Source organism: Rhinoderma darwinii, chromosome 13 (assembly GCF_050947455.1).
Source record: "Rhinoderma darwinii isolate aRhiDar2 chromosome 13, aRhiDar2.hap1, whole genome shotgun sequence".
NCBI classification, from domain to species: domain Eukaryota; kingdom Metazoa; phylum Chordata; class Amphibia; order Anura; family Rhinodermatidae; genus Rhinoderma; species Rhinoderma darwinii.
Window position 1 is genome coordinate 49,896,532 of NC_134699.1, and position 72,089 is coordinate 49,968,620.

Sequence of the window (72,089 nt, forward strand, 5' to 3'; positions counted from 1 at the left end):
AAATCCAGCTGTGCAAACCTTGTGGCATCAAATCCAAGAAGACTGGAGGCTGTTATCACTGTCAAAGGTTCTCCAACTAACAACTGAGTAAAGGGTCTGAATACTCATGTCAATGCAAGATTTTAGTTTTTCCTTTTCAATAAATTAGCAAAGATTACTAACATTCTGTTTTCACTATGTCATTATGGCGTATTGAGTGCAGAGTGAGGGGGGAAAAACTTGAATTTTTATTTTAGCACAATACAGTTGGCAACGCTCTAGGTCGAGGATTCCTCTCCTGGAGGAATCTCCTTATTGACTACAGGGGTGTGTGGGGCGCTATCTACAGGGGGGGCGGTGGCACTTCCTACATGGGGGTGTGTGGCACTTTCTAAAGGGGATTCCGCTCCTAGAGGTAGCCCCTTACCTCACTGTCCATATATGGACAGTGACGTCAGGGGCTACCTCTAGGAGCGGAATCCCCGACCAGAGCGTCGGCAACACTCTGGACGGGGATTCCGCTCCAGAAGGAGTGACTGGCAGAGCAGGAAACGGATAGTTTCCTGCTCTGCCATAACATTCAATTGTATCTGCGTTCATAGGCAGTTGCCGGGACACGTATGGGACAGTAATTTTCTGGTACTGTCTCTGTAAATTTGGGACAGTCCCGGCAAATTCGGGACTGTTGGCAACTATGATGATCGACCTCTGAATACCTCGCCACAACCAGTGATGTCACCTCCATTATACCTGGCTCAGAGCGTCCACACATGTGCCTCTGCTACCTTACCACATGGACGTGATGCCATAAGGACGACATTGTTAGCGTCTATCAGAGGGAAAATTGTGATGCAAGCTCTATAGGTGTGATAGTGCTTTATTTTGCATTGTTTTATAGGTCTCTTTCATCAGACCTGTTTACTGTCAGTATAATCCTCGCAGCTGGTGGTGAGGAGACTCCATCCAGCCAGACGAGGAGCATCAATCACATAAAGGAATATTTGTACGATCAACGAACATTTTATCGCTAGTCGCTACACCTATTCACATTAAGCGATTATCGTCTATGATTGCTCATTAGCGTTAAAATCTGACCAGTTAATCTGCTCATATAAATGGGCCTTATGGCGGCACTATCGATGAAGATGAATAAAAAACAATAAATTCATATTTTATTGTTCTTTTACGCTAGCCAATTATCATTACGCTCGCTTTCTAGGGATATTTGCCCAGTTAACAATTTCTTCACTGCAAAGCCTGTGACCAGTAGAGTCATAGCTTCATAGTCAATTGTGGCTCATGGATCGTGTAAACTTTATTATACTGGATCACGGGCGTATTATATACTGGATCATGTGTGTTTTATATACTGGATCACGGGTGTATTATATACTGGATCACAGGTGTATTATGTACTGGATCACGGGTGTATTATATACTGGATCACGGGTGTATTATATACTGGATCACGAGTGTATTAATATTCTGGATCACAGGTGTATTATATACTGGATCACGGGCGTATTATATACTGGATCACGGGTGTATTATATACTGGATCACGTGTGTATTATATACTGGATCACGTGTGTATTATATACTGGATCACGGGCGTATTATATACTGGATCACGGGTGTATTGTATACTGGATCATGACTGTATTATATACTGGATCACGGGTGTATTATATACTGAATCCCAAGTGTATTATATACTGAATCACGAGTATATTCATATTCTGGATTAAGACTATATTATTTACAGGATCATGGGTGTAATATATACTGGATCACGTGTGTATTAATATACTGGACCACAGGTGTATTATGTCCTTCATCACGGGTGTATTAATATACTGGACCACAGGTGTATTAATATACTGGATCACGTGTGTATTATATAATGGATTACGGGTGTATTATATACTGGATCACAGGTGTATTATGTACTGGATCATGTATGTATTATATACTGGATCTCGAGTGGATCCTGACTGGAATATTTACTGGATCAAGGGTGTATTATGTACTTTATCACGTGTGTATTAATATACTGGATCACGGGTGTGTTATATAATGGATCACGGATGTATTATATAATGGATCATATGTGTATTATATACTGGATCACGGGTGTGTTATATACTGGATCACGGGTGTGTTATATAATGGATCACGTGTGTATTATATGCTGGATCACGGGTATATTATATACTGGATCACGGTGTGTTATGCACTGGATCACGGGTCTATTATGTACTGTATCACGGGTCTATTATATACTGGAACACATGTCTATTATATACTGGATCACGGATATATTATATAATAGATCACGTGTGTATTATATACTGGATCACGGGTGTATTATATACTGGATCACGGGTGTATTATATACTGGATCATGGGTGTATTATGTACTGGATCACGGGTGTATTCTATAATGGATCACGGTGTGTTATGTACTGGATCACGGTGTGTTATGTACTGGATCACAGGTGTATTATATACTGGATCACGACTGTATTATGTACTGGATCACGGTGTGTTATGTACTGGATCACGGGTGTATTATATACTGGATCACGGATGTATTATATAATGGATCACGACTGTATTATGTACTGGATCACGGATGTATTATATACTGGATTACGACTGTTATGTACTGGATCACGGGTCTATTATATACTGGAACACATGTCTATTATATACTGGATCACAGATATATTATATAATAGATCACGTCTGTATTATATACTGGATCACGGGTGTATTATATACTGGATCACGTGTGTATTATATACTGGATCACGGGTGTATTATATACTGGATACGGTGTGTTATGTACTGGATCATGGGTGTATTATATACTGGATCACGACTGTATTATGTACTGGATCACGGGTGTATTCTATACTGGATCACTTTGTGTTTTATATACTGGATCACGGTGTATTATATACCGGATTACGACTGTTATGTACTGGATCACGGGTGTATTATATACTGGATCATGGTTGTATTATATACTGGATCACGGTGTGTTATGTACTGGATCATGGGTCTATTATATACTGGAACACATGTCTATTATATACTGGATCACGGTGTATTATATACCGGATTACGACTGTTATGCACTGGATCACGGGTGTATTATGTACTGGATCATGGTTGTATTATATACTGGATCACGGGTGTATTATATACTGGATCACGGGTGTATTATATACTGGATCACGGGTGTATTATATACTGGATCACGGGTGTATTATATACTGGATCACGGGTGTATTATATACTGGATCACGGGTGTATTATATACTGGATCACGGGTGTATTATATACTGGATCACGGGTGTATTATATACTGAATCACGGGTGTATTATATACTGGATCACGGGTGTATTATATACTGGATCACGGGTGTATTATATAATGGATCACGGGTGTATTATATACTGGATCACGGGTGTATTATATACTGGATCACGGGTGTATTATATACTGGATCACGGGTGTATTATATACTGGATCACGGGTGTATTATATACTGGATCACGGGTGTATTATATACTGGATCACGGGTGTATTATATACTGGATCACGGGTGTATTATATACTGAATCACGGGTGTATTATATACTGGATCACAGGTGTATTATATACTGGATCACGGGTGTATTATATAATGGATCACGGGTGTATTATATACTGGATCACCGGTGTATTATATACTGGATCACGGGCGTATTATACACTGGATCACGGGTGTATTATACACTGGATCACGGGTGTATTATACACTGGATCCTGGGTGTATTATACACTGGATCACGGGTGTATTATATACTGGATCACGGGTGTATTATATACTGGATCACGGGTGAATTATATACTGGATCACGGTGTATTATATACTGGATCACGGGTGTATTATTTATGCCTATGATGGTTGTATAGGATGCGACATCACTACTTAGAAGATCTAAAGTTTACTCATTTAATTTTTATTACATTTTTTCAATAAAGAAAGGAAGGGTTTTACATCTTCAGTTACAGACAAGTAGGATCCTTTTTTTTCTCTCCATTAATAAAATACATGTGGTTGTTGTTACAAGTTTCTGCATGATATGTGGACATGACAGTAAAGAGCCGGCACGTCATACAATGTCTAGTACACAGGGCAGTGGTGGGTGAAGTGTGCTCTGCCATACAATCCCGGGCACAGGCGGTGACACCAGAGACAGTGGGGGGCGGGGCGGTGATCCAGGAGGACCGGCTGCAGGAGACGAGCCGGGGGCTGCGCGGTGACATCGGGCTGTGTGCTGGAGGGCAGTGGCCGGGACATGCAGGATGGACGGGCGTTATCACCGCGCCGCCAGGGACGGCTTCCTGGACGTGCTGAAGGAGGCGACCCGGAGAGATCTGAACTCGCCCGATGAGGATGGGATGACCCCGACCCTATGGGCGGCTTATCACGGACACCTGGGGGCGCTGCGGGTCATCGTCAGCCGAGGGTGAGATACCTGATAAACTTGTACTGACATTCATGGCACTGCTCCTTCCAGCTGTGGCGGACTGCAACTCCCAACATCCCCTTATACTAGCTGGGAGTTGTAGCTTCACTTGTCTTGCTGAGGATAATCACAAAATAACTTCTTGCTAGGCATGAGTTTCTATGAATTTTGGTGTAAATGGGGCAGAGGAATAAATTACAAAAAAATGGCTAAAAATGTATGCAGACAGTCCATAAAATCAGTCCCATTTATTTGTGGTCCTTGTAGGGATAAAAAAAAATGCCCCCACCTTTGGATCACTATTTGTTATTGGGAAAATTGTCAATTGGCTTGGCACTGGCCATAGTAACGACTCTTCAGCTCCGGTAAGTTTTACTCCATCAGTGTTGAGATCGATCAAAAACGGATCCATAGGTTGGAATTTATCAGACATATCTACTGAAACTGCGGAGATCCTGGGCCCCATAGCAATATCTGTAGCAGGGCCCACTCCAATGACTTCATATCGAGCAGGATCCTTATATACAGAACATTATAATAAACGTGACGCCATGAACGTTACATCAAGGTCGGTCCAACCTGTTAACTGGAATCGTCCAAAAAAATCTTATGAGTATGAACATGCCCGATCCTTTTGTTTGCACTTCTTCCTGTTCGGCCGAGCCGAACATGCATGTGTATAGGGGAGTCGGGAGGAATAGGGTTTGCTGAACAATCGTGCTATCTCAAGTGTATGTTCAGCTTTAGGCCGAATTCAGACGCCTGTAGAATACATCCGTGTGATGGCTGTTAAAACAACGGCCGCCACACGGACGCATGTATTTCAAGTCTATGGGGATCTGTGAAAACGGGACCCCAATGGGGGCACCTTGGACTTGAAAAACTGCCATTTCCCCATGTTGGTCTAAATTGGGCCTTAGAGGGAAGTCTTAGGCTGGGTTCACACGAGCATGTTACGTCCGTAATGGACGGAATGTATTTCGCCCGCTAATCCCGGACCGAACATCCGGCAGGGAGCCGGGCTCCTAGCATCATAGTTATGTACGACGCTAGGAGTCCCTGCCTCACTGCGGGACAACTGTCCCGTACTGTAATCATGTTTTCAGTACGGGACAGTAGTTCCACGGAGAGGCACCCTGCACTGTGTTCGGTCCGGGACTTGCGGCCGAATTACGTTCCTTCCTTTACGGACCGAACATGGTCGTGTGAACCCAGCCTAACAGTCCTCTTATTGACCGGTGTCTGGCAGCAGCTTATCTCCCACCCCCCATTAACAAATAATACATACTTGCATGTTTATGGGGAGGTCGCGCGAGTTGTCTTAGATGTCTAGCTTTAGGCCCCATGTACACGACCGTGCCCGTAATCCAGGTGAATACAGGCACGGACGGCCGCAGGCAGTCGTCCACATTTGCGGACCGTGCTCCCATTATAAAGTATGGGAGCACGGTGCGTAAAATAAAAAAATAGGATATGTCCTATTTTTTACGTAAGGTTTCTATGGCACAGACACCTTCCCGTAAATATACAGGAAGGTGTCCGTGGACAATAGAAGTGAATGTGTTTCGGACCGTAATTTCGGTCTGCAATTACGGATGAAATCTATGGTCATGTGCGTGGGACCTTAGTATAGTAACATTACTGTGTCCACTATTATTTTGCAATTATCATGTTATGCCATAACCCATGCACTGCCCCTTTGTAGTACTATGTGAGGCGGAGGGGCTTAGGACCCCTCTCAGACATTAGAACATAGTAGGCATTACGACAACCTCTCCATTGTAGGAGAATGCCAAGGCAAGGTAAGGATTTTCCTTGGAGCAGAATCTAAATTCTGTTCTGTCCTTCAGAATGACTAATTTGACAATAAGAAATATCAGATTGGGAATATATAGTCTGTGCCGGCTTTACGGAGGGTGGTGCGCACGTGATCCACTGACTCGCATCTCTATGACACAGGTTAGTAATAAGATACAGTAACATAGGTTACACTGTCAGGCTGCAGGCACACGTTGCCAAATTTGATGCGGGAAATCCGCATGAAAACGTAGGCAATTCCCCAGGTAAATTCCTCACTGTTTTTTTTAAATGTGTTTTTAGGTTTTACATTTTGAAGCGGAAACCGGTTTGGATTTTAATGCTGCAGTTTTTGGTGCGTTTTTTTTTTATAAACAATTCTGAGACGGAAAGGCAAGATAAATTGACATTCATATGAGGACTGGTATTCCCCATGATGCTTTGGACAACATGAACCTGTCCTGCTATGAGAGCTGTCAATTGACTGTCAGGCTGTGTTATATGTTCATAAGATTTTGTATTATATCCAGTGGTGTACGTCCTTGAGGGAGCCAGTGCCGCCCGGCACATAAATGTTCTTCTAAAGTGGCGTCACTTTCACCGGGCATCTAGGGCCCAAGCAATAGATTTTTGGTCCGGAGCCCTGGCGACTTCTGCATTCAGCTATCAGCTCCCTGCTCTGCCATTCACTAGGCTACAAGACACGTTAGGCCTGCAGTCTATAGGATCTTGGGACAGATTCCCTGACCAGGCCGGTGCGATGATATCACTGTACTATGCCTCCTACACAAGGGTTCCGTCTTAGCGTCTCATGTGCTGCAGGACTGAGGGGGCTGTTTGACTCCATTCATCGCAGGAACTGGAATGTTTTTTTTTATTTGTTTGGGGACACACGGACACTATGTACAGGGAGGGTGTGTGTAAGGCTGGATTCACACGAGCATGTTCCGTCCGTAAAGGACGGAACGTATTTCGGCCACAAGTCCCGGACCGTACTGTAATCATGTTTTCAGTACATGACAGTAGTTCCACGGAGAGACAGGGACTCCTAGCGTCGTACATAACTATGATGTTAGGTGCCCGGCTCCCTGCAGTGTGTTCGGTCCGGGACTTGCTGCCGAAATACGTTCCGTCCTTTACCGACCGAACATGCTCGTGTGAATCCAGCCTAACACTCTCCACAAGGGCGGCTGTGTGGCACTATCTTCAAGGGTGTGTGTGGCACGATCTATAAGGGGGTGTGTGGCACCGGAGGCGTAGCTGGGTTCTCCAGCACCCGGGGCAAAGATTCAGTTTGCCCCCCCCCCACCTCTGCACCGTGCCCCCTGTAGATAGTGCCTGACATAGAGCCCCCTGTAGATATTGCCCCCCATAGAGCCCCATGTAGATAGTGCCCCCATATAGCCCGACGCTGTATATAGTGTCCCACAAATAGCTCCCCCTATAGTGCTCCACATATAGTCCACCCCTGTATATAGTGCTCCACATATAGTCCACCCCTGTATATAGCCCCCCTGTATATATAGCCCACCCCTGTATATAGTGCTCCACAGATAGCCCACCCCTATATATAGCCCCCCTGTAGACATAGCCCCCCTTGTAGATAAAGCCCCCCTGTAGATAAAGCAACACACTTTTTTATTATAATAAAATAACAAACTATTCAAACACCCCTTAATCCCGTTCCCACGCCGTCCAGCAGCAATGGAGACCTGCTCTCTTCTGCACAGGTCTCCTGGGGTTGAACGAAGAGTCTGAAAGGCGCTGATGGCAGGGCAGAGTGACTTTCCCTGTCATTCAGTGCCTTTCAATGACGCAAGCGGCGCAAAGTATCGCGCTGCTTCACTTGTAGAAAGGCGCTGACTGGGAAGCGCAGGGAGGACTCTCTGATCTCTGCCGTTAGAGCGGGGCTGTCCCGCTCCTGACCGTTAAAGTGTGCGCGCACGGTCAGAATAAGGTGATCGGCCAGTGTTGCACGAATGGGGACAGAACATGGGGGTGTTTTGCTGTGTGACAGCCATGTTCACTCTTTCAGTTCCAGCGCTCATTAGTGCAGCGCCTGCCGCATCACCTCATGCTGACCGTGCGCGCACACACTTGTCAGGAGCGGGGCAATGACTATTACACAGCCGCAGCCCTGCTCTGACTACATTCATGTGTTACAAAGCTAAGTTGTGCAGCCACACGGCTTCGTATCGAAATACATGAAGTAACGGTATTGAACCATTCCAGGGCGCACGGCATCGAAATAGTATCGATATTGTGTGATACTGTCTAAAAGTAGTAAAACATACAAAATCTATACAAATTTGTTATCGTTGCAATCGTAACAACCCGCTGAATAAAGTTATTGTGTTATTTATACCACACGCTAAACGGCGTAGATTTAGGACTCGAAAAAGAGTGGAGACATTTCTGGGGTTTTTTCTATTCCCCCCCCCCCCAAAAAAAGTTAATAAAAGTTAATCAATAAATAATATGTACCTCAAAATGGTGCTAGTAAAATATACAACTTGTCCCGCAACAAAAAAGACCTTATACAGCTATGTCGACGAAAAAATAAAAAAGTTATAGCTCTTGGAATGCGACCATGGAAAAACATAAAAAATACCTTGGTCATTAAGGGGTTAAACCATAGATGTTATATGATCGCTACAGATCTATAGCCACATTTGTTTATTTTAGTGACAATGTTTTCAAACTCCCTTTTGCCTTACTGTAATGCTGTGAAATATTCTGTATGTTCCTGGCAACAAGTAAAGTTTTTTTTAATGAGTTCATGTTTGTGCCCCGGGCACAATGAATGCGGTCATCAGGTTTGGCATGGTGTCATTGCGATTGGAGGGGGTAAGAGATCCTAGACACACATCAAGAGATTCTTGTTTTTTCCTGTGTTGTAAAGAATGGGAGCCAAAGTCATGTAAACCGCTTGTCGTGTTGGTCCCCATAGTTTTGTTGAAATGTTATGACATTTTGATTACTTCATCGGCAGGTGTCTTGCATAGAAGTTATGAATTTGCATATACTTCTGTGAAAAAATAATATTCCCCCAAAAAGTTATCTATTATTCAGAAACACCCGTTGACTGCGCACATTGTGCAGACAGATACATTGGTAGGTACTACAGGTTATAAAGATGCCAGTTATCATTTAGCTTTCCATTAAAGGGGTTGTCCAGAACTTTCGATTGTTGGCCCATCCCTGTGTTGTCCCACCATTAAATATCATATTCATTGTATAGATCATTAAAAAATGAACAAATTTTGCCATTTACATGTTGTTAAAAATAAATAAAATTCAGTTACGAGTTTTGACATTTACATATATAATATGGCGCCACCTGGTGTTCAAAGTGTATAGCAATGTGCGCATCAACTTAATGAGTGGAGTGCTGGCGGACACGCATGCTCAGTCTCTCTCCCACAGCCTGTTCTCTGCGTATTGAGCCTGTGTTCACTGCAGAGCAGCCAATAGAACTCGATTTCTCCCTGCTTGTCAGGGAAGGAGCAGAGCTTCTGTAGTAGCATGGATGCTTCCTACGGCCCGGACACCTTCCTGTAAATATACGGGACGGTGTCCGTTGGCCATAGAAATTAATGGATCAGTATTTTGATCCGCAATTACGGTCCACAATTGCGGATCAAAATTACGGTCGTGTGCATGGGGCCTAAGCCATTCAGATGTAGACTTGCATTTTGGTTTTGGATCTTAGTCTTGGTTGCATTTCAGCTTCTGTGTAATAAATGAGCAGCTCACTGTCACACATACTCTAACCAGCACAAGAAATAGAGTGGCACTTCTGCATCACTGCCTATATTGGACCCCGACTGCATGGCACAGCTGCTGGGTTTTAGCAGACCCAAATCAGCTCTGCCAGTGACTAGTGCCACCACATCGGGCGGTTTTCCTCTGCATCTCGGCCTCCAAAAATAAGCAAAAAAATGAATAAAATGCAGTAAATAAAAACAAAAAACACACACACCATGCCAACCCAAACTATTACCTTAGCAATTTACTCCTAAAAAAGAAAAATTATATGACCATAAAAAGTGCATGGAAAAAGAAATCCCTAGGTGTGACAAAAAAACATTAAACCACACTGTGTACGCAAAATTGCTGAAAAGCGTCTGGTCCATTAGTACCAAAACACTCTGGTGGTTATGGGGTTAAACGTAGTATAAGCATTGATGTTAGGCCCCATGCACACGACCGTAGATTTCGTCCGTAATTACGTACCGTAACTACGGACCCATTCATTTCTATGGCCGAAGGACACTGTCACAAAGGGTCTGTGGACCCACTGGGCCGTACCGCCTTGGTGGTAAGGCAGCTGGCCAACAGAGTAGGTGAAAGTCTATAGTTCTATAGGTACCTGTGGCAGCTTAGACAGCAGCAGGGCAGGCTCGGCTGGGACTTAGGTAGCAGACGGACGCCAGGCGAGGTGAAGCAGGTCAGACGTGGATGCAGCACGGCACGACTTTGGCATAGCTCCGTGCTAGACCAGGAAGGTATGGATTGCTAGGAACAGGAACTGGAAACAAGTATAGGGACAGGGACTGGAACATGAAACACACTAGGAGGCCATCACATAGACAAACTATAGGGAACACAACAACGCTCAGGCATAGAACTAGGGGGCAGGACCCCTCTTATAGTCCAGGGTACTCACGGGTCAAAGTTCGTCCATGAGGTCCGGTGCACGCGCTGCCCCTTTAAGAGCTGGCACGAGCGTGCGCGCGCACCCTACGAAAACTGGCAGAGGTGAGTGGATGCAAGCGCTGGTGTCTTCTGAGGAGGAGGCTGGGGCCAGCGCTTGCCGACTCGTGGCTGTCGGGGAGGTTGGAACTGACAGCCCGCAGCCATGGACATTGCAGACATCTTCCCGTATATTTACTGACGGTGCTCCTAAAGTATGGACTATATATAGGAGCCGATTAAGGGGACGGTCATGTGCATGGAGCCTGACACTACTTTTGGATAGTAGTTGTTTGTGACTTGCTATATCTCTCATGAATCTCACCTCTTTCTTAGTGGAATCATGAACATTGACCTCAGCTGGGGCAGTTACCTACAGGGGGGCTGTATGGCGTTATCTACAGGGGGCTGTATGGCGTTATCTACAGGGGGACTGTATGGCGCTATCTACAGAGGGGGACTGTATGGCGCTATCTACAGAGGGGGCTGTATGGCGTTATCTAGAGGGGGGACTGTATGGCGTTATCTACGGGGGGGCTGTATGGCGTTCCCTACAGAGGGGGCTGTCTGGCGTTCCCTACAGAGGGGGCTGTCTGGCGTTATCTACAGAGGGGGCTGCATGGCGTTACCTACAGGGAGTCTGTATGGCGTTCCCTACAGGGGGGGTCTGTAGGGAACGCCATACAGCCCCCCCTGTAGGGAACGCCATACAGCCCCCCCCCCTGTAGGGAACGCCATACAGCCCCCCCTCCCAAAAAAATGCGACCTACAGTGTGTCCTAATAAAATACATGTATCCCCTCTCCACAGGACAGGGGATACATGTGTGATCGTTGGCACTGATAGGGAGAACAGTTCTCCATGACTAACCTCTGACTTCCGGCGTCTGCACAGCTCACTAAAAATGAAAGGAGCGCGGGTCACGCATGCGCACAAGCGTGACCGGCGCTCCATTCATTTCTCCGGAGCTGCCGACACAGACCCCAGAAGTCTGAGGTTTGTGATGGAGAACTTCAGGGGACTTTCAGTCCCCCGTTCTCCCTATCAGTGCCAGCGATCACACATGTATCCCCTATCCTGTGGATATCCTGTGGATAGGGGATACATGTCTTTTGTTTAATGGCAGAGCGGGGAGATACCTCCCTGCTCTGCCGTACTGTTCAGTGGCGTCCCGCTGTAGCAGCCATAGCGGCTGCTACCGGAGCCTCCGGCCATGGTGGGGGCCCGTGCCGGCGGGCGACACGGGCCCCCTCATGCCGCGGGCCCCGTAGCAGCCGCTACCGCTGCTACGGCGGTAGTTACGCCACTGGTTCCCTCATATATACAAACAAGTGCAGGTTCACCTGTAGACTTTGCAGTCTTATATACAAGCATTATAGCTTTTGTATTTATTAAGTTATGTGCATGTAAGTGGTTTGCCTGCTTTCGTGCCATTCAAAATACAGTTCTTTTAAGAAACTTCTGCAATGGATGTAACTTCGCAGTTGCATGTACTAATACCTCAGTTTTGTGAAAAGCGTACGTCGCAGTTGACTGATATGACTGTGTACTTCCGGCTGGGTGTAGTAATGTGACTGAAATAATTGTTTATGCAGAGGAAAGTGAATACCTGTGATGCTCACCTGTGAATCGTAGCAATGGGTTATATACACATATGTATGTATATATATATATGTATGTGTGTATATATATATATATATATGAAAGAGCTGCGTCATCGAGAATAACATAATAATAAGGGGGAGCGAGGGGCGCTCCCACAAAGTAGGCTGTTAAATCGACAACCTCAAAACCTAGCCCTGCTATTTAAGCTTACCAAGGCAGGTCACATGGGAATGCAATACCCAATGACCTGCCAATTGCTGGGACCAATGGAAGAAACTTCCCTTGTTACCAGGTCACATGGAAGCTTGACCATGACCAATGACAAGCTGTTGCAAACGCCTGGCAGAAATGGCGGGAAATTTTCCCACCATGTAGTGGCTTTCCAGACAAGGCGTAACAAAAAGAACCACAATGTAGGAATATAATCCCGTGTGGATCCCTTCTTAAAATTCGGGGATCCCTTCATTTTCATGGTTCTCATTCTGGTATAGTGAGTGAAGCTGTGTGTGTACAGAGGTCACTATACAGGCAGCCGTGTTGTGTGTGAGGGACATGGCCGCCTCTCATGAGCTCAGTTACATTCTCCATCTCACTTACCCAGCACCATGAATTATTCATATGCATGAAACTGTTATACTGCACGTTACGATTGCAAGTGGAGCTATACAAGCGCTGCGGAACGAGGCCTATTGAGCATGGTAAAAACATGCCGCATTGTATTTTCTATGCCAGAAAGAGAATTTATATAATTTAAAACACATAAATCTATTCAGCAAGCAAGAGGTATTTGAAATTCCCGGCTGGTTATTATCGAATTACTCCTAAGGTTGAAGGGGTTGGTTCCAATAATAACGTCATTAGGGAAATTTTATTAAGCAGTTCTCTAAGGCTTCGTTCACATCTGCGTCCGGACTCCGTTCATGGGTTCCGTTGGAGCTTTCCGTCAGGGGAGGCTATGAACGGAACCCTGACTGAAACAAACGGAAACCATAGGTTAATATTAATTGTGACGGATCCGGTGCAAATGGTTTCCGTTTGTCACCGTTGTGCAAGGGTTCCGTTGTTTTGACGGAATCAATACCGTAGTCGACTGCGCTGTTCATGCCGTCAAAACGACGGAACCCTTAAACAACGGTGACAAACGGAAACCATTTGCACTGGAACAGTCACCGGAAATCAATGGTGATGCGAGCGGAATCCTGTGGTTTCCGTTTGTTTCAGTCAGGGTTCCGTTCATGGGTTCCCCTGACGGAAAGCTCCAACGGAAACCGTGAACGGAGCCCTGACGCAGATGTGAATGAAGCCTAATTCATTCTTTTAAGTGACTACAAAGATGGAGCTCCCCTTTAACGCTTCAACTACGCACTACGATTTTCATACAATTGTTAAAGGTAACAAATAAATATTAGTAACTTACATTACCTGCACCGTGTTTAAAAAGGTCACATCAAATTTGTAGTTGACCATATGATCACCATGGTTGTAGTAGTATCAAAGCAGTGCTAAAAAAGAAACCAATACAGGGAATCTTCATTATTTTTTGAAATTCTTTATTTTTGTTGACCTATGAGGTCCATTTTATAACATAAAGGGAACATACAACAAGGTAATGTACATTTAGAATACATAATCCAAAGGCAAATGTACAGGAAAAACAATAAGTACATTGTTATATAATGGCATACTGAATGAAAAAGAGGGGATAACGGCAAGGGAACACGAATCTCTAAAGTGTGGATGGAGCTAAGCTCCCAGACAAGAGAATGAAGAAAGAAGGGGAGAGCGGAAAGAAGAAGGAGAGGGGGGGGGAACCCTCCACAGCATCCCACAGACCAGGGTGTTATTGCGGCCGATTAAAAGGATGCGGTTCTCAGATGATGTCTTTATAGGAGTTCGAATCCTGAAAAACCATCCATTGGGCCCAAGTTTGGCAGAACCTGGAGCTTGAGTCGTGGATAACGGATGTCAAGTCCTCCATATGCATGATGTCGTTAACCTGTGAAACCCAGAGGGATAGTGTTGGGGAGATGGATCCTTCCATCTTAGTGGGATGCAATGACGAGCTGCCATCACTAGAAAGTGAAGCAGGGAACGCTTATACTTGTTCGCTGGAATGTCGCAATGATGAACAAGGAAAAGGGCCGCATCCATAGTTACATTTGTATTTGTAACTTCCATTATCACCCTCTTTACACCTTCCCAAAATGGGGTAAGGAGAGGACATGACCAGAAGGTGTGGAGGAGGGTACCACTGTCTTGCCCACATCTCCAGCACATAGGGGACACTGTGGGGAAGATGTTATGTAGGCGGGCTGGAGTCCTATACCAACGTGAGAGTAGTTTGAAGCTTGCCTCTTGGTATCTTGAGCAGATTGAGGTTTTTTGAGCCATAAGGAATATACGCTGCCCTTGTGCGGGGGAGAAGGATATCCCCAGGTCCTCTTCCCATTTTGACATGTATGTAGGAGTGGGCATATCTGGGGGGTCCATGATAATTATGTAAATAGTGGACAATGTATGTCTAATCAGGTCAGAGCCTGTGCAGAGGGTCTCTAGTGGAGTTTTTTCCTCCTGGTAGGACCTAGGGGCTGGGATAGACGTCAAAAAGTGTCGCAGCTGCAGCGAACGCCATTGTCCCAACGGAGGGAGATCAGCAATCTGGGCCAGGTCTGCAACAGAAAGCCATTCACCATCCTCTAAGAACCGATCTGCACGATACCATCCCAAGGATTGCCATATACGGAAAATTGGGTCCGTCAAGCCAGTGGGAAAGGATGGATTGCCCAGTATTGGAAACATAGAGGAAGGGACTGGCAAGCAAGATGCCCTTACCGAGGGGAGAGAACAGCATACTAGTGTTGGGCCTATAGTAGGGTGATGATGGAGATGTCTGAGTTGGCTACGGTGCAGCCATGGAAGGGCCGATATTGGAATAGAGTAAAAACTCTGCTCCAAAGACACCCAAGACTTAACGGTCGCATGTCTGCACCAATCAACTACCCGAGCAAGATGAGATGCAATGTAGTAAGTGCGGACATCAGGTAATGATAGACCCCCCCGATGCCCTAGATCAGCATAATAACGTGCGGGACAGACGTGGAGTCTTACCATTCCATACAAACTTAATCTGAAGAGAATTGACCGTTTTAAAGAACTGTGTTGGGATGGCTATGGGAAGGGTTTGAAATAAATATAGTAGCCTAGGGAGAGCATTCATTTTGAAGATGTTACAACAGCCCAACCAAGTAAAGGTACCTTTGGCCCATCTGGCACAATCTGCTTTAAGCTCAGCAAGGAGTGGAGGAAAATTTAGTTGGAAGAGATCTCTCAGGTCTGCTGTTAAGCGAACCCCAAGGTATTTCAACGCTGTTGGGTTCCATTTAAAACTGAAAGATTGTTTTAAGGTTGTGGAAAGATGAGGTGAAAGAGAGATGTTCAGGGCCTCGGACTTAGAGAAATTAATTTTAAAGTTGGATAAACTTGAAAACCGTTGGAATTCCCGCATGAGATTAGGAAGGGAGACAGTTGGATTGGTCAGGAAAAATAGCAGATCGTCTGCATAGGCCGCCACCTTGTTAGTTGAGGTATTCGTTTCTAGTCCCTTCACATCCGTGTTTGCACATATATGGCGTAAAAGGGGTTCTAGTGTCAATATAAATATCAAGGGTGAGAGGGGGCAACCCTGTCTGGTGCCGTTGTGTATAGCAAATTCGTCTGAGAGAAGGCCATTTACTCGAACTCGGGCGGATGGGCATGAATATAGCGACATTATCCATCCCAGCATATGTGATCCAAGTCCCAGACGTGAGAGGGTTTCTTCCATAAAGGTCCAGTTAACTCTATCAAACGCTTTTTCCGCATCTGTAGATAAAAGCATAAGAGGTATATTGGAGATTTTGGCCTTGTGGATCAGATTGATGGCTCTAGTTGTGTTGTCTCGTGCCTCTCTACCTGCCATGAACCCTGCTTGGTCCGTATGTATGATTCCTCCAATCAGTGGAGCGAGACGATCCGCTAGAATTTTAGCAAACAATTTGATATCTGTATTGAGGAGGGATATGGGTCTGTAGCTGGCACATTGTGTAGGGTCTTTACCAGGTTTGGGGATCACCGCGATATGCGCCCTGAGGGCGTCAGGAGGGATGGGGGAGGAGGCCGAGTATGAATTAAAGGAGGCTAGAAAATGTGGGCCTAGGGACGTCAGAAACTTTTTATAATATTGAATTGTAAATCCGTCTGGGCCAGGTGCCTTTCCTGTTCTGGAGTGTTTTAAAGCGTATGAGAGTTCTTGTGTGGTAAGTGGTTCTTCCAGGCTAGTAATGTGATCTTCCGATAGGGCAGGTAGACCAGAATCCGCGATATATTTAGAAATTTTAGACCTGAATTCACTGGATGTCACAGACGGATTGGTAGAGTCAGTATTATATAGGGCAGCGTAGAAATCCCGGAATGCGGAAGCTATGTCCAACGGCAAACGATGCCGTGTTTGTGAGGGGGATACTATGGAGGGTATGTAATTCTGGGTTTGTTGGGTCCGCAAGGCTCTAGCCAGAGACCTACTACTTTTGTTGCCATATTCGTAGTAATGACGTTTACATCTAGAAAGCGTAGCCTTGGCTCGAGCCATCAATAAGGTTCACAGTTCCTCTCTTTTACGGAGGAGGGCAATCCTACACTCCGGGTCATGGGAACGTTTATGTGAGATCTCAAGTACTTCAATTTCAGACAGCAAGCGGACTGTGGCCACCGCCCTTTCTTTTTTCCGACGTGCACCATGTTTAATAAATATACCCCTGATCACGCATTTATGCGCCTCCCAGATAATGTGAGGGTTAATGGTCTCTGTGGCATTAGTTGCGAAGTAGTCAGCTATATTACGTTGGATATCAGCAGTAACCACTGAATCCGAGAGAAGCGTTGGGTTCAGTTTCCACTGAGATTGGCGGTATAGAGGGGAATGTAGAGAGAGGGTCAAGGTGACTAATGCATGGTCTGAAAAGGAAATCGAGTCAATGTCGGCCGCGCGTATAGAATGTAGCGAGTGATGTTTGACGAAAAAAAGATCAATTCTGGAATATTTGTCGTGTACTGCGGAGTAAAAGGAAAAGTCCCTATCTGCTGGGTGTAGGAGATGCCATGTGTCTACTAATTGGTGTTCGTGAAATGATTTCATAATGCGGCGCAGATGTGCCCTCGAGAATGAAGAAGAACCTACGGACGTGTCTAGTGCGGGATCCAACGCAACATTGAAATCCCCTCCCAGGACAATGGTACCCTCCCCAAACTCCTCCAGGGCATTCAGAAAGCCAACAAGGGCTGCGCATTGACCAGAGTTGTGTAGGTAAAAAGAGGCAAAAGTGTATACTTGAGAGTCAATAACTCCTTTGATCAAGAGCATTCGTCCCACTTCATCACTGCGAGACCCCCTGAACTCCCAAGGAAGAGATCTAGAGATCAAAATGCTTGTCCCCCTGGATTTCGTGTCCGGAGAAAGACTATGATATGCATTGGGGAACCATGCGTTAGAGAGTTTAAAAGGTTTTTGCTGACATAGGTGCGTCTCTTGGAGGAACGCCCCCTGTATATTTTTGCCTTTCAGCAAATTGAAAAGTATGAATCGTTTTCCAGGGCTGTGTAACCCCTTGACATTTAATGAGCCAATAGTCAGGTCCGTTTGTGTATGCTGCGACATATCTGTCCTGGGCTGCGGGGGAGGGGGAGGGGAAAGCAAAGTAAAGGGCAAGAGGAGGACAGATAAAGATAGGAGAGAAAGAGAATAAGACGATACACAAGAAAGAGGCCCGCAGGCCGACTCCTATACGGTGTAAAAACTGTAAAGGAAGGTTGTTAAATTTGTGGGGACCTGGAAAACCACGGGGGGGGGGGGGGGCCCGCACCGCACCGCACCGCATACATAATCATCAAACAGTAAACCATTTCTTCCATCGCATACCATTGGGGTGGCGACGGAGGCACAATCAATGATAGAACCGACGTGTATCTCTCAGCTACTACTAGCAAAGGGAGGTTAACCCAAAACCTGTGCTAATAGCCATGACCTCTGATGAACAACCTATAGCGACGCCACACCCTTCTATTTAAGTATACAAGGCTGCTATAACCGACTATCAACCAGAAATTCGACCTCTTAGCTGCTAAGAGGATTTGAAATTTAACACGCAACTGATGTATGCCCGGCAAACATCGCATTTTAAAATTATCAGAGATACCGACTAACAGAATCATATGGAACTCCCCATATCCTGCATCGCAAACCTTTGTCTAATAAATATAACCAGCAAAAGGGTGTGGGTGGGGGAGGTACCAGTAGGCTAAATGCCTCCAGCGCTGCAGGTGATAGCTCATCCTCTAAACAACTTCGGACCCACACACCTCATGTGGCGGTCTATGATTGACTTTTAAACTAATACGGTATAAGCAGCACGTATTTCCTGAGGGCTAAGTGAAGGCCCCTTGCGGCCATTCTATCTATACACGAAACCTGAGTATCCTATGAAAAAACTGGGCAAAACACTTATTTGCAAAAGAGCCCTGCTAGATAACCATCAAAACATTATGTGAGCAAAATAACATTTGACGACCTTAAGTCCCTTGAGCAGCAATGCTGCCGGCAGCCTAGCAAAACCTTGACAAATAAAAGGATATTAGCAGGAAAGTCCTCTTTAAGCCTCAGGCGGGACCCGGCGGGAGAGGTCAATTAACGGCAAATGTGGTGCACCCGGGATGGATCTGCTTCGTATGGGCTGGTTAGTCCTGTTAAGGCGACGACGTTGAGGTTGTTCAATTCTGTCCAGGGCTAGCCAATCCGGGACTGGGAATGGCTCGGTCTGAAGAAATCGAAATAGGCCCTCAAGATCCGAGGAGTGGCGCAGGAGATAGAAGCCAGAGTTGTTCTTCACGACAACATGGAACGGGTGTCCCCATCTATAAGTGGCGACTGCGGACTTGATTTTTTCAAGCAGAGGATGTAGGAGCCGTCTCATATAGAGTGTCCATGGGGAGACATCAGGGTATATAGTAACCGTACTTCCTTCAACTGAGACCGGTCCATGTGACCATGCCCCCCGGATAATTGTATCTTTGTCGGTATAATAGTGAAGGCGACATAACACGTCGCGAGGAGAGGACAAATCGGGCGCGAAACTCTGTGAATTCGATCTAGGAGAAAAGTCGCTTCTGATGGTCGGTTAGTGAGCTTGTTGAATATAATAGATACTCTAGACACCAGCTCATCTCGTGGGCCGAGGTCTGGAAGGCCCTTCAGACGTACATTGTTTCTGCGTCCTCTGTTCTCCTGATCATCTAATTGAAGCGCCAAGGATTGTAAATGTGTTCTAGTATCCGTGGCAGCTTTTTCCAACGCAGTTACTCTAGAGTCAATGGCCGACACAGTATTCTCAGATGTAAGCGCCCTAGAGTCTAGTCTGACCACATCCTGACGCAGGTCAGCTATGTCTTGCTGATGTGCCTGCTCAACCCTGGACACCAAAGAGTCAAGATCCTGTCGGGTGGGGAGGGCTTGTATCATCTCCCTCAGTAGTTGTAGGTCAGCATGTAAGCCCGATGGCCCAGCCTGAACTTCAGGGGCATATGTGTGTGGTATAATGGCGGGCAAATCTCTCACTGATGACATGTTGAGGGGAGAGACAAGGCTTACCGCATCCTGAGAGCTGCAGCAGGGAGGACTCGTATCAGTAGTCGTGGCCGCTTGTGCTGACTGCAACAGGGGAGCAGGAGGAGAAGGAGCCAGAGTGTCTGAGGCCGGATGTGGCGGCAATGCGTCCGCCATTGCTGCTCGTTCGTCCGCGGCCGATTGTGAGGAGGAAAGAAAGCGCTCCATGCTCTTGCAACGGCCAGAGGAGCGAGGTAAGGACCGGGAAGATCCAGGGCAGGTTCCCCTTCGTTTTCCTGGCATCGCCTGCCGGTTTTACCCGGGAAAGATGGCTGGTATTCAGCTGCTAGTGCGGAGCTCCCCCAAAACGCGTGCTCACGGCTCCATAGCTAAGCCACGCCCCCGGGAATCTTCATTATAATGTATCAAATTCACAAGGCAATCTACCATTAGATAAAGTGTGTCAGATTAACCCCTTCAGGACGCAGCCATTTTTCGGATTTTCATTTTCACTTTTTCTTCCCTTCCAAAAGCCATACGTTTTTATTTTCCCATCGATACAGCCATATGAGGGCTAGTTTTTTGCGGGACGAGTTGTAGTTTTTCATGGTTCCATTTATTGTACCATATAATGTACTGGGAAACTGAAACAATTATTTCACCATTCTTTTTTGGGTTTCTCAATGTTACTCAAAATTAAAGTGCTATGTATAGGATAAGGACTAAATTCAGAAAGCAAATGTCCTTGGTCCATTGCTATGGAAACCTATTACATAATAATAAAAATATATTGGTAAAAATATGAGTATCTAACAAAACTGACATATTTTGAATGGGGTAAGGCGACCAGGCGATAATACGTCTACATCGACTATAATACTGTATATTTTTCCTCATCACCAGGCAAATAATTGTTTGTCACTAATTTTTGTCTACCCAGCTTTGCCCCTTTCTGCTGTTACAGCTAAACGTTTGACAAACTTCTCACATGTCATAGTGACATGTCAGAAGTTTGGATTGGTGAGGGTCCGAGCACTGTGACCCCCACCAATCGCTAGAACGAAGCAGCAGAAGCCCTCGTGTGATCGCTCAGCCGCTTCGTGTCTGTTTGGCTTTTTCCGGAAATCAATGTATCGAGTATGGGCTCAATATAAAGTCTATGAGCCCGTCCTCCGATACATCGGCTTTCCGGAAAAAGCCAAACAGACATGAAGCGGCTGAGCGCTCACACGAGCACTTCAGCTGCTTCGTTCCAACGATTGGTGGGGGTCTCCGTGCTCAGACCCCCACCAATCCAAACTTCTGACATGTCTCTATGACAGGTCAGAAGTTTGTCGAACGTTTAGCTACACTTTAAGAATGTCTCTATACAGGTGCTTTGTACCCTCATGTAAATCAGACATACCATCTAAAGAATGATAACATGCTAGAACTGAAGTAGTGACCTTTGTGATGGGGACATCCGATGTTGGACCAAGCACACGTTTGGTATCCGTTTACATGGGAGGAGAGGAATACTGTCTTTTTTGGCATCGATTATAAAAATATTCACCATTGCAATGTATCATATCAAAGGGTGAAATCTGGACTTTAGTCATCATTAATCTTGGTCCTTAAATGAACATTCCTTCGTTCAGAAGAAGATAGTTCTAGAACATCATCCGCTGTACATTTTAGACGTTGCGTGTAGATTTTGCAACGATCATGTAGCAGGACACTGATACCGGGGAAGGAGTTGTCCAGCATCTCAGATAGCTCGGACGGTGGAGCAGCCTTGGGACAGGAGTATTTCTTGGATTGAAGCCTGATACCATTGACAACTCCACCCAGAAGACACTTGCAGTTTAAATAACTGAAATACAAAAATATAGGAAAAATGTTTTAATAAATAGTAATAAAAAAATTCCATGCAGCCATTTTTAGACAGTCATTTGTTGCTCTGTGGTTGGGGCTCAGTTTTCTTTATATCCCAAATAGCAAGTTCCTCCATTTATGCAATGATATTAAAGCGGGGGATGTATCATAATATAATTAGGCAAATTTGACATTCAGTGGTAGGGGACAGTTGGTTAACAATCCCAGTGGGAAATATAATAATGTCGGTGTATGTATGTATGTATATATAGATATATATATATATATATATATATATATACAGCAACAAATCCAAAAGACAAGACAGCACTCCAAGTTCAGTGATAGATAGGATCACTTTAATCACCCCTTGCGACATTTCAGCCCTACTCAATGGGGCCTTTCTCAAGCAATTGCTTGAAAAAGGCCCCATTGAGTAGGGCTGAAACGTCGCAAGGGGTGATTAAAGTGATCCTATCTATCACTGAACTTGGAGTGCTGTCTTGTCTTTTGGATTTGTTGCTGGCTATTTGGGACACTGGTCGTGTGTCTGAACAAGAACCTGTGCACCCGATACTAAAGAAAACGGTGCTGCTTCTGTTTTTATATATATATATATATATATATATATATATATATATATATACTAGTCCTTCTCAATGGATTAGAATATCATCAAGAAGTTAATTTATTTCAGTAATTCAATTCAAAAAGTGAAACTCAGATTCATTACACACAGAGTGATCTATTTCCAGCATTTTTTATTTTAATGTTGATGATTATGGCTAACAGTTAATGAAAACCCAAAATTTCGTCTCTCAGAAAATTTGAATATTATATAAGCTCAATTTAAAAAATTATTTTTAATACCGAAATCTTGTCCTGCTGAAAAGTATGTACAGTATCTGCCCTCAATGCTTGGTCGGGGCTCCGACTCTGCATGAATTACTGTATCAATGCGGCGTGGCATGGAGGCGATCAGCCTGTGGCATTGCTGAGGTGTTATCAATCCGGCGTGGCATGGAGGCGATCAGCCTGTGGCACTGCTGAGGTGTTATCAATCCGGCGTGGCATGGAGGCGATCAGCCTGTGGCACTGCTGAGGTGTTATGGAAGCCCAGGTTGCTGTGATATCGGCCTTCAGCTCGTCTGCATTGTTGGGTCTGGTGTCCCATCTTCCTCTTGACAATAGATTCTCTATGGGGTTTAGGTCAGTCGAGTTTGCTGGCCAATAAAGCGCAGTGATACTGTGGTTATTACACCAGGTATTGGTACTTTTGGCAGTGTGGGCAGGTGCCAAGTCCTGCTGGAAAATGAAATCAGCATCTCCATAAAGCTGTCAGAAGAGCATGAAGTGCTGGGAAATGTCCTGGTAGACGCTGCGCTGTCTCTGGACGCAGCAATCATATTAGCCTGAGCTGCAGTGTAAAGCATGTCAGTGTAGACTGAGCCTCTTCTATAGTGAAGAACCTTTAGGCCAGGTGCCCACAGGTCGGATACGCTGCGTAAAACCTCCATCTTGGTCATTCTCTCCTCACACCTGTCCTGGGCTATTTTTAATTAGAACAGAATAAAACTGGTTTCTACCTATCCTGAGCTTATTGTGGGCTTAGTCCCAAGAGTGAGGTCAGTCTCTTGTTATTGGGATATAATGTTCAGTGTAGGGACCCCCTGTATGAGGTCACCTTGTCGTGGCAGTTGGGCTCGCACAATTTGATCAAACTGAGCGCTAAGAACCTCACATTTATAAACATAATAATTATAGCAGTAATGCAATTAAAATGATAAAAATACATAATAAATATAAAGTGTTTGCATATATATATATATATATATATATATATATATATATATATATATATATATATATAGTAAAGAAAGTCTTGCACTCCAATGAGCAAAAAAGTGAAATTTATACAGTCCACATCGAGCAAAAATGCAACGTTTCTGTCCTACAATAGGACCTTTCTCAAGCATCTATTGTAGGACAGAAAAGTCCACCATCAGTAAGGCTTCGGTGCCTCAGTATATGGGCAGCAATTACCTGCTAATCTTTTTTTTCTCACTGATGATTTTTTGCATGTCATTTATAATTGTAGTAACATTACAGTAATGGAAATGAGTGTAATGCGTTTTTTTGTCCCGAAATTCCCTGCGGCGCATAGGGCAAATACGCTGCATGCTTTTGTGCAGCGTATACGCCCCGTGTGAACTCAGCCTTAGGGTCAATGCACACGATGCGTATTACATGCAGTTTTGCCGCGCATATTTGCAAGCGGGAAAAACGCAGCGTAATAGAGTACCAGCATAGATAATGAGATTCCAGGAAATCTCATGTACACGCTGCTGTATTTTTCCGTACGTAAATTGACCAGCGGTGTGGATTTTAAATTCCGCAGCATGTCCATTTATGTTGCGTTTCCATTTGCGAATTGTATCTGCCTAGTGATGAGGAAAATCACACGAAAATTGCAGCATGAAAACATACTGAAAAACGCATCAAAACTTTAAAACCGCACCGAAAAATGCATTGAAAAACGCACAATAAGGTGCGGTCTTTACCTGCAAATTTCCTGCGTATTGCTTCTGTTTTGGTGCGTATTTTCCGCACCAAAATACGCAACGTGTACATGTAGCCTTAGGGTATGTGCACACGATAACTGCAATTACGTCTGAAATTACGGAGCTGTTTTCAGGAGAAAACAGCTCCTGAATTTCAGACGTAATTGCTCGTACTCGCGTTTTTCGCGGCGTCTTTTACGGACGTAATTTGGAGCTGTTCTTCATTGAAGTCAATGAAAAACAGCTCCAATTCCATCCCAAGAAGTGTCCTGCACTTCTTTGACGAGGCTGTAATTTTACGAGCCGTCTTTTGACAGCGACGCGTAAAATGACAGGTCGTCGGCACAGAACATCGTAAAGCCCATTGAAAGTAATGAGCAGATGTTTGCCGACGTATTGGAGCCGTTTTTTCAGACGTAATTCGAGGCGTAAAACGCCTCCATTACGTCTGAAAATAGGTCGTGTGAACCCAGCCTTAGGCTTTGTTCACATCTGTGTCACGGCTCCGTTCTGACGTTCCGTTGGACCTTTCCATCAGAACGGAACCCTGACTGAAACAAACGAAAACCATTTGCACCGGATCCGTCACCATTGAAATCAATGGTGATGCAAATGGAAACCTATGGTTTCCGTTTGTTTCAGTCAGGGTTCTGTTCTGATGGAAAGCTCCAACGGAACGTCAGAACGGAGCCCTGACGCAGATGTGAACGAAGCCTTGGCTACAATCACACGACAGTGAAAAAAATGGCCATTAAAAACTGATCAACTGTCAGTTTTTCATGGTCGTTTTGCATCAGTGTCTCTAAATTTTCATCTATTTCCAGTTCATCTGTCCATTTTTAATGCCCACCACATAGTGCCACAGTGCCCACATATAAAGTGACATTGTGCCCACATATACAGTGTCAGTGCCCACATTAGTGCCACAGTGCCCACATAGTTGGTACCATTTAATGCACCATATAATGTACTAAAAAAATGAAAAAAAAAAGGTTTTTTTGGTGTTGTTTTTATGGCGTTCACCGTGTAGTAAAAATGATGTGTTAACTTTATTCTGCGGGTGAATATGATTATTGGGAGTGAAAAACGAAAAACGAAAATAAAAAATGGCTTTGTCTCGAAGGGGTTAAAGAAGGAGGTGCAAGGCAACCCGCTTTTCAACCACGCAGAGAGAGTCCACTGCTCAATAGCAGAAGGGCATTGAGCAGGGGGGTCAATTACTATCTGGGGTTCAGTGTGTGGATACAGTCAGTATAATAGATAAAGGGGGGAGCAAAAAACATATAAAACCATTAAAAAAAATAACGTATAAAGCAACACGCGAGTCCACATCTCCTGCCCTGGGAGGATTATCGTCCCGCAAGTGCTTCCGTGTTTTGTATTTTAGTGTTTCATGAAAAATGAAATGACTGACCAACAAGTGTTTACAGAGTGGTGACACAGGGGACAGTGATAGCATACAGGCAACGGAGCAGTGGCATACCCAGGGCACACTGATGGCATACCTAGGGGACAGAGTGGTGGTATGCAGGGGACAGAGTGGTGGCATATTAGGAGACAGACTTTTCTAGATCCCGTTGTATTTTTTCACACACAGGCCTCATCGCTAGTTTCTAATATTTGAGGATTCTATCATGACAGGGTATAGTCCACAGGACTGGCGCATCACAAATGTGGTGCCGATATTCAAAAAGTGAGCCCGGAAACTATAGGCCTGTACGTTTAACCTCTGTTGTAGATAAAATATTTGAGGGTTTTCTAAGGCCCCATGCACACGACCATATTTTTCATCCGTATTTACGGGGTGTAATTACGGACCCATTCATTTCTATGGGCTACGGACACCTTTCCGTATTTTTACGTTTCCGCATAATATATAGAACATGTCCTATTCTTGTCCGTAATTACGGCACGGACTCCCTATAGAAGTCTATGGGTGCTTCCGTAATTACACATCATTTGTGGTTTTCTTCTTTTTGCGGATCCGTATATACGGACGCATTACGGACCGTATTAGCGGATACCGATCCGTATATGCGGATAAGTTGCAGATGACTACGGATCCGTATCTACGGACAGTATTTACGAATGGATGAAAATACGGTCGTGTGCATGGGCCCATAGAAATGAATGGGTCCGCAATTCATCCGCATTTTTGCAGATGAATTGCGGGCGCAAAAACACGTTGGTGTGCATGAGGCCTTAGAGATGCGATCCTGGAGTATCTAAAGGAAGAAGAAATCCTAACGCAGCATCATCATGGGTTTATGAGGACGTTACCAATTGAAGAGAATTATGGAAAGACTACAGCACCGTAGCCCACCACGCCATACACAAAAACGTGTAGGGGATGTAACTTCTAGACAAATGCATTACTGCCTGCAGATCGAGGACTGCAGATGGTTCCCTTTAAAGAATTATACAAATGATTGACAGATGTAATGCTATTTAATGTACTGTAAACGCATAAAAGAAGAAAAAATATTAACCTATTTTTTTTGTTCCTATGTTCATTTCTTTAGGGGGGATCCAGATAAATGTGACATTTGGGGGAACACGCCTCTGCATCTGTCTGCTGCCAATGGGCATCTGAATTGCCTGTCCTTTCTGGTGTCCTTTGGGGCCAATATCTGGTGTTTGGATAATGACTATCACACCCCTCTGGATATGGCAGCCACCAAGGGTCACATGGAGTGTGTGCGCTATCTGGATTCCATCGCAGCCAAGCAAAATAGTTTAAATCCCAAACTAGTGTCTAAACTGAAGGACCGCGCTTTCCGAGAGGCCGAGAAACGTATTCGTGACTGTGCAAAACTGCAGCGCCGGCACCATGAACGTATGGAGCGGCGTTACCGCAAGGAGATGTCTGACCATTCCGATACGATGAGCTTCTCCAGCTTCTCCAGGTACCACGCTATAAAATCTAACATACAAAATAATAAATGTCCTAAAAATGTATCCATCGTAAAATGTAACCAAACGCGCTCATACAGGGAGAGCTATCTGTCAGGCCTCATGTACACGGCTGTGTCCGTAATCACTGCCCCTGATTGCGGGCACCCGCATTTTCGGCCCGTGCTCCCATATTAAGTATGGCAGCATGGTCCGTAAAAAGCAAAAGATAGGACATGTCCTATCTTTTGCAGTAGCTCTCTATGGCCCGGACACCGTCCCGTAAATATACGGGAAGGTGTCCGTGGATAATAGAAATGAAAGGGTCCGTAATTGCGGACCAGAATTACGGTCCGCAATTACGGACAATTTTTACGGTTGTGTGCATGGGTCCTCAGTGTGTGTGTTGGCTGGACAGACCACACTATGGAATTGATAAACATTCCCCCTTAACCCATTAGTGATCACAAATACGCCTTTTCACGGCAGTCAATAACGGGCCCTAGGCTAAGCCGCCGTCTTTTTACGGCAGCCTTGTCTAAGTCCTGCACGGGTGTCCCGTGTGGGCTGGAGCTCCATTGTCTTATGACAGCCGGGCTCCTGCTCTAAGGGTATGTTCACACGGCAATGCCATTTACGTCTGAAATGACGGCGCTGTTTTCAGGCGAAAATAGCTCCTGAATTTCAGACGTTTTTGCAAGTGCACGTGTCACGAACTATAATCACGGAGCCATTCATTTCTATGGGCTACGGACACCTTTCAGTAGTTTTACAGGTGTGTGTCCGTTCGGTAGAAATGATCTGTAAAATATAGAACATGTCCTATTCTTGTCCGTAATTATGGCACAGACTCCCCATAGAAGTCTATGGGTGCTTCCGTAATTACGGATGTGCACCCGTAGCTGTCCGTAATTACGAAAGCATTGCTAGGCAACGCCAGGTTTGCAGATGTGGCACATCATTTGTGGTTTTCTTCTTTTTGCGGATCTGTATATACGGATGCACTACGGACCGTATTTGCAGATACCGTTCCGTATATGAGGATAAGTTGCGGATGACTACGGATCCGTATTTACGGATGGACGAAAATACGGTGGTGTGCACGGGGCCTTAGTGGCATTGCAGACTCAGACTTTCAGAACAGGTGTATTCATACTGGCATCATGTGACAGATCATGTGACACTGAGTGCACACAGAGGGACCTTATTGAACTAATTACGTGACTTTGGTAGGTAATTGGTTTGACCAGATCTTATGTAGTGGATCAAAGCAGAGGGGGTGAATACATATGCACTCACAGATTTTCAGTTTTTAGTTGTTTATTTTTTTTTGTTTTTTAGACCAGGTATTTTTTTTATTTCACTGTAACAATTTGGACTATTTTGTCAAGTCCATTACATAAAATCAAGTTTACATTTATATTTTAATTCCAGATTGTAATGCAACAAAATAGGAAAAACACAGAGGGAGGTGAATACCGTCGCAAGGCAATAATAACAACAGTGGGCAATGTCAGTGGGCAATAATAACAACAATGGGCCATGTCAGTGGGCAATAATAACAACAATGTGCCATGTCAGTGGGCAATAATAACAACAATGGGCCATGTCAGTAGGCAATAATAACAACAATGGGCCATGTCAGTGGGCAATAATAACAACAATGGGCAATGTCAGTGGGCAATAATAACAACAATGGGCAATGTCAGTGGGCAATAATAACAACAATGGGCAATGTCAGTGGGCAATAATAACAACAATGGGCAATGTCAGTGGGCAATAATAACAACAATGGGCAATGTCAGTGGGCAATAATAACAACAATGGGCAATGTCAGTGGGCAATAATAACAATGGGCCATGTCAGTGGGCAATAATAACAACAATGGGCAATGTCAGTGGGCAATAATAACAACAATGGGCAATGTCAGTGGGCAATAATAACAATGGGCCATGTCAGTGGGCAATAATAACAACAATGGGCAATGTCAGTGGGCAATAATAACAACAATGGGCAATGTCAGTGGGCAATAATTTAATTGAAAGTGAATGTGCACATGTTCTGCATGGATGTGGAGTGGGCACAATGAACCCCCGGCTGTTTTTTCTCCACATAACTTGAGAAATCATTAATTGTAGATAATATTAAAAAGGTATAATATCGTAATCGATTGTAAGAAGCCGCCATTATCTTACTGCCTTCCAAAAGCAAAAGAGTAGGAAGAAAATTAGAAAAAAATAAAATAAAAATAGTAGCACTCCTATCTTTATGGTAAATCTTTTTTACTGATTTCTCCTTTCCTCAGCTCAGTGAGCCAACGCTTCCCGAGTGCCACATTGCTTGCTACCATGCCATATTCACATGCTGCAGGCACCACAAAGGGCAAAACGAAGATGCAGAAGAAGCTGGAGAGAAGGAAACAGAATGATGCCACTTTTAAGATATATGAGGACGGTAGGAAAAGTGTACGCTCACTCTCGGGACTTCAGCTGGGGAATGATGTTATGTTTGTGAAGCAGGGAACTTATGCAAGCTCCCGGGATAGAGGACGCCAACATCTTCGTGACATGTTTTCACATGAAAAAGAATCAATGTCTAGAGCCATAAGTGACCCCGGACTTCATGTGGATTCTGCCCACTCTGAGGTCAGCACGGATTCCGGACATGATTCTTTGTTTACCAGACCTGGCCTTGGTACCATGGTATTTAGGAGAAACTATCTTAGTAGTGGGCTGTTTGGCATTGGAAGGCAGGAGGACAATGCACTCGATATGGAAGGTGCGGAAGTCAAGCTACGCAGTCGACTTAAACGCTCTTCAAGTCTAGATGACAGTATCGGTAGTGCCGGAAGTCTAGAGGCAAGAAATGAGCAGGAGCTACCGTGGGAAGATGAGGAATTAGGACTAGATGATGACGAGGAGCCTGACACTACTCCATTAGAGACTTTCTTGGCCTCACTACAGATGTCTGAGCTTGTCTCCCTGCTTCAGGATGAGAAGATTGACTTGGCAGCTCTCACACTCTGCTCAGACCATGACCTCAAGAGTATCCGAATCCCACTTGGACCACGTAAAAAAATTCTGGATGGCATTCAGAGGAGAAAACAGGCACTGGAAAGACCCATGTCCATGGGAGATACTGAGCTGTAAGCAATTCTTACTACCTATTATAGTTCAAAAATGATCCGCACTCTGGCTGTAGAATTTATTTTAATTAACTTTCAGAAACGACAAATACATAATTTTTCTACATACTCTCCCTTCTTTTCAATACACATTGTCCATCTGTCAACTTCGTATTAAAAAATGTTTCAGGCTGAGCTGCGAGCCACGAATGCTCCGCTGTCTTCACCTCTTCATCAGGCGTGATTCTTCGTCCTCGTAGGGCTTCACATAAACCACGGATACTCGTCTATCCAATAGAATCAGTTCACGTTCACGCTCAATGATGTCATCAGTCACGGACGTAGACGGGCGTCCGGCTCCTTCTTCATGGCTGACACTTGTGCCACCTTTCTTGAATGTCTCTATCCATTCATACACACTTCTTCACAACAAAACACTTTCTCCAGACTGTGCACAAAGTCTTGGATAAATATCGGCACCAGACACACCCTCAGTCCACAAAAAACGAATCACCGCACGCTGCTCTTCTTTCATGCAAATCCAAAGTTGGGCAGCCATTGTTTCTCCCACCGCAGTCACAAATAAACAGACGTAACACGTTCAAACCTGCACCGAGACAGCGAACATGTACGGAAAGCGCTGATAAGACAGCGCGGCCAACAGAAGTTTTAATATAACCGGAGTGCAGATAATTTTTGACTCACCCTCGTAACATTGTCAATTCTTATGATTGTTTATGAGGAGAAGAAACCTTTCATGTATGGAGTATAAGCAATTGTAATGTTTTTCTTCTATTACAGATAGTGGCATCAACTAAGCGAGCAAGACCTAACTACAGTGCCAGATATATCATTCATTAGCCAGGAGACTGCCCTTGCCAAATATGTGCCACATAAGGAGATCCGTTATTCTCCATAGCCTCATGGTTCATTCAGGTGCCAAGAAAAATACCTCTGTATCAGAATCCACAGTGTGATGTGTTCTAAAACATGTCGAAAATTCTGCACAACTCTGTACTTTCTATATTTTTCCTATGGGAAATACCTACACTGTAATTGTACATTGTCTTCATGTTCTCCTCATTGAATGTTCAAATAGATTTGGGCATTATTATGTGCTATGGTATAGGCCGTGTAGTGTCAACCAATGCCATGTCTGGTCAAGAAGAACTGACCATTAGTCAGATAGTGGGAGAACCTGCATAGATCCCTAATGGAGAAGAATTTTTCCCAGATAACTTTTATCCTTGACTTCATATACTTAAAGGGGTTGTGCAGGCAGGGACAACTGGTGACCTATCCACAGTATAAGTCATCAGTATATGAACGGTGGGGGTCCGACACCCGGACCCCGCACTGATCAGCTGCTCCGGGTGCTGGATATTATGCAGGGTATGCGGCAGTACCGTAGCTCAGCCACTATTCTGTGACTGGGGCCATCTGCTTCCGGCATGGACGTCCGGTGCCTGGAGGCAGCCGGAGTTGCTGATCGGTGCGGTGTCCGGGTGTTGGAACCCTACCGATCCTGAGGATAGGCCATCAGTTGTCCGGTAGCGGACAACCGCTTTAAGTTTAGTGCAGTAACTGCCAATCATTACAATCAGTACTTCTGATTATTCGCCTAGGGAAACACCAGGGCACTTTGGATAACAATGTTCAGATAACGCATGACCTAATTATGTACCTGACCCAGGACAGCTCTCCTGACAGGTATGTTGTGTAAATACTGGTACCTATGACTAGTAAATTGAAAACCAGATTACAACTCAAATGCACCTTTAAAAACACAAGAAGGAGGCCTAATTTGAATCTTTCCTATGGGACCCCCCATTCTTTATATATGCCATAACTTTTCACATTACGGAGTAATTACCAGCAATTTAGATGTCCAAAGAGTCACACATTTTACTGATTTTCCTTACACCTGCACAGCCTTCTCCAGTCTCTAAGATCCACATTATCAGAACACAGCTACGGGACGAAGCACAGAAACTATTTAATGGCTTACCATTAATGCTAATATGAAGTCAAGATAAACCAGTTGCCTATTGATTAATAACATCCGGGTGGTCCGCACTTAGATCTGCAAGGACCTTTTCAAAACGTCCTGCAAATTGTCCTTGTTTGCTGCTCCCCTGCTGCGTGGAGCTCTGTGGTGTCTTTAGACAGCTGTATTATATATCATGTGTGTATATGTATGTATGTGTGTATATATATATATATATATATATATATATATATATATATACATATACATATATAAAAAATAGTGAAGCATCACCGCTCCAGTGGTGGGTGCAACTCCTCCTAGATTCTGGCTACGAACCCTTGTAGATATAGTAGACAAAAAAAGAGACAGCACTCCAAAGTAGTGGATGAAAAAAGGTGATGTGTTTTAATCACCCCACAGGCAGGCAACGTTTCGATTCAACTCAATGGGATCTTTGTCAAGCCTTGACAAAGATCCGATTGAGTTGGATCGAAACGTTGCCTGCCTGTGGGGTGATTAAAACACATCACCTTTTTTCATCCACTACTTTGGAGTGCTGTCTCTTTTTTTGTCTACTATATATATATATATATATATATATATATATATATATATATATATATATATATAGATAGATAGATATTCGGTATAGCTTTAGGCTGGGGCTACACAGCGACTTTGGTGACCACACAAGTCGCACGGTCATGGATCGCTATGTCCCATAGCCTACATCGCAAGTAATGTCAGTCAATATGGTCATGTTGTGGTAATTTTACACGCAATGTAGGCTACCAGACAAAGCTATTTTTTGCTATGCGACCAGTGTCGTGGCCAAAATAGTCATGTAGCCCCAGCCTAAAACTATACTATATAGATAGATAGATCGATAGATGCAGATTTTTTGTGTCATACAAATAAAGATCATTATCTATCTAATATCATAGAAATATAGAGTTTCAGGCTGTGGCTACACGGTGACTTTGGCTGCGACACAGGTCGCACGTCCAAAGAGTTTGCTAGTTTCCGTAACCTACATTGCAAGTAATGAAAGTCAATGTGGTTGCGTCGTAAGTAATGAAATTCAATGTGGCAGTTGCAAGATCGCAAGGCAAACAGATTAACTTACTTGCGGTGTAGGCTACAGTACATAGCGAAAATTGGCCGTGCAACCTATGTCGCGGCTAAAGTCACCATGAAGCCCCAACCTTAGGGTGATTTTACATGTGACGGATTTGCTGCAGCGGATTACTATACAAGGCAAATAGATGAGATTTTCCAAATCTCATTTACATACTGCAGACATTTTACGCTGCAGATTTTCAAATCTTTTATATGTTGTTAAATGAATACCTTGGGGGGTGTCTAATTTCATAAAAAGAGTGATTTTGGGGGTGTTCACGTTGTTATGGCACTTCAGGACATCTGTAGAGGTCATATGGTGTCAGCAAATCAGCTTTGGAAAATTTTCTCTCTATAAGCCAGTTTGCGCACCATTTGCGTAATCTCCCACTTGCGCCTATGATGTAAGAATTGCACACACATTTGGTAAGTTGCCAAATATGTGTTCAGGTGTGTTTACCCAGTGGCATGAACCACATGTCAAAAAACATCACCTAAATTCATATATTCACTTTTTTTTTTCATTTTTCCTTCCATATTTTAAAAAAGTTAAATATATCACCTTTTTGTATAGACAATATGAAAGCCCAATATGTTCTGAGAAAAAAACAAGACCAAATACATGTAGGTTGCAAGAGTGATAGAAGAACAATTTGTTTTGTATTGGCACATGGCTAAAAACGTGAAAATTTGCCTGGTCAAGAAGGAGGTAAAGCTTCTGTTCAGGAAGTGGTTAAAAAGGACACATTTCCCAAGCCATTCCCCTAATGTAGTAATGTCATTTTTTTGTTAAAATTGAAAAAATAAGGTCTATGACGGGCCCTGCCGCCTTCCACTAGGCGCCGTCCACTTTTTATAAACGGCTCAAAAGTCTAAATTTTGGCGACTTTTGAGCTGTCTACAGCTGTTCTGGTGTTAAATCCCTCCTCCCCATTGTAGGAAAAAGAGGGATAAAATATTTGAGTTCAAATGGGATCTATCCATAAAAGAAAGACAGTAGGCAAGTATTTAGCAACTAAAACTTTGGATACTAGAACTCCGATCATAAGTTATTATCCCATGCCTATGAAACTGGCCCTTGAGCGTGTAGCTGCTTGACATAGAAAATTAGATTGTGAGCCCCACTGGGAATAAATTTGTGAGGATATTCTCTGTACAGGGCTTTGGAATATATTGGCGCTATATAAATGCCTGATAATAGAAAATAAATCAATCTACTCTTATAATATAGTGAGAGGTACAATATGGGGGCGTAGACAAGATCACCAAATTCTCTGTCTGGCCATATAGATGTGTGTAATGTCACTATATGTGTGTGTGTAATGTCACCATATAGATGTGTGTAATGTCACCATATAGATGTGTGTAATGTCACCATATGTGTGTAATGTCACTATGTGTGTAATGTCACCATATAGATATGTGTAACGTCACTATATGTGTGTAATGTCACCATATAGATGTGTGTAATGTCACCATATAGATGTGTGTAATGTCACCATATAGATGTGTGTAATGTCACCATATGTGTGTAATGTCACTATATGTGTGTAATGTCACTATATGTATGGTGCTATTTTTTTTAAATCCAGTGATACATGATAGTTTGCTAGTATATATCCGTCACTTGGGCACTTTATTTCTACAGTTATGCATTACAATGTAGTGAGTCTGGATACCAGGACATGTGCTGTGCTTCATAAACACCTCATCATTATAATGCATTCCTGCAGCAGCAGTCATCTATGGATGACAAAATGCACCTATAGAAAGCAGGTCAAAGCTGTCCGTGACGTGCTCGGGCGTCTGGTCAAGAAATGCTCTCTCATATGGGTTTTAGGCCCATCTCCCTTATTATGTCAATATATAGAGTCCGTAATATTTCCTATATATTACTATATGAATATGCATCTTATCCTTTTATGTCACACTTGTTATTTTGACCTTATGTGAAATGTAATCTTGGAATAAACTATTTTCTAATTGACACGGTCTGTGACTCATTGTCTTCGTAATACTTATACTAGTGTTCCCTCCCTACTATACGGTCCTGTCCTACTTGTCAGGTGAGAGGATGACACAGGACGGGATGACAGAAACGAAGCCTCACTGACAGTTCAGGGTCCTGAGGAGGATTAAGGCTTCAGATAGTCTATGGAGGTAAGAACATTGTTTTATTTTGGTATTCTTGACTTCTTTATATCTGTAATTATAATGTATGTTCTGTGATCTTCCTCTAAGGACAATACTTTCTAGCAATAATTATAGAAAATGTGCTGCTGATCCTTGAATTAATATGTTACATTTCAGAATCCTCTAAAATGCTAGTATTAGTATTGATTATTACCACACACATCGCAGACTTCCAAAGGGTGACAAAAATGTTAGACACTGTTTGATGCAACATTTTTACATGGGCTGGTATTACATCTTAAGTTTTTTAACATGGGAGTCAATGGGCTGCGGATGTTCTTCAGTGGCATCCATCACAGCCAAACAGTAAAAAAACGAGTCACGGAAACAGCCGAACAATGCGCGTCCCCCTCTCCACTTAGGGGCCAGTGGCCGCCTCACCAGTGATTTGGGTCCCAGAGATTTATGGCATAAGTTGGGAATAACACTTGAACTTATCTCTAAACTCGACATATCCCCAGATGTGTGGTGCGAGATATCAAAAAAACATGTAACATAAAGCATACCTCTGACAGGTGCCTCTGACGGATACCATCCGTCGCCCATAGACTCCTATGTTAAAAAAAAACTATATGTTAGGCATAACCTTTTTATATATCTGTAGATATGTATAATGAAACCTCTATAAGACAACCACCTAAAATCATAGTAAAATTTGAGAGGGGTGGATATCTCAAAGAAGAGGAATAATACATGACAGAAAAATCGGGTCTAAGTCAGGTATAGTCTTCACAAAGAGGAGGCCTCCTGGAAAGGTTTCACGTTATAGAAATATATTATATTCTTACTCATCATCTTTTTGACTTAATATAATTTTCATATTTTATTTCCAGTAGACTTTACCTGAAGCAATTTGAAAGACCAACAAGTAACACTTGGCAACACGCACCTGTCAGTAAACTTAGCTGAGGTGGCATATATTACTGGGAGTTGCTTATTACAGTCCGGGTGCTTGTTGCTTTTGCCTTAAAAGTACAAAAAATGGAAGATGAGGTGGAGAAACTTAGCCCTAACCAAGTCTATGATCCGTGTCTTAAATCATCCAATGTAAAAGAATCAGAGATCCATCACTCGGAGGAATGCTTGCTGATTCATAGGACAATGGGAGACATACAGCACTCACCAGACTGTGGCACAGCCTCTCTGAAAGATAATTTGCCAAAATCTCAATATACAGACAAAGATGAAGGTGGCAGGATGCGGGAACTCTCTCAGATGGTGCAGGTGGTATGGAAAAACAGCAGCTGGTGGGAGAGACATGGAATAGATTGGAGTATTATTGGACTGGCATTCTGCATGATACCTATCGGTAAGTAACAGTTCCCTCACAGGTACTGGTATACAAAGGGACAGGAATACAAAATTTGTAAAAAAAAAATCTACGAATTGGTCCTCAAACTTTATCTCATCATCTAAGAAAAATACATGTGGGGCAATGCATAGGCTTAAATGGGGTTATCTGGAAAGATAAACCAAGATAGGCCAGCAATATCTGATCGGCGGTGATCCGAGTAGCTGTTTGAAGGGGCTTCAAGTGAATAGAAGTAGGCTGTAATACTGTGAAACACTGCTACAAGCGTGCCGGTGTTTTATAGTATGGAGCAGTAAAAGTAATGAAGGCGAAGCAATACTCGAACAGGCGGTGCGGTCCCTTCAAACAGCTTATTGTTGGAAGTGGCAAGAGTCGGACCACCACCAATCAGATATTGATGGCCTACCCTGAGGATAGGCCATCAATTTTATCTATCCATGTAACCCCTTTAATATCTCCCACAACATCAATGATTTTCATTGGGAACGATGGTTCGTATCGTGTGAAGTATCTGTTCAAGTATGACCCTATCCAACAAGCGTTCCAATTAGAAATAAAAAAAATGGAATGCTCATTGTATCAATGGAAAAGTGCTATGCCACGTGCCAGTCATGCTTATTTAGGTCGTTAGTCCCCCTGTCTGAACGTTAATGTTCAAGTTTATGGACGGTAGGAATTTGTGTTAGTAATTCAATCTCTTTGTGATCTATTTTATGTGTTTTTAAAGCGTACGTCAAGATAGCTTGCAAAGGTATTCTCCAGGACTATAGAGCATCAATGTTTGATCGGTGTGACCACCTCTGTGCAACACTTAAGGACCTATTACACTAGCCAATTTTGGCCATTGCAATGAGCGCCGATCATCCAGACAGCTCGATGATCGGCGCTCGCTTGCTCCTGTTACAAGGTGCTAGTATGGGGACGCTCGTCCCCGTATATTATTATCATGTTGGCAGCGCGTCACCATGTTCATACAGAGAGATGTGCTGCCCACAACGATAATATTTTACTTTTTTTAAAACGATACGATCCGTTGATAACTGAGCGTTTGCTCGTTCATCTGCTGATCGATGCCCTGTGCAATTATTGGCAAGGAGCATTCTATGAACGTAAAAGGGCCTTTACGCTTCATTGTTTCCATAGGCACAGCAGCTTGTCCGCATGAGCAGATATGCCTGGTACTGCAGCCCCTTCATTGTGCTGATCAGCGGGGGTTTTGGAGTTCAATTTCCCTGCAGTTCCATTTCAAATCAATGGGTTGTCTGTGTAATACAGGACAGGACAGGTCCTCTAGAGCGAGAGACACTCTTTGTAACCATTCTTCACTCTGGCAAAGAGATGAGGATCCTGAATAGATGACCCCCCCCCCCCCCCTGTCTATTAACTCGGAATTTCCTCATAGGGTATATAAAAATGTGTTTTCTAAACTGGACAAGCCTTTTAAGTTAAGTATATTACAAAGCTTACTTTTTAAACATTGCATAGATAAAAAGGAATGGTTCGTTATTGGAAAACATCTTTATTATACTGGGACTGAAACAGACTCTAGTGTCGTCAAAATATGTTAAGAAATCATGATGGAAAATAGATCAAACAGAGCAGCTCAATATAAACTGTTGTCACAGGTTTTCCCACTGCTGACACCCACAGCGATCAGCTCAAATCTTTGGGAGAATCTGGCAGCAAATGTCTAATTCGCCTGCACTGCTACCACAGGATAAATGAAGCATTACATGGTGCTCATTGAACTCAGTGGCCTGTCCATGTAATGCATAGATGTGCTGGGTCCTCCAGAGAGGTAGGCACTTTTTGTAACCACTTTCTGCTCTGGCTAGATGAAGGTCTAAGACCAAAGACTCTTAAAATTTATATGTAAATGTTTTTTTCTAAACCAGACAACCCATCTAAACTAAAATAGTTTGTAAGCCCGAAAAAAAGGCATATGTCCATCCAATTCAGCCTATTCTCCTGCTATGTTAATCCAGAGGAAGGCAAAACCCCCATGAGGCAAAAGCCAATTTTCCTTATCTTAGGTGAAAATTTCTTCCGACTCAAATATGGCAATCTGAATCAATCCCTGGATCAATGACCCATCTATAGTAATCTAGTAAAAAAAACAAAAAACCTGTAATACTAATGCACTCTAGAAAGATATTTACGCCTATGGAAAATTATTTTATGAAATTAAGGCTTTGGAGGGCTGGATGTATTGTTCCTCTATGGGATTCTGAATAAGAAGACAAGAAAATTATGACTGTGCCATGACCACAACATTATCTTGTATGTCTCCAGTGCTTAGAAACTTTTATATTCATATATGTGACCTAGAAGTTGCTTTTCTTTTATTAGCAGCTGGCTTTCCATTTAGTATTACTTTTATATTGTATCATCTTTCTTATCGTTTTTATTTTCTGGGATGCAAACATGTTTAGCTGCCCTTGTACTTTTGGACTGTTACGTGGTCATATTTCTTTTGTAGGTTTCCTGTGCCTGAGATCCCAAAGCCTCTTCTTGTGTGCACTGGGCATCACTTTCCTCGGACTGGCCCATAGTGTTCTAACAACTAAAGGGAGTCATATGGCGAGTCACCGCTCACTGTGCCAATCCCGCACCTTGGGCAAGTTTTGGGCCACATTCTTCATTGAGGTACAGAGAGTGGTTAGATATGACACCAAAAAAAATCTGCAATTGTGTGTGATATTGTTTGAGTGACAAGTTTGAATACACAACATTCCTCAACATTGAAATTGCAACACCAAGACGGAAAAGTTTTGAAATTGTGGAAATCACAGAATCGATAGACATGTTAATGATATGCAAGTGATAAATAATTAGAAACAAAATATTCCAAACATCTTGATTTTTTCCGTATCAAGTGTGAGCGCCACGTGCAGAAATACAGGCACTTACACGCCTTGGCATGCTATCAATGAGGTTATTAATAGTTGTCTGAAGAATGTTATGCCACGCTGAATGCACATGAGCACGCAAATCATCAGGATTGGCTGCTGGCAGCTCCCTTTGCAATTGCCGACCAATGATGTCCCAGATGTGCTTCATGGGAGACAAGTCCGGAGACGCGGCAGGTCATGGTAGCACAGTTAGGACAGGCAGGCTGATCACAGTAGCACGAGCAACATGCGTCCTGGCGTTGTCCTGTTAAAAAACGGCTTCTGGGACACTTTGGAGAAATGGCCGTACCACTGGTTCCACGACCAAATCAATGTAACGTTGAGCTGTTACTGTACCTGAAATAAAGACTAGAAGAGTCCGGCTACTGTACATTATGCCACCCCACACCATAATCCGGGAGTAGGACCAGTGTGACGTTCCTTTGTGAAGGCCTCTACATGGCGTTGCCCACGTGGTCTCCAGACCAATCTCCGACTATCATTACGTCCGGGAAAAAAGTGGGACTCATCGCTGAAGAGGATATACCTCCATTCTAGCCTCCATTGCCGTCTTGCTGTGCACCATGATAGCCTTTGAGAGCAGTGTCGTGTGGTCAATGGAACAACTGTAGCTGGATGTCTGACTCGTAGGCCAATGTCGTGCAAACGCATTCTGATGGTTTGCGTCGACACTGGTTGCCGCCCTAGGCTTGGGATGTGACGTCCAATTTTATTTGCAGTACAGAATGTATCACTACGTGGCACCCGCTGAGTATAGAGCCCCATATTACCCCTTTCCGGCTATGACATAACCCTACGGGCTTATTCAGATTATCGTAAATATAGTCACACGGCTGCATGTATTTCTATGGAGCTGTTCACACGGCCATTGTTTTAACGGACCGTGTGTAGGGCCCGGGAAAAAATAGGACGTCCTATTTTTGTCTGTTTTCATGGATCCCTCAATAGACTCAAGTCTATGAGGGATTCGTGATAGCGGGTGCGACTCGGACGTAAAAAACTGCAGTTTTTCACGTCTGAGTTTACACTTGTTCGTCTGAATAAGCCCTACATCAAATGTCGGCAAGGGGTTAAGAAATGAAAGCTGAGCTCTAATAGCCTCTTTATATAGCCTTTCCAAGGTTCCTGAGGATTTAAGAGGTCAATTTGGGCAGAAATGCATGTTATCCACCTAGTACTAAACGTTTTCACACAAGTGCGTGTGTGTGTGTGTGTGTGTGTGTGTGTGTGTGTGTGTGTGTGTGTGTGTGTATGTATGTATGTATGTATGTATGTATGTATATATATATATATATATATATATATATACAAACTTACACTTAAATGTATTTTAGGTTTGTTCGTGCGTACCAGTTCAAAGTGGAGAAGAAGGACATGTGAAAATACATCATGGCTACACTAACGTTATTGGTCTAGGGGATTCCAGTATCTGGAAAGTTCCGTACCTCAGCTGTGGCATCTATATGTTTGTGGCACCACTGGCGCTGCCTATCATCACAGTACTTATTGGAATTAGTAAGTATCAATTTCCTCTTCATATCTGTTAGTGAATCACAAACTTTATAATTGACCTTTTTAAAGAGAATCTATCATCAGAAATGGGATTATTTAAATCCAGTTTTTACTATAAAGATTTGTTTTTTATGTTACTGTTACTATCCACATAAAAAAAAATAATCTTGAAATATTCCAGTTTTCACTCTGGACACTATAGCAGACACAAGAGGCTGATGCTTCCTGCTTTGTATCCTGGGGCAGTATGAACAGAGTCATCTGATTATCATTAGACTGCAGGGGATCTAAAAGAACCTAGAAATAAATTATAAAAGTCAACAGGAGATATATTTGCCCCCACTGTTTGTCAATGTGCAGGATCTTCTACATGTTCCTGAAACAATCAATCTTAAAGAAATTCTGCAGAGAACACAGGGTTTAGTCTCCTTCTGATTTGTTCCTTTTTCGGCTGGTAAACGGCTAAGGGGTGAGGCTTAGGCCCCATTCATATCACGTTTTTATCCTAAGTTTAGCATACAACCCGGGAAAAGCTAAGTTGTGACTACAATCGGCTTCCTCACCTGGCGGTACGGTGATCGAGGGACTCTGTGCTGGAGATAGGAGTGGGTCAAAGAGCTGAGGCCTGCATCTATCATACATTTATGGCATATTCCATGGATGCGGTATACATGTCTTGGCATAAACTTTTTAATAGTTGAACCACTCACTACTGATTCGTATACATCTAAGGCTGTGTTCACATCTGCGTCAGAGGCTTCATTAGGAGCCTCTATCGCATATCCAGTAAAAAATGATGGATACCCTGATAAAATACGATAGAAACCTGATAAATGCCCTGATGGAAACCCGACGGAACCCATTAAAGTCAATGGGTTCCGTCTGGCGCCATTAGTGTTTGTCATGCAATGGCTCCGGTGCTTCCGTTTTTCGGTTCTTCTGTTCCTATGATGAAACAGAAGAAAAGAAAACCTTATCACAGATGTGAAGCAGGACGTTATAGTGCAAAACTTGAATAAACTTTACTTTGCCCTTAAAATTATATACAGTTCTTTTGCCGACGCTGATGGTTCACACAGCCACAAAATTATATACACTTCTTCCTGTTCTGGGAGGCACAAAATTAGTTTCAATATGTACGATTTTCTCACTGATGAGAAGCACAGACTTAGTTACGGTACCTGGCAGGCAACATGGCTGGCTTGTTCTGATGTCACCGGCAGACACTGGCTCAAGGGCACCCCTCCTTCATACAAGGGCTATCTTCTTGCTCCTAGAAGGCCTTAAGATGGTGGTTGCTACTGCGTACTTCAAGCCTGGTGCCCCTTTTTGTGGTGGTTGCTGGCTGCACTGCAGGCAGGCCCTTTAGGCCTCCACATGGACTAGCTCTTCCCTTAGTCTTGTACTGCTGATTGCCATTGCTGTATACCTCTCACTGACTGGCTTAGGTCTACTTACCCTTCCCGTCCAGCCCAGCTACCCATACAGTGGGGCTTTACACACAGACCCAACATATGATACTAAAAAGGTCGTCCTCAGCAGTCCACTCATGCTCCTGAGTTCCATCTCCAAAGCATATGGTCTCTCCTACTCCTTCCGCCTTCACCGCAGCTTTTACGCCTTTCCCTCTTGCAGCGACACCTCTTCTTGACCACAACCGTACGCAGAGCTCAAGTCACGGCAACTTCCTCCCAACACTGAACATTTCTTGGTGGGCTCACCACTATTTCATACTCTGAGCACCACCCACAGGTGTGATGGCGCACGTACGCTTATGTGCCCACCACCACCATTACAAAACGTTAAATGCAGCCTTTTAAAATGGCGTCCGGGCCATCCCTCCCAGCACCCAAATTTAGATATGAACAAGCCAAGCACCTTGCCTTACCGTAAGAAAAACAGTAAAATAATAGAGCCTCCATCGCAGATGTGAACACAGCCTTAGTGGGTGGTAATCCAGACCTATGTATCATGGATGCAAAGTAAAGCAGACAAAACGTCCTGTGACCACTTCTGTACTAGCAGATGTATGTTCTAAAATGGTGGACCTACAGCTATGAACCAGTAAATCCTGCGGAATCCATTAATATAGAGAATATTTAACTCCTTGGCGAAAGGTCACGTAACTGTGCATGACAGTCGCCAAGAGGGAGTATGGAATGGGTTCAGAGAATGAGCCCACTCCATACTCAGTGGGTGTCGGCTGTAAAATATAGCCGACACCTCACTATAACGGTGGTATCTAAGCCATTAGAAAGAGGGGGGACCCTTTGAATGCCCATCAGCAGCCCCACGATGCAATCGTGGGGTGCCGATGGTTGTCATGACAGCCTGAGGTCCTAATGAGGGCTCCCAGGACTGCCATGTTTGTGCTCCTATTATGAGCCTGTAAAAAACACAATATACTGCAATACAGAAATATTGTAGTATATCGGGCAAGCGATCCAATATTCGTTAGTTCATGTGCCCTAAGGGGAAAATAAAAAAAGTAAACAAAAAACAATTAAGCGTTTTTTAATGTACGAAAAAAATATTAAAAGTTGAAAAAAAAAAACTTTTCCATTTTTTCCAGTGGTATCGCTACATCTGGAAAAGTATGAACTATTCTAATATAACGTTATTTACCACAAGGTGAACGCTGTAAAAAAACAAAAAAAAACACAGAAGTGCTATATTTTGGCTAACTTAGCTTCCGATAAAAATGGAATAAAAAGTAATCAAAAACTACCCCAATATAGTACCAATAAAAAATACAGCGCGCCCCGCAAAAATCTATTTATCTCTCTCAGAATATAGCGATACTAAACTATTTTTCTTTAACAAATATTTTTTTCTTTGTAAAAGTAGTAAAATATAAAATGGCGCTGCTATCGTCTCAACCCGCAGAATAAAGTTAACATGTAGTTTTTCCCGCATGTGAACACTGTACAAAAACTAAAACCAAAAAACAATCGAGCAATCGATAATTTTTTTTTTATTGTGGCCCCTGTTTGGGAAGTACACCCGGTAAAAGGTAGGGCAGGTCATCCTCTTACCGGGCACTTTGTTGCTGTACTATGACGGCCGCAATTATGTCACGTGACTGCACTGTGACCGGCCGATTCCTACATTGTCTGCTGTGTGGAACGGAAGTCTCTTTCACTATGCGTTTCTATGAGACTCACATTGAGGCGAGGCGGGGAGCAACAAAAATGTAAATGAAAAAACAAAGATTTATTGCGTTTCTAAAGGGTTAAAGAATAACATTATATATTGTAGCATTATATAGGGAATCATGTAGCACTACAGTAGATGTTTTACTTTTAGGGTAGGAACACACTGGACGTAAACACTGCAGATTTTCCGCAAAGGATTTCATTGTGTAAAATCCACAGCGTATTACACTAGTAGCAGTAAGGGAGAGATGAACAAATTTCAGCCACCCGAAGCGGAAAAATCCTCAGAAAATTGGGTAAGTATAAGCTTTTTGTTTCTTTTAACCGCTGTTTTTCACAGCATACATTCCGCCTGAGAAACTGCACCATAATTTGGTGCGGTTTTTCAGCCGGAATTCCCTGCAAGCTCCAGGGCGGATACGTTGTTTACTCTTCTACGCAGCGTATCCACCCAGTGTTGTACCCTTATTGAGTCTAATTTTGCTCAGTTAAAGTCCACATCTCCTATGATAGGGATACACGATGCATCAAAACTTCGATACTGTTTCGATATTTTGCATCCCCAAACGGTTCGATACCGTTATTTCATGTATTTCAATACTTAGCTGTGCGGCCGCACAGCTTAGCATTGTAACACATAAATGTATGAGAGCGGGGCTGCAGCTGTGTAATACAGTCATCGCCCCGCTCCTGAGTCCTGACAAGTGCGCACCGTCAGCATGATGCGATGCGGCCAGTTCTGCACTAACGATTGCCTGCACTGAAGGCAGAACATGGCGGACACACAGCAAAACACCCTCATGGTTCTGTCTTCATAAGTGCAGCGCCGGCCGCATCTCCTCATGCTGACCGCGCATGCACATCCTGTCAGGAGCGAAGCAATGACTGTATTACACCGCCGCAGCCCCTCTCTATAACGGCGGAGGTCAGAGAAACCTCTCATCTCCGCCGCTATTCCCCTGACTGAGCGGACTGCAGCATTCATGGTAAAATGAGAAGGGGGGATGCACCTTGGATCGCGTCACAGGGAATTCCTGTGACACGATTGAGGGACATACCATATATGGGCAGACAGCCCAGGGTCGATTGAAGGACCCCAGGGCTGTCCTACCATATTTCCTGTTGTTAGGGCATACTGAGGTATGTCCTAACTGCCTGTGTACTATCAGTACACAGGCTAATGTACTGTAATATAGATATATATACCGGTACATTACTATCAGCATATAGATATATGCCAGTACATTAAAGTTTAAAAAATAAAGTAAAAACATAAAGTAATGTTAAATTTAAAAAAAATACACATACGCCTTTTTTACAATAAACATTAAAATAAGTCTCAATACATAAAATACACATATTCGGTATTGGCGCGGCCGTAATAACCTGCACCACAATTTTTTTACAATTTATGATGTGTACGCTGTCAAAAAATAAAATAAAATCTGCTTTCTATCACTTATTGTGGGGCACGAGGTGCGATGAATTTAGCCTCCATGTTCCTCACATTAATAGTAATTAACCCCATCATGTACCTTACACATTAACCCAATATAACTGAGAAACATGATGGGGTTAATTACTATTAATGGAGGTTAAATTCATCATCACACCTCGTGCCTCACATCAGAAAATGGAAGAACTTTTTTTTTTTATTACTGTTGGCAAAGTATCGAATTGGTATCGAAATCGCAATATTAAAGAGGCTCTGTCACCAGATTTTGCAACCCCTATCTGCTATTGCAGCAGATCGGCGCTGCAATGTAGATTACAGTAACGTTTTTATTTTTAAAAAACGAGCATTTTTGGCCAAGTTATGACCATTTTTGTATTTATGCAAATGAGGCGTGCAAAAGTCCAAGTGGGCGTGTTTAAAGTAAAAGTCCAAGTGGGCGTGTATTATGTGCGTACATCGGGGTGTGTTTACTACTTTTACTAGCTGGGCGTTGTGTATAGAAGTATCATCCACTTCTCTTCAGAACGCCCAGCTTCTGGCAGTGCAGACACAGCGTGTTCTCCAGAGATCACGCTGTGTCGTCACTCACTTCCTGCCCCCTGACACAAAACCACGGCAACAAAAGTGCAGGTAGGTCTAAATCTGCCTCAAAATTCCTGAAGGAAACTCTGTATGAACAGGGTTACACTGACAGGCAATAATGCTTTGGTATACTCGCATTGTGAAGTCCCCTAGTGGGACAAAAAAGAAAAACAGTTAAATAAAGTTTATGAGAAAAAAAAAAGATTACGGTAGAAATAAAATAAATCTGTGGTTTTATTTAGTAAAAGTGTAAAAAAATAACAACACATGCACATATATGGTATCGCTGCGATCTAAACGATCTAAACTGCCCTATAAAATATAAAATAAAAGTTAAGCAATAGTTCCCAAATACATCAAAATAGTAGCAATGAGAACTACACCTTGTCCCACAAAAAACAAGCCCACATATTGTTAAAAAAAACAAAAAATAATCCTTGGTCATTAAGGGATCTGAAAATGCACCCAGATCAATTAAACGCCATTCTCTCTAATTATTAATAATATCTCTCAGTGCCATTAGTCGATATAAATGTCTAACCCTTTTTTGATTTCTGTCATTGTATCTGCCAGTACGACCTCTGATGGTAGTGGATTCTATAGTGACTTCGGGTTTGTTCACACGCAGTGTTTTCAGACGTAATTCGGGCGTATTACACCTCAAATTACGCCTAAAAAACACCCCTAATACACCTACAAACATCTGCCCATGGGTTTCACGGTGTTCTGTTCCCACGAGGCTCAATTTTACGCGTCGCTGTCAAAATACGGCGCATAAAAAGACGCCCGCGAAAAAGAAGTAATGTCACTTCTTAGGACGTTTTTGGAGGCGTTTTTCATTGACTCCATTGAAAAACAGCTCCAAAAACGGCTGTAAAAAACGCGACTTGCTACAAAAACTTCTGAAAATCAGGAGGTATTTTCGCCTGAAAACCGCTCCATATTTTCGCACGTTTTTGGTCACTGCGTGTGAACATACCCTTACTGTAGAGAACCCTTTTCTGTATTGATGAACTATAAACTCTTTTCTTTTTTATATTTGCAGAATATGTTACTCAGATGCCGTTCGTCGCAGCACTGTGCACTCTTTTCTGTATCGTTCTTGGTTTGTGGAGTCACTTCCTATTGCTTGTACATGTCTCAGGCTTGGGATATTCATCAGCACTTGGGTGCATGTTTCTCTCCAGAGCTCTGTTAACCATACCATTTATACATGTCAATATATTTCAGGTAATATTCAGATGGTATACTGTACACCAGGAATGATGAACGCCTTCACTATCCTAGACCATTAGAGATACAGACATTAACCTCATTAAAGGGTTCTCCACAATCGAACAACTGATGACCTATCCACCAGATAGGTCATCAGTATATTATCAGTGCGGGTCCGACACCCGGACCCCGCACCAATCAGCTGCTCCTGCTGCCTTCAGGCACCGGACGTCCATGCCGGAAGCAAATGGCTCCGGTCACGGAATAATGGCCGAGCTCTAGTTCTGCAAAACTACCACTATGCAGTGGTTAGAGCCATCTGCTTCCGGCTCCAACTGCTGCATACCGTTCAAAACATCCGGTGCCCAATTGCAGCCAGAGCGGCTGATTGCTGCGGGGTCCGGGTGTCGGACCCGCACTGAACATATACTGATGACCTATCTGGTGGATAAGTCATCTGTTGTCCGATCGTGAAAAACCCCTTTAATACCCTAGACTACCAGGAATGTTAGTATTAACCCCTTCAACACCCTAGACCACCAGAGAAATTGGCATTAAACCCTTTACTACTCTAGACCACCAGGATTATTTTATTTTTTTTCCGTTTACTCCCATAGCACATTCATTAAAAAGCGATTAATTAATCCCTAGGGTTTCACATCAAGCAATATTCAATAATAACAACCCTTAGGCCAACCAAAAAAAGTATTAATCCCTAAGATAACTAGTTTTAGAAATGGTCTTTGAGTGTTGCTGCCTAGAAGTTCAGGATGTCTGTGTAATACAAGACACTTCTGTTCTTACCGAATGTACACGCTTTAAAAAATCTGGTTAAAGGGGTTGTCCACTTTATGAAAACTGATGACCTATTCATAAGTATATACTAGAGAAAAAAAGGAGTCCATTACTATCAATTTTAGAAAAAGTAGAACATTTCTTTATGGTAGAAAAATAGACAAGTCTATATCTGGATCAACGTTTTACATGCACATTGTCAAAAACATGTACAGAGAGTGTGTATATAGCATGAGAAATCACATAGTTACACTACCCGGATTAGAGATGTATCCACTCAAATAGGTACAAGTCAGGAGAAAGTGAGAATGAGAAACTCATAGTAAGAGTTTAAAAGTAGTTGAAGTGACAAGTACAAGTAAGACCCAACAAGGTAGTACACTTACCCATGCTACGTGACATTGTTATGTGACCCAGGAAGGGAGGTAGCGCCCCCGACGCGCGTTTCGCAAATAGCTCTTTCAAGGGGTCATCAGTATATGATCGGTGCGTGTCCGACATCCAGACCCCGCACTGATCCGCAACTCCGGCTGCTTCCGTGCATCGGATGTTTAGTACGGTATGCAGTAGTTGGAGCCGGAAGCAGATGGCTCCGACCACTGTATAGCGGCTGTTCGGCGGAACTGCAGCTCTGCTCCTATTCACTTGAATAGGAGCAGATCTGCAATACTGCAGCTCGGCTGCTATTCTTTGACAGGAGCCATCTGCTTCCGGAGGGAGCCGGAGTGGTGGATCGGTGCGGGGTCCGGGGGTCGGACACACACCAGTCATATACTGATGACCTATCCAGTGGATAGGTCATCAGTTGTCAGAAAGTGGAAAACCCCTTTAACTGTTGCTGAGTGGAATCACTAAATGTAGCAACAGTTGATTTGTAAAAAAACAGCATGGCATTCGGAAAAATTCCCTGCACCTTTCTTTATTACCGGAAGCTTTACAATAGTGTCTAGTCTACGTTCCAGTCACAGACTATAGGTTTCTATAAACGGCAGTCTGTAGTCACTGACAGATTCACAGGGCAAAGGTAGGGGGTTTAAATTATTTACAGAAGTCCATGTTATTATTGGAGCTCTCTAACAGTTAACCCCTTAGTGACCGCTAATACGCCTTTTCACGGCGGTTACTAAGGGACCTTATTCCTATAAATTTGGCTTTGTACGGTGCTACAGATTAAACCCGACATGGGTGTCCTATGGTGAACGCCATAAAAAAAATGCAAAATACAATGACAGAATTGCTTTTTTTTTTCCATCCCCCTTCCACGAAAAATTTAATAAAAGTTAATCAATAAGTCTCATATACGCCAAAATGGTACCAATGAAAACAAGTCCTCATATGGCTACAAATTAAAAACTTTATGGCTCTTGGATTGCGACGATACAAAAACAGATTATTTTCTTTAAAAAGTGTTTTTATTGTGCAAAACTAGTAAAACATAAAAAAAACGATACATATGTGGTATTGCCATAATCTTACTGACCCATAGAATAAAGGTAGCATGTTATTTATTCCGCACGGTGAACCGCGTAAATTTAAACCGCAAAAAGTAATGTCGGTACTGCTGTTTTTTCCATTCCTCCCTAAAATAAAGTTAGTAAAAGTTAATCAATAAACTACATGTACCTCAAAATAGTGACATTAAGAATACAACTTATCCCAAAAAACCCAAACCCCTATACAGCTATGGTAATGGAAAAATTTAGAGGTTATAGCTCTTTGAATCCGATGATGAAAAAATTGCATGGAGCCAAAATAGGCCAGTCATTAAAGGGTTAAATGGAGTGCTCTTCTATATCCGGCAGTCCCATAGACAGTGAATGGAGCAGCAGTGCGCATGCGCAACCTGAAGTTTCATTCATTTGGAGGAACAGGACCCCTGTTCTCGTGATCAGTTGGGTCTCCAGCAGTCGGACCCCCACCGATCAGCATGTTATCACCTACCCTGTGGTTAGGGGGATAACATTTAATCTTAGAACAACCCTCCTAATTTTAGAATCGTTTTTGTTATGCAGTTTAAACCACCAGCAAAATTCTGTGTGTGAAGGAGGCCTTAGAGAATTGCTATATATGCAATTTCTTATTACATTCCTGCAGGTTTATCCCCTGGAGGACTGGGAGGTGTTGGAGTAAGGCCTCATTTACACGAGCGTGTGCGTTTTGCGCGCGCAAAAAACGCTGCGTTTTGCGCGCGCAAAAGGCACTTGGCAGCTCCGTGTGTCATCCGTGTATGATGCGCGGCTGCGTGATTTTCGCGCAGCCGCCATCATAGAGATGAGGCTAGTCGACGCCCGTCACTGTCCAAGGTGCTGAAAGAGCTAACTGATCGGCAGTAACTCTTTCAGCACCCTCGACAGTGAATGCCGAACACAATATACACCAACCTGTGAATAAAAAAAGACGTTCATACTTACCATGAACTGCCTGCTTCCCACAGTCCGGGCTCCCGGCCGTTGCCTTGGTGACGCGTCCCTCTCTTGTCATCCGGCCCCACCTCCCAGGATGACGCGGCAGGCCATGAGACCGCTGCAGCCTGTGATTGGCTGCAGCCTGTGATTGGCTGCAGCTGTCACTTGGCCTTAATTGTCATCCCGGGAGGTCGGACTGGAGGAAGGAGCCGGGACTTATCGGTAAGTCCGAACTTCTGGTTTTTTTTACACGTATATGTATATTGTGATCGAAAGTCACTGTCCATGGTGCTGAAACAGTTTAAGTCTTTGAGCACCGTGGGCAGTGACTGTCTCCTGACGTCGCGTACCCGAACATTTTTTGCCGGGTTCGGTCAAAACGAGTTCGGCCGAACCCGGTGAAGTTCGGTGCGCTCATCTCTAATTTGACACTCCGTTTGGATGTTTGTAACCAGAAAAGCACGTGGTGCTTTTCTGTTTACATTCATCCTTTTGACAGCTCTTGCGTGATTTTCGCGCATGCAACGCAGGACCGTCCGTGTGGCATGCGTTGTTTTCACGCACCCATTGAAGTCAATGGGTGCGTGTTGCGTGAAAAACGCAAGAATATAGAACATGTCGTGAGTTTTACGCAACGCACTCACGCAGCGCAAAATTCACGCATCGTCTAAACAGCCCCATAGACTATTATAGGTGCGTACGACACGCGTGAAAAGCACGCGCGTCGCACGCGCGTATAATACGCTCGTGTAAATGAGGCCTAAAGAACATACTGGATTGTTTTCATGTGCTGTTGTATTGCTATTAGTTATTTATAGGCGTAGATCATACACAATGTACATAAGAAAGGGGTTGAAACATAATCTCTCTGCACAATGTTGTATAAGACAAAAAATAGGCAGCACTCCGTTCAGGTAGAGGTGAAAAAAGAGGGTACTTTTATTGTCCCATAAACAGTGGCAACGTTTCAGCTCCTTCCACTGGAGCCTTTCTCAAGCCTGAGAAAGGCTCCATTGGAAGGAGCTGAAACGTTGCCACTGTTTATGGGACAATAAAAGTACCCTCTTTTTTCACCTCTACCTGAACAGAGTGCTGCCTATTTTTTGTCTTATATACCATTGGGATTGTGGTCTTATCCCGTTGGCTTGTACACATAGCATACCGGTGCGGCTGGATCCATTTGTTTTTCTGCACAATGTTGTAGTTCTGAAGCAGAGTTGGAGGGTGTTCTTAAAGGGGTTTTCCCATAATCATTATTTATCACTGATCCACAGGTAGGTGATAAATATCTGATCGGTGGGGGTCTGACCGCTGGGACCCCCACCGATCACGAAAATGGACTTACCTTGCCGTCCCTAGGAGCTCCATTGGAATCAACCACCGCTCCACTCATTTCTTTGGGGCAGCCCCATGGAAATGAATGGAGCGGTGGCAGAGCATGCGCAGTACTGCTCCATTCCTAGGTAAGTTAAGCCTGTTCTCGTGATCAGTGGGGGCCCCAGCAGTTGGACCCCCACCGATCAGATATTTATCACCTATCCTGTGGATAGGTGATAGATAATGATTATGGGAAAACCCCTTTAAGAACACCCTCCAACTCTGCTTCATAACCCTTTTACGTTGTTTTGAAGACAGTTGTGCAGTCTTTTATCACCTTATTTTATCATCAGTTTATTACCTGAAATTACAACCAAGACCGTTTTCTTCTTATAGTGTAATATAACCATATAGAAGCATGGGCAGTGTACATACAGTATGTGTTGGTTATGGACCGCAGGGGTGCATGAATTCTCATATAGTATTGTTCTATTATACATCCTTTTTTTATATATTAGGAGGTTTTCAGGTCTACATCCAGTTGATAAATGTTTGTGTTCAAATACAACCATTCTCAGTAAGTCTGTAATATATTTTGCAGCAACGCTCTATGGCTACATTCACACGACAGTGAAAAAAATGGCCATTAAAGACTGATCAATTGTCAGTTTTTCATTGCATCAGTGTCTCCAAATTCTCATCCATTTCCAGTCCGTTTGTCCGTTTTTAATGGCCGTTAAAAAACTGATGGATTTAATTTGGTTTTTTTTTCTGTCCAAACCACCTGAAAACACCACAGTGCTCATGTAGATAGTTTCCACATAGTGCCCACAGTGTCAGTGCCCACATAGGGCCACAGTGCCCACTGTAAATAGTGCCACAGTGCCCACATAGTACCACAGTGCCCACATCTAAAAATACATAGTGCCCGCATACAAAGTGCCAGTGCCCTCAGTGTCACAGTGCCCACATATAAAGTGCCAGAGCCCATAGTACCATAGTGTCCATGTACAGGGTGGGCCATTTATATGGATACACCTAAATAAAATGGGAATGGTTGGTGATATTAACTTCCTGTTTGACCACTTATAAAATGTGTTCAAAGTGCTGCCCATTGTGTTGGATTGTCAATGCAACCCTCTTCTCCCACTCTTCACACACTGATAGCAACACCGCAGAAGAAATGCCTCCCGATCTGACCCCCTTAGACTTTTATCTTTGGGGTCATCTGAAGGCAATTGTCTATGCTGTGAAGATACGAGATGTGCAGCAACTGAAACTACGGATACTGGAAGCCTGTGCTAGCATTTCTTCTGCGGTGCTGCGATCAGTGTGTGAAGAGTGGGAGAAGAGGGTTGCATTGACAATCCAACACAATGGGCAGCACTTTGAACACATTTTATAAGTGGTCAGAAACTTGTAAATAACTCATGAAAGAATAAAGTAACGTTAAAACCAAGCACACCATTGTTTTTCTTGTGAAATTATCAATAAGTTTGATGTGTCACATGACCCTCTTCCCATTGAAAAAACTAAAGTTGGATACAAAATGGCCGACTTCAAAATGGCCGCCATGGTCAACACCCAGCAAGAAAAGTTTCCCCCCTCCCATATACTAATGTGCCACAAACAGGAAGTTAATAATCACCAACCATTCCCATTTTATTTAGGTGTATCCATATAAATGGCTCACCCTGTAGATAGCACCACAGTGTTCCCTGTAGATAGTGCCACAGTGCCCCCTTAGATAGCACCCCCTTGTAGATAGCAACATCCCCCCTGTAGATAGCACCAACACCCCTGTAGATAGCCCCCCCCCCTTGGAGATAGCATATATGGACAGTGACGTCAAGGGCTTTCCCAAGAAAGAAGTCTCTGGCCAGAGGTCTTGCGATGCTCTGGCCGGGGACTCCATAGTTGAAAGCCCGACATCACTCTCCATATGTGAACAGTAATGTCAAGAGTTTCCCTGGGCTCAGCACTCAAAGTAGCAATGTGTCTGTGGAGTCCTCGGCCATGGTCAGTTTTTACCGGCCGTTACAAGGATTGATTCCTGAAAATTGGCTGTTAAAAACTGATCCATTGCCTTCTATGGGAGCCGCGGGGCTGTGAAAACAGTCAAAAGTAGGACATGTCCTATTTTTTGAAAGCTAGTATTCACGGGGCATTAAAAAAACGCCCATGTGAATACACCCATAGAACTTCATTGTTCGGAAAACGGCCGCGTGAAAGCCGTTAAAAAAACGACTGTCTCACGGCCGTTTTTTAACTGTCGTGTGAATGTAGCCTATTTCTTCATTACTGGCTCAGTTATATGGGGGGGGGTGTCACATTTATTTTTTTCTCTGTATACAGCCCTAGTGACCTGTATGAAGGCCGTTTATAGATTGACATGACATCAATACTCTTCCAATAAAAGATACATTTAACCATAGTCACGATGCTATGAGACTACTGATTGACTTCACATATAAATAATAGGTGGGGGCTATTTAAGCTAAATAAGATCCAAATAAGTTCATATTATTTGTGGGGTTTTTTCTGCCTCTAAACCAATTATTTAATTTTGTCTCCACCCAGCACATTGGCCTCCCAATGTTTTCCCCATCAAACCGCCCACGTCGCCTCCAGCTCATGACTAACGCAGTGCTTAACCTGCCCCGACACCCTGTCCTGGACTGGGCATTTGGACACTCCATTATCAGCTGTCACATGGAACATCATCTTTTCCCACATCTCTCAGACCACATGTGTCTTAAGGTCAGACATCTTCCATGAAATAGGCCACACTTTCTGTTTATAATACAATGCGTACAGAGATAGAGTAGACCCATAATTCATAGATGTACCTACATAATATGGGGAATTTATAACAATTGGGTTGGCAATCCAGAAAACTTCTGTAAAATTCTGATCAACTTTTATATCAAAGTTTCGGAACCATTGTGTATACTGTATCTATATATTTCATCTCTCGCCTTCTTGAATGACTTCAACATTAACTGTGGACTCCAATATAGATCCTCTTAGACAGTCGAAGGAAGTTCATGCTCAGGACGGGCTCCAGGTTTATGTGGGCGGTGGCGGCAGTAAAATAGCAGAAACTAGACACTGAATATTAAAAAAAAGTTAGGCCCCCAATATGCCCTATGTATTAGTTAGGCTCCCTTTGTGCCACCATATACTAGTAAGGCCCCCTTTGTGCCCCAATAGAGAAGTTAAGCCCCCTTAATCTGCCCCCATATAGAAGTTAGGCCCCCTTTATGCCCCATATAGAAGTTAGGTCCCCAGTTTCTGCCCCATATAGAAGTTAGGCCCCAGTTTGTGCCCCATATAGAAGTTAGGCCCCCTTTATGCCCCCATACAGAAGTAAGGCCTCCAGTTTGTTCCCCCTTATGGAAGTTAGGCCCCCTTTGCACCAATCATTTTTTTTTTTTTAAACTCACCTTATCCTTTCCCACGACGAGCTTATGGGTTCTGTCACCCCCATCTGTGTCTCCTTTCTGTGACCTGGCGCAGTGACGTAATCACGTTACGGTGACGTGATTACATCACCTGCGCCAGGATGCTGATGTCCCTTTTTTCTGTGAGCTGCGGGTCACAGAGCCAATGTCTCTGTGCTCTGCATAAACCGATGCAGTTCAGCGCCTGGGCCCACCGGAGAATCCTCCGGTCCTCCAGTGATTCAGTACGCCGCCGCCATGTAAAGTGGGACATTGTAAAGCACCCAGGGGCCAAGTGGTCCCCTGCAAGAGCAGTAGGCCCCCGGCGCTTTCCCGGGTTCACCACATGCTGACGAAGGCCCTGTCCATGCTAATCCGATATGGGGATATTTTTGTCACATGTCGGATTGGCAGGATTTTCAGATTATCAAGTGCCAGATTAATGAAAGTTTACCTTAGTAATGTGCCCTAATAGAATTTAAATATAATTGATGTATCGTGTACATTTTATATTGTATTTAAGCAATGCCCTGTAATCCAGGTTTATTGTTTAACCAATTAAGACATTATGAAGTGCATGTACATCATCAGCAGAAGGCAATTCCATCACGTTGCTATACATGTACATCATGGTGATCACACGGACACAACACCGGTGCCCGCACGATCACCAGTGAAACTATGGCTGTGATTGACGGTCACACCATGTTCACACAGGGCAGATATGCTGCGTAAAGGTAAACAGCGTATCTGCCCCGGCCCCCGCATGGAGTTCCAGAGGGAAAAAAAACACCAAATTGTGTTGCAGTTTTTCGACCGGAATGTCTGCTGTGGAAAACAGCACGTAAAAAAAAAAAAAAAGTCTATACTTACCCGTAGCCAAGGTGACGGGCTGGACACAGAGGCATAGAGATCAGGGTAAGCATAGACTTTTTTCTTCTGATTCGCAGCTTTTCTTTGGCAAAAATTGTAACGTCTGATTTTTGTTGCGGGTCTTACTTCCCTATTGAATTTAATGGGGAAAACCCACAACAGGAAACGTTTTTTCATCTGTATTTTTACGCAGCGCGTGGATGAGATTTATTCAAATCTCGTGCACTTTGCAGCTACTGTAATACGCTGCGGATTTTCCGCAATTAAATCTGTTGCAGAAAATCCGCAGCATTTACCTTACGTGCGGAGTCTATTGATATTTTATGGCCCCAGCACCGCGATCACATGTTACACGGATGCTGCCCCTTGATTTTCCAGTATTCCAGGCTCTCCTCCATGAACGCTGCTGGCCACCACCCCTCTGCCTGGAGTTACGGCTCTACCGGTCTCCTGATTTGACGCTAGGGCCATCACTCGGAGCAGAGAGTGGCATTTGTGACCCCGGCGCTGGGGGCGTTAAACGTTCATTATCATTACACTGCCCTTTCCATCCTCCATATAGCTCCCTCAGTAGTATTAAGGGCTCAAAACCGCTGACAGATCTCTTTAATTCTAAAATCGTCCTTAAAGGTATATTACGGTTACAATAAGTTACCCCCTTCTCCGTAGGGTATGGGGTAACTTGCTGATCGGTGGGTGTCCGACAGCTCGGAACCCCACCGTTTACAAGAATGGGGAGCCCGAAGTTGCCCTAACCCCAAGTATGAACTGAGCGGCAGGTCGCTCATGCACACTGCCGCTTCATTCATTTTCAATGGCAGCGCCGGAAAAAGCTGAACACTGCACTCAGCTATCTCTGGCACTCCCATAGAGAATGAATGGAGCGGCAGTGCGCAAACGAGGGGTTCGGGCAACTTCGGTGTACCAGTTCTCGTAAACGGTGGGGGTCCAAGCTGTCCGACACCCACCGATCAGCAAGTTACCCCTTACCCTGAGGATAGGGGGTAACTTGTTGTAACCGGAATACCCCTTTTAAGACATGGGTCCGAATGCACACCATTCTTTGCAAAGATGAATTGCATACTGCACAAGATTATAGTAAAAATCTTTGTCTACTCCCTCTGCAGTTTGCTCGCTGGAATCTTTATAAAGGCGCCGGTGCAGAATGAGTTCAGAGCTCCATATTAGATAAGCAGTGCTGGGATTCCTATAATAATCTATTAAGATATTCAATAATGTTAAATTCTGCATGTGTTTATATCATTAACTCTTAATGGGTATTTGCTCATTACATTCCTGCAGGTGAAGCCTTTGGTGTCCAAATATGTGCGTGATCACAATCTGCCCTACCACGAGGACACGTATATGTCACGTCTCCTCCTGTTTCTGAACAATTATAATGAGCTGATGGTCCTTGCGCCACCTATTGCCCAGCTGGTGGAGTTTCACTGAAGTCCACTTACTTGTACTGTACTCCCCATACACGGCACTCTGCATTTCCTGGCTCTGCTTGTATCTTAATATACTGTTCCTACCAGAATGGTGCATAAGGAGTTGTTATATTTCTATTTTACATTATATTTTCTCCATTTGTATGTATTTAATAAAACTGTCTATATTTCCTATTTGGATATTAAACCAGCCAAACAAAAGTTATCTGTATTAATAAATATGTAATAATCGTACTGGCCCAATATAGTGCTTACTATGTTAACAGATAAAATTATGATCTGTGAATTAGATTTATTGGGGAACATTTTGAGATTAGGGACTTCATTAATTGTAAATCCAAAGGAGTCGTGTATCTTGCAAAATGTGGTTGTCCTTTAGACTATGTAGAAAAAACAAAACGTGAGTTTCGATGTAGGATGAGGGACCACTTTAATGGGGTTTTCCACCTTCTGACAACTGATGACCTATCCACCGGATAGGTCATCAGTATATCATCGCACCGATCAGCCTCTCTGGTGGCCTGCGGGCATCGGATGTTATAAAACATAATGCTATGTAAGGAGCCGGAAACAGTTGGCTCCGTACATTCCATAGCGGTCGTGCTGCCGGTCTGCTCATGTTCACTTGAATAGGAGCAGAGCTGCAGTACTGCTATTCCGTGGCCGGAACCATCTGCTTCCGGCATGTACAGTGGATATAAAAAGTCTACAAACCCCTGTTACACGTGTGCTTTGTCCCAGTTATCTGATAGCCTGCTTAGCGCTTACTTTAGCGAAGGGATGCGGTGCGGAGTTCCCATAGCGACATGACTTTACCACTGAAGATCCGCCCCCTGTCAAAAGAAATAAGGCAATGTCAGAACTTAAGACGCGTCTACCTTGCTTCTGATTCTTGGAAAAGGAGGGGTTGTGGACGTGGAGTGGGCGTGGATTAGGTTATTTAACGGCCGAGACGCCGATTTGGCGTGGCTTCTGCCAATACTAATTGTATCCTGTTACTATATCAGTTTGCTTTCTGATGAGTCAGTCAAAATACTGGCAAAACATGTTGGAGCTGGGTTAGGGATAAAGAATAGAGATTAGGACTTGAGGGGGTTTGTAGAACGCCTTATAATTGCCCTGTGTAAACAGGGCAGAGATCAGCAGATGGATGAGCAACGCTCGATCATCTGCTGATCGTATCGTTTTAAAAAAGTGAAATATTATCGTTGTCGGCAGCACATCTCCCTGTGTAAACGGAGACGCGCTGCCGACATGATAATAATGTATGGGGACGAGCGATCAGAGTACCGACTGCTCGTCCCCATCCATAGCTCCGTGTGACAGGAGCAAGCGAGCGCCGATCAACGATGTCTTGTTGATCGGCGCTCGCTGCACCGGCCGATTATCGGCCGGTCTAATAGGGCCTTCAGACACAAGTCGACCAGGACTCGCTCTTTTTAGAGGGCATGAATAGCCTCTGGTTGTTTATCCTTAGGGATAGTACTAGCACAGGTAACAATAGTTCTCCTATAGGCAGGGTCTGTAATTTTAGCAGCAGTGACTATATGTATTTGAAGTACTGTACAAATGCGCACATTCATATAAATCATATAAAGTATCGCACTTTGTCTTGAGCTCTTTTGTCCTATAACCCAGAATATTTTTAATAAAACGCGATCACTAGGGTGTTTTTTGTTCGTTTTGAAATATATTTTTTTTAGAAATTAATAAGTTATATTTTATAATGTATTTTTCCTGCCACAAGTATATATATTATTTTGCCCAGCAGGGTATCTGCGTAATTGAGGACAATCAAATCAGTTACTTGGAAAGTAGTGAATGAGATAGGGCATAAGATAAAAACAATTCCAGGAATACACCAGACGAGCATGCAAAGACATGATGACATACAGGGGCAGATACACAGTTGATTTGTATGAAATTGGATGTAATCCAATAACCTAGTACCCACTGAGAAAAACGGATAATAAAAACATATAAAAATTCTTAAAGGCATATTCGCAACTTAGACATTCCACAGGATATGCCATAAATGTCCGATAGATGCCGTTCCCATGATCCGCACCTTCTCTTGATATAGGTGCGGGTCCCAGAACTAGGACCCGTAACTATTAGACATTTATGGCATATCCTGCGGAATGTAAAAGTTGGGCATAGCCCTTGAATATTCCAATGGAATGGAACCAAATCTTTATGTAATGCAAACACATCAGGTTTAGATGCACAATGATCCTCAACAGGTTTCAGAAGGGTGGCTACATAAATTTGGAATAGGGACCAACAGTATTTATAAGCTATCTACAGTATATGGAGGTTTCTCACAGTAGGCACGCATCCGATTCCCCCCACATTCTAAACAAAAATACCAATAAAACCCCAAACAAAACTCATCAGAATCGCAGTTTTTTGGTCACCTCATCTCCGATAAAAAAACGGGATAAAAAGTGATCAAAAAGCCTTAAAAACCACAGCTGTACTCCAAAATGGCACCATTAAAAACCACAGCTGGCCACGTACCGCTCCATCGACGGACATATAAAAAAGTTATGGCTCTCAGAATATGGCAACACAAAACAAATTTCAATTTAAAAAACTTCTTGTAAAAGTAGCAAAACATTAAAAAAATACATTTGGTATCGCTGAAATCATCTTGACCCGCAGAATAAATTTAGCATGTCGTTTTTACTGCACGGTGAGCATAAAACAATGGAGAAATCACGGTTATTTTCCCATTTCACCCCACATAGATTTTTTTCCCCCGGTTTCCCTGTATATTATATGGATATATCGATGGAAAAATTAAAAAGTTATGACTTTTGGAAGGTGGGGAGGAATAAACTAAAATTAAAAAAACAAAAAATGGCTGCGAAGGGAAGGGTTAAGGGATGTAGTTTCCAAAATAGGGTCTTTTTGAGGGTGTTATATTTTGGCACCTAAAGGCCTCTGCAAATTTTTACACCAAGTTCATTGATCAATAATGGATTTCATTAACGCAGGGAATAACTAGGAGAGGGCTGGCAGGGCATGTGGCGGCGCCAACAAGCCACTATGCCTTGGCCTACGTTATGATACATACAGTCTATACAGTCCATCTCCACTAGGTGGTGCTAGAATAACAAAAAAAAACATCTAGCAGAAAATTTGTATTCCAAGAAGGTTTTGAACAAGAGCTGGAGTAGCTTTATAGGAGAAATGATTTGTTTTCATTCATTTTTGGAACAGGAGCGGTAAGTTACAACCAATATGGACACCATTACAGCTCCCGGCATAGTAAATGAGTTACTGAATAGGAAATCTGACATGATACATACAGATCTGCTGTGCAAGAGTCTAGGAGAGGCACATTGATAGTATTGATAGTATTGCAATGTATTATTGAAGCGATCAGAGAATCACAAATTCAAGTCGCCTACCAGGACAAAACATAAAAAGAAGTTAAAGTTTAATTTAAAAAAAAGTGTACCAACCAAAAACAATAACCCCTCTTTATTATTAAAACGATTTTATTGTGTAAAAAGTATAACTATAAAAAAAATACGATAATAAAAAAACATAATTGGCACTGCTGAAACCATAAAGACAAGGAGAATAAAGTTAACATATTATTTATAATGCACCACAAACAGTGTAAAAAGAAATCCGAAAACACTATGGCTAATATGCTGTTTCTTTCCTAAAAAAAACGAAAAAATAATAATAAAAGTTAATCAATAAGTTGTATGTACCCCAAAATGGTGGCATTGCAACTATAACTCGTACCCCCAAAAAACAAGCCCTAACATAGTTATGTCTATGGAAAAAAAGATATTTGTATAGGAATGTGGAAATACAAAAAACAAAAAAACCGCTGCAAAATAGGCAAGCCCATTAGTCCAAAACCTAATGGTTCACAAATCCTAATAATCTGGCACTGGACCAAATAGTTACATTTAAAGAACCCCCTAGAAAGCACAGACACTGCAATAGGAGTTGGTGAGATCATTGATTGATCATTCCTACCTCAATGCCCTGCGTCTTTTTAAAGTGTTGACTGGACTTGTAGTGTAAGTGTCACGGCTATAGGGTATGTGGACCCACTGGGCCGCTCTGCCGTAGCGGAGTAGCAGTTGGCCAAACAACTGTCAATGAAAGTCCTTAGGACAAGAGTACCTGGGTAGAAGATTGGCAGACACTTGCGTGGCAGACACTAGCGTGGCAGACACTAGCGTGGCAGACACTTGCGTGGCAGACACTTGCGTGGCAGACACTTAGCGTGGCAGACACTTAGCGTGGCAGACACTTGGCACAGATAACAAACTCGACTCCGACACTATACTTCGCACTGGAACAAACACAATTACGGGATACGAGAACAAAGGATACAACTAAAAGACCATTTGCAATAACGAATATGGGCAGACAAAACAACGCTCAGGCAAGTAGGAAGAGGGCAGAGCCCTTTTTATAATTCAGGGTGTGTTGGGATTGGGTAGGGAACTTTTTACAGGGGCCCCTATAAGGCCTGGTACGAGCGCGCGCGCACCTAGGAAATGCAAAAGAGCCGTGCAGCCACATGAGCTGGCGTCTCCGGGGAGGGATACGCCGGCAGGACTTCATTGGTCTGCGTCCGCTGAGAGATAAAAGAAGCCGGTGGTTCGCGACCGCATCCATAACAGTAAGGAACCCTCAATGAACTACAGTTCTGATGAGAGAAATGGTTAATTTTCACAAGGTTTACGCCAGCACTGTTTTCAGCATATTGCTCTATATCATTTTTTTGTACGATCCACAATCTATAACAGAGGTCACCAACTTGTTGCAGGACACGGCACTTTCAGATACACGACAAGTTGTAAAAAGACACATTGAATATTAAAGGAAAAGCCTATTAAATATATGACAGTGATTTTGTTAACATAGTAATATGGTTTTGACCCTGGTACTAAGTTCTAGTACTGCTGTGGAACCACCAACGGCTGGTTTTGGGGAACACTGGACTATTGAATATTTCTATGTATGCGCAGTGGCTCAATTATACATGCGGCTGTGGATGCTGCTGCTTACTCCTAGTCACTTGAACACAGCCACACTTGTACCAGTCACAGCCACATATGTAGAGGAGCTGCTGTGCTGGACTACCATTGAAGGCTGTGGCCCCTTTAATCTGATGATCAGCAGGAATCTCAATGGTCAGACCGCCACCGATCAAATATCCTAACGCCTCTAAGTCAAGTGGGTCCTGGATCTTTCCAGAATATAGCAACGCTGCAGGGATAGCTGCATTCATTCCAAATGTTTTGCAATATCTCCTTCTCCTTAGTAAATATTTTGAGGCACCACGCTCCATTTCCAATAAAACCGCATTACTGCGCTTCATAGAACACATAGAACACACACAAACATGTTTTCACAATAGATGAAAAATTAAGCAGGTGATGTCCAAGTAGAGAATCATTCCTAGAGAATTAACAAGAATAATGGTCTGAAATATTAAGTACAAAAGCTCATTGTTCTGCGCGAGCACTGTGTAATTAACATAATTCAGGAACATAATGTCATTTATCAGGCTTCAAGGAAGGGCGTCCTGAATTATCATAGGACAAGTGCATTGTGGGAGATCAGTAGTATAGTGGGCGCACAGGATCAGATGATTTATTCCAGTATTTGTTGTGTTCCATGGAAACGTGCCTACTGTGTATAAAAAAACAACTTATTTAAGATACTGCACTAGAGATTGGCATCCCGCTGCTAACCTGATTCAGCATTTCAAGGTACAGTAGTATCGATCAGTGGAAGGGATTCAAAACCAAGGGCATTCACTCAGAAAAATGCACAATACAGCCTTATAGAAAGAAAGCAGATGCTGGGCACTCAGCTGAGCGCTTCTGCAGCGAAGGTGTGGGTCTCAGCACCCGGCTCCCCGCCAATCAAAACTTCTGAATTGTCCCTAGGACATATTAAACGTTTTTTATACGATTACTATTTAACATTAAAGTAAATATCACATTTAGAACCCAGACTATAAGGGCTCATTCAGACGAGCGTGTAACTCGTCCGTGTGACGGCCGTTAAAACAACGGCGGTCACACGGACTCATGTATTTCGATAAGGCCGTTCACGCGGCCGTTATTTCAACAGAGTGTGTGAAGGGTCCGTGGAAATATAGGCCATGGTCTATTTTCTTGCGTCTTCACACATCCTTCCATAGACTAGTCTATGAGGGATCTGTGATAACGCGTCCTGCACGGGTGCATCTAACGTTTTTCACGTCCGAGGTTGCACACGCTATCCTGAATGTAGCCTAAGGCATCACTCTCACTACCCCAGATGGTTACAGTCCTATAGCATCCTCCTTGTCTCTTCTTAAAGCGTTCCTTCTAAACGCTCATTCTCTCTACCACTTGGTCTACGGATGCTTCCGAGGGTCGAAAGACTCAGACTACGTCTTTCCTCATCAAGAATGCTGCTGGAGCGCTAGCAGGCACTCCTGTTTTTTTGGAACGGCTTCACACTAGACAGAAAATACCAGGAAAAAGAAGACAAATACTGCGTGGGAGCCGATGGTAAGAATACTTCCCTTTACTTTAATGTTAATGGTACAGAATAACAAGTAACATAGCAAATCGGGTTAAAAACTTATCATGTGGAAACACAGCAATGCCCAACCAGTTTCGCCTGTCGGTTTCGTAAGGGGGCACTGTTCTTGATTCCACAAAATTTCAACCTTACCCGCATCTTTTTAGCCGAGTGAGGACCTCCCAGGGTGGCCAAAGAACCAAACAAGTACGCTTTAGCGGCACGGAATCTGAAGTCAAAAGGAAGATGGGATGTAGATGAGCCTGGTCTGGAAGAGGTACAACATATAGGAGCATAGACCGTGGACAGCCCTGGCGCGTACCATAGTGGATAGTGAAAGGGCACCATTTATTTTAAGTCTGGCAATAGGGGACTGGTAGAGAGCTAAATTTTTTGCGCACTTTGTCTGGGTAAATCAGATAGGGAAGATGAGTATTTAACCTGTTAGGCTTCGTTCACATCTGCGCTAAGGCCTTTTGACGGAATCAATAGCGTAGTCGACTACAGTATTGATTCCGTCAAAACGACAGAACCCTTACACAACGGAGACAAATGGAAACCATTGGCACTGGATCCGTCACCATTGAAATGGTGATGGAAACAGAAAACTATGGTTTCTGTTTGTGTCTGTCAGGGCTTCGTTCCGACGGAACGGAGCCCTAGAGCAGATGTGAACAAAGCCTTAGCCAGGAACTTAGAATAGATTTTAAGCTTCACATTCAACAACCATAGTATCATCATTTGTAAGGCTGAAAAAATACAGATGTCCATCCAGTCCAGCCTATTATACTGCAATGTTGATCTAGAGGAAGGCAAAACTCCTATGAGGCAAAAATGTTTTTGGCTGTTTCCACAGTAAGAAAAGGGCGGATTATGGAGATGTTTTTGAGGTGCAGTTGACATGAGTGTGCAAGTGATGAAATATAAGTAGTAAAGGAACTATCTGAGTCGAACATCACCTCAAGACAGCGGGCCTGCTGTGTAAGAGTTTTGGTAGTACCACACACTGAGATGGAGACATCAGGTTTAGGTAAATTAGTAGATGGTGGAAACACAAGGAGCTCAGTTTTTAAAATATTATATTTCAGATAGAGAGAGGACATGATGTTACAGACAGTTGACAGACAATCACTGGTGTTTTTTTGTATTAGAGCAGGGGTGATGTGGAAGATGTAAATAATTGGGTGTCATCAGCGTAGAGATGGCACTGAAAGACAAATCTACTGATCGTTTGTCCAATAGGGGCTGTGTATTCAGACTGATTCCTGAGTAACCCCAACAGCGAGAGGAAGAGGAGAAGTAGAGCCGGTAAATGGTACACTGAATGAGACAAAGCAAAGGTGCTCAGCTGAATGCTCTGCACCTTCAGCTATGATCGCCTCTCCTTGTCAGGCAGAAAACGGGCTCCCATAGAACGCAGAGCATTCAGCTGAGCACTTCTGCACTTTCGTTTCAGCAATGGTGGGGGTCTCAGCACTTGGACCCCGACCGATCAAGCTGTAAAAAAAGTGTCTCTGGCAGAATTTTTTTTGAAAGTGCAGTTACTCTTTAAGGTCAGTAGTGCGGAGCATACTGAGTAGATGTTGGTGGTCTACAGTATCAAACGTTGAGGAGAGATCTAGAAGAATCAATAGTTAAGGCCCTTTTACACCGGCCGACACTAGGCTGGTGCAGCGAGCACCGATCAACAAGACATCGTTGATCGGCGCTCGCTTGCTCCTGTCACACAGAGCTATGGATCGGGACGAGTGGTTATTACTCCGATCGCTCGTCCCCATCCATTATTATCATGTCGGCAGTGCGTCTCTCTTTTTACACGAGGAGATGTGCTGCCGACAACGATAATCTTTTACTTTTTTTAAACGATACGACCAGCAGAGCGTTTGCTCGATCATCTGCTGATCGCTGCCCTTTTCACACAGGGCAATTATTGGCAACGAGCGTTATATTAACGCTCGTCTGTCCGATAATCATCCCGTGTAAAACCCCCTTTAGCCGTCAGATCATTTAAGACTTTAGTAATGGCAGCTCAGTAGAGTGTGGAAACCAGATTGTAGGAGGTCGAGAATGGAGTTAGCAGAGAGATAGCGGAGTAGGCGAAAGTAGACCAAGCGTTCCAGGAGTTTTGTGATAAAGGGGAGATTAGAAACAGGTTTCTAGTCAGCAGCGCAAGAAGGGTCAACGCTTTTTTTTTCCAGTATTGGAGTTATAACAGCATGTTTAAAATAGGAGGGAAAGATCCCAGATCAAAGACAGCTGTTAAATATTTTAGTTAGGCGACTAGCGAGACTGGACAAGGTTAAAGGGAAAAGGATCACTGATGCATTGGAAGCCAGCAGCATAGGGCACAGAAGACCAGGGAATAAAGGTAAGACTATATGAAAATCCAATATTCAATTTTAGACCCAGTAAAACATCATACGAATTCCTGGAAACCCTATAAGAAAACCTGTTTAACATTACAAGGGATTAAAGTGGTAGTCACCACTTAATTTTTTTTACTGGACAACATAGCCATGGTTCAACAGGTAGTCAAGACCTTGACAGTCCAGAAAACAAATTCACTGGTAATTACCTGTATCCCTTCACATTAGTTCTGGATGCACAAAGGTATATCCACCTTAGAATGCGATTTTACATTTTGAATATAGATAACGTCTGTAAAAATGTAGTAACGATTGTAAAGTCCATGGCTGCGGACTGTCGTTCAGACTTACCATCTGACGGCTCCGGCCATGGACGTCTGTGTTCTCGGCTGCATCTCCCTCCTGGGAGACGACGGCACTCACTTCCGGGTTCTGTGACCGTTTCCCGCAGGGCGCGCGCGCGGGCGCGCCCGGCCTTAAAGTTGTCTATAATCAGTAATTAGCCCAGAATTCTGCTAGGCTATAAAAAGGGCTCTCCCCACTTGATCCTTGCCTGAGCGTTGTGGTATACCTAAAGTTTGTCTCTCAAATGGTCTCCCAGTGTTTTCCAATTCCCAGTGTTACCCGTTCCTGCTGCCTGTACCCTGTATCCCCTGCTACCGTGCCTCTGTGCCATCTACAGTGAAAGTCAAGTCGTGTCTTCCGCTGCATCTACTGTGCCATCGACGGAGAAAGTCAAGTTGTGTCTCCGCCACTGTCTACATTGCCTCAGGTACCCTTACTGGACAATAGACATTGTTTTGTACCTAGTTGGCCCGCCCAGTGGGTCCACACCCCACGTCGTGACAATGATATTGCTTTATTTATTTTGTACTGGTCCTGACTAAGAGGACCAGATACAGTCCGGAGCTGTGCTGTATTCACAATTCTGCTGGTGGTCATTGGAAACAGTTGTCATCTTTCTGATTAAACACATCAGACATAGCTTAGCTGAGCTAATATATTTCTAAAATTATCTTTTCCTACATTAGATTTCTGGTGTAAAGACTACACGTTCCACAATATGGATGAAACATTGTTATGATCTATGGTCAGGGGCAGGTTTAAAAATAAGAATTCCAATGTAATGCATACAATTTTTCTTTTCTACAGGCTCCTTGTACCTGTAAAACCCCTTAAAAATTAATCGCCTAAATATTACATTTTGCTGAACGTTTGACCTCCCATCCCAACCTCACCTTAGTTTCTTCTTTACCAACAGTCCTTTGTTTCTGAATTCATGTGGGCTGATTGGTCCCTTTAGGTAAGTGTAGCTCAGGCGGCCGCTGGTTTCACTCACCCCAGCAGCCGCCAGCCTCTGTGTTCTCTGCACCGGCGTCTCCCTGATCCAGAATGCCAGCGCAATATGCTCTCTCCTCAACTCTGCGCCCGTTGGATGCGCGTGCGCGATCATCCCCTTTCTGAAAGAGCCAGGCGCGCACCATAAATGTTGACCACAACCTATCCCAACACACCCTGGACTTTAAAAGGAGCCTTACCCACTGCTTGAGCAATGTGTCTTACCCAGTGTTTGTCTGGAAAGGTTCCTTAGCTGTATCCCGTATCCAGTGTCCGAGCAAAGTCAAGTCTCTGAGATTACTCCACTATCCGTGTCCAGTGTCCGAGATGACTGCACTATCCGTGTCCTTGCCAAGCAGCCCACTGCCCAAGAAGACTGCACTATTTGTATGCGTTGTCTGAGCCAAGTCCAGTGTCCGAGACGACTTTACTATACCTGTCCGGTGTGAAGTCAAGTGTCAGAGACAACTTCAGTGTTCAAGTCCAGTGTCCATGTCAAGTCAAGTGTCCTAGACAACTTCAGTGTTCAAGTCCGGTTATCCAGCACAAGCCTGCTTCCGATAGTCCAGTACGAGCCGGCTTCCAATAGTCCAGTACGAGCCAGCTTCTCATAGTCCAGCACAAGCTAGCTCCCGATAGTCCGGCACAAGCCTGCTCCCGATAGTCCGGCACAAGCCTGCTCCCGATAGTCCGGCACAAGCCTGCTCCTGATAGTCCGGCACAAGCCTGCTTCTGATAGTCTGGCACAAGCCTGCTTCCGATAGTCTGGCACAAGCCTGCTTCCGATAGTCTGGTTAAAGCCAGCTACCCAGGTACTCTCGCCCTAGTGTCTGTCATACACTTTTTGTTTGACCAGCTGCTACTCCGCTATGGCGGAGCGCCCCAGTGGGACCACATACCCCACAGCCGTGACAGTAAGTCAGCAGTCACAGCATAACTAAACAAGGCTGCAGGAGTTGCGGTTTTGACAACCAGCTTAGGTACATGTGCTCTTTAAGGCTGGGTTCACACGACCTATTTTCAGACGTAAACGAGGCGTATTATGCCTCGTTTTACGTCTGAAAATAGGGCTACAATACGTCGGCAAACATCTGCCCATTCATTTGAATGGGTTTGCCGACGTACTGTGCAGACAACCTGTCATTTACGAGTCGTCGTTTGACAGCTGTCAAACGACGACGCGTAAAAATACAGCCTCGTCAAAAGAAGTGCAGGACACTTCTATACATTATATGCAGGACACTTCTATACATTATATGCAGGACACTTCTATACATTATATGCAGGACACTTATATACATTATATGCAGGGCACTTATATACATTATATGCGGGACACTTCTATACATTATATGCGGGACACTTCTATACATTATATGCGGGACACTTATATACATTATATGCGGGACACTTATATACATTATATGCGGGACACTTATATACATTATATGCAGGACACTTATATACATTATATGCAGGGCACTTATATACATTATATGCAGGACACTTATATACATTATATGCAGGACACTTATATACATTATATGCGGGACACTTATATACATTATATGCGGGACACTTATATACATTATATGCGGGACACTTATATACATTATATGCGGGACACTTATATACATTATATGCGGGACACTTATATACATTATATGCGGGACACTTATATACATTATATGCAGGACACTTATATACATTATATGCAGGACACTTATATACATTATATGCAGGACACTTATATACATTATATGCGGGACACTTATATACATTATATGCAGGACACTTATATACATTATATGCAGGGCACTTATATACATTATATGCAGGACACTTATATACATTATATGCAGGACACTTATATACATTATATGCGGGACACTTATATACATTATATGCGGGACACTTATATACATTATATGCGGGACACTTATATACATTATATGCGGGACACTTATATACATTATATGCAGGACACTTATATACATTATATGCGGGACACTTATATGCAGGGCACTTATATACATTATATGCAGGACACTTATATACATTATATGCAGGGCACTTCTATACATTATATGCAGGACACTTATATGCAGGACACTTATATACATTATATGCGGGACACTTATATACATTATATGCGGGACACTTATATACATTATATGCGGGACACTTATATACATTATATGCAGGACACTTATATACATTATATGCAGGGCACTTATATACATTATATGCAGGACACTTATATACATTATATGCAGGACACTTATATACATTATATGCGGGACACTTATATACATTATATGCGGGACACTTATATACATTATATGCGGGACACTTATATACATTATATGCGGGACACTTATATACATTATATGCGGGACACTTATATACATTATATGCGGGACACTTATATACATTATATGCAGGACACTTATATACATTATATGCAGGACACTTATATACATTATATGCAGGACACTTATATACATTATATGCGGGACACTTATATACATTATATGCAGGACACTTATATACATTATATGCAGGGCACTTATATACATTATATGCAGGACACTTATATACATTATATGCGGGACACTTATATACATTATATGCGGGACACTTATATACATTATATGCGGGACACTTATATACATTATATGCGGGACACTTATATACATTATATGCGGGACACTTATATACATTATATGCAGGACACTTATATACATTATATGCAGGACACTTATATACATTATATGCAGGACACTTATATACATTATATGCGGGACACTTATATACATTATATGCAGGACACTTATATACATTATATGCAGGGCACTTATATACATTATATGCAGGACACTTATATACATTATATGCGGGACACTTCTATACATTATATGCGGGACACTTCTATACATTATATGCGGGACACTTCTATACATTATATGCAGGACACTTATATACATTATATGCAGGACACTTATATACATTATATGCAGGACACTTCTATACATTATATGCAGGACACTTATATACATTATATGCAGGACACTTATATACATTATATGTAGGGCACTTATATACATTATATGCAGGACACTTATATACATTATATGCAGGACACTTATATACATTATATGCGGGACACTTATATACATTATATGCGGGACACTTATATACATTATATGCGGGACACTTATATACATTATATGCGGGACACTTATATACATTATATGCGGGACACTTATATACATTATATGCGGGACACTTATATACATTATATGCGGGACACTTCTATACATTATATGCGGGACACTTCTATACATTATATGCGGGACACTTATATACATTATATGCGGGACACTTATATACATTATATGCGGGGCACTTATATACATTATATGCGGGGCACT

At 43.3% G+C, this 72,089-nt stretch overlaps 2 protein-coding genes across 3 annotated transcripts; both read left to right on the forward strand.

Moving 5' to 3' along the window:
• The first annotated feature begins 4,290 nt into the window (after window positions 1-4,290).
• On the forward strand, window positions 4,291-33,027 carry USH1G (USH1 protein network component sans). Of its 2 annotated transcripts, XM_075846872.1 has the most exons (4): window positions 4,291-4,503; window positions 27,170-27,553; window positions 29,845-30,684; window positions 31,465-33,027. In XM_075846872.1, the coding sequence occupies exons 1-4, from the start codon at window positions 4,340-4,342 to the stop codon at window positions 31,466-31,468; spliced, it is 1,392 nt and encodes a 463-aa protein (XP_075702987.1). In that variant the 5' UTR covers window positions 4,291-4,339; the 3' UTR covers window positions 31,469-33,027. The 2 variants fall into 2 exon arrangements, with proteins under 2 accessions (XP_075702987.1, XP_075702988.1); XM_075846873.1 differs by lacking the exon at window positions 31,465-33,027 and having other exon boundaries at window positions 29,845-30,688.
• Window positions 33,028-36,946: 3,919 nt separating this feature from the next.
• Window positions 36,947-58,594, forward strand: FADS6 (fatty acid desaturase 6). Its single transcript, XM_075845631.1, has 6 exons — window positions 36,947-37,274; window positions 39,757-39,923; window positions 41,524-41,704; window positions 47,940-48,124; window positions 55,207-55,386; window positions 58,245-58,594. The coding sequence occupies exons 1-6, from the start codon at window positions 36,947-36,949 to the stop codon at window positions 58,392-58,394; spliced, it is 1,191 nt and encodes a 396-aa protein (XP_075701746.1). The 3' UTR covers window positions 58,395-58,594.
• The last annotated feature ends 13,495 nt before the right edge of the window (window positions 58,595-72,089 follow it).

Excerpts from the sequence above, each read along its gene's own strand:
- USH1G (XM_075846872.1), top strand. The coding sequence starts at position 4,340 with ATGGACGGGCGTTATCACCGCGCCGCCAGGGACGGCTTCCTGGACGTG. Across the intron at positions 4,504-27,169 it reads CGGGTCATCGTCAGCCGAGG|GGGGGATCCAGATAAATGTG; the intron begins GTGAGATACCTG and ends TCATTTCTTTAG. Across the intron at positions 27,554-29,844 it reads AGCTTCTCCAGCTTCTCCAG|CTCAGTGAGCCAACGCTTCC; the intron begins GTACCACGCTAT and ends TCCTTTCCTCAG.
- FADS6 (XM_075845631.1), top strand. The coding sequence starts at position 36,947 with ATGGAAGATGAGGTGGAGAAACTTAGCCCTAACCAAGTCTATGATCCG. Across the intron at positions 39,924-41,523 it reads GGGCCACATTCTTCATTGAG|GTTTGTTCGTGCGTACCAGT; the intron begins GTACAGAGAGTG and ends AATGTATTTTAG. Across the intron at positions 55,387-58,244 it reads CAGACCACATGTGTCTTAAG|GTGAAGCCTTTGGTGTCCAA; the intron begins GTCAGACATCTT and ends ACATTCCTGCAG.